The sequence below is a fragment of the Trachurus japonicus genome, chromosome 5, assembly GCF_045865225.1.
Source record: "Trachurus japonicus isolate A0001 chromosome 5, Traja_1.0".
NCBI classification, from domain to species: Eukaryota; Metazoa; Chordata; class Actinopteri; order Carangiformes; family Carangidae; genus Trachurus; species Trachurus japonicus.
In genome coordinates, this window is record NC_140911.1 from 18553379 (window position 1) to 18611336 (window position 57958).

General features: G+C 40.8%; 7 protein-coding genes across 7 annotated transcripts in view; 6 read left to right on the forward strand and 1 right to left on the reverse strand.

Annotated features, from left to right (window-relative positions):
- Positions 1 to 743, forward strand: part of LOC146987434 (acidic mammalian chitinase-like) — a 3179-nt gene extending 2436 nt beyond the window's left edge. Inside the window, exon 11 of the mRNA XM_085776615.1 lies at positions 424 to 743. Coding sequence (XP_085632741.1) covers positions 424 to 671 — 248 coding nt within the window. The 3' untranslated portion in view covers positions 672 to 743. The remainder of the gene's footprint in view (positions 1 to 423) is intronic.
- A 5694-nt stretch (positions 744 to 6437) lies between these two features.
- LOC146987435 (acidic mammalian chitinase-like) lies at positions 6438 to 9662 on the forward strand. The gene is made up of 11 exons (XM_085776622.1): positions 6438 to 6502; positions 6594 to 6620; positions 6714 to 6918; positions 7158 to 7214; positions 7429 to 7594; positions 7703 to 7827; positions 7925 to 8048; positions 8194 to 8376; positions 8461 to 8577; positions 8667 to 8799; positions 9343 to 9662. Exons 1-11 carry the CDS (start codon positions 6478 to 6480, stop codon positions 9588 to 9590), a joined length of 1410 nt encoding a protein of 469 aa, XP_085632748.1. The 5' UTR covers positions 6438 to 6477; the 3' UTR covers positions 9591 to 9662.
- A 7027-nt stretch (positions 9663 to 16689) lies between these two features.
- LOC146987436 (acidic mammalian chitinase-like) lies at positions 16690 to 19919 on the forward strand. The gene is made up of 11 exons (XM_085776614.1): positions 16690 to 16754; positions 16839 to 16865; positions 16959 to 17163; positions 17405 to 17461; positions 17676 to 17841; positions 17950 to 18074; positions 18172 to 18295; positions 18440 to 18622; positions 18707 to 18823; positions 18913 to 19045; positions 19597 to 19919. The coding sequence occupies exons 1-11, from the start codon at positions 16730 to 16732 to the stop codon at positions 19842 to 19844; spliced, it is 1410 nt and encodes a 469-aa protein (XP_085632740.1). The 5' UTR covers positions 16690 to 16729; the 3' UTR covers positions 19845 to 19919.
- Positions 19920 to 28518: 8599 nt separating this feature from the next.
- drc2 (dynein regulatory complex subunit 2) lies at positions 28519 to 34430 on the forward strand. Its single transcript, XM_085778032.1, has 9 exons — positions 28519 to 28610; positions 29456 to 29640; positions 29992 to 30159; positions 30265 to 30434; positions 31681 to 31831; positions 31930 to 32061; positions 32900 to 33118; positions 33204 to 33335; positions 34090 to 34430. Exons 2-9 carry the CDS (start codon positions 29503 to 29505, stop codon positions 34390 to 34392), a joined length of 1413 nt encoding a protein of 470 aa, XP_085634158.1. The 5' UTR covers positions 28519 to 28610; positions 29456 to 29502; the 3' UTR covers positions 34393 to 34430.
- A 4094-nt stretch (positions 34431 to 38524) lies between these two features.
- Positions 38525 to 44681, forward strand: LOC146987438 (acidic mammalian chitinase-like). Its single transcript, XM_085776617.1, has 7 exons — positions 38525 to 38690; positions 38895 to 39019; positions 39132 to 39234; positions 40682 to 40864; positions 42802 to 42918; positions 43169 to 43301; positions 44206 to 44681. The coding sequence occupies exons 1-7, from the start codon at positions 38535 to 38537 to the stop codon at positions 44586 to 44588; spliced, it is 1200 nt and encodes a 399-aa protein (XP_085632743.1). The 5' UTR covers positions 38525 to 38534; the 3' UTR covers positions 44589 to 44681.
- A 308-nt stretch (positions 44682 to 44989) lies between these two features.
- On the reverse strand, positions 44990 to 46607 carry LOC146987439 (leucine-rich repeat-containing protein 51-like). Its single transcript, XM_085776620.1, has 4 exons — positions 46421 to 46607; positions 45920 to 46125; positions 45640 to 45788; positions 44990 to 45163 (listed from the first exon to the last, which is right to left on the reverse strand). The coding sequence occupies exons 1-4, from the start codon at positions 46506 to 46508 to the stop codon at positions 45040 to 45042; spliced, it is 567 nt and encodes a 188-aa protein (XP_085632746.1). The 5' UTR covers positions 46509 to 46607; the 3' UTR covers positions 44990 to 45039.
- A 311-nt stretch (positions 46608 to 46918) lies between these two features.
- On the forward strand, positions 46919 to 54803 carry arfrp1 (ADP-ribosylation factor related protein 1). The gene is made up of 7 exons (XM_085776618.1): positions 46919 to 47279; positions 48675 to 48762; positions 50017 to 50099; positions 52037 to 52118; positions 53074 to 53144; positions 53281 to 53381; positions 53794 to 54803. Exons 1-7 carry the CDS (start codon positions 47187 to 47189, stop codon positions 53879 to 53881), a joined length of 606 nt encoding a protein of 201 aa, XP_085632744.1. The 5' UTR covers positions 46919 to 47186; the 3' UTR covers positions 53882 to 54803.
- The last annotated feature ends 3155 nt before the right edge of the window (positions 54804 to 57958 follow it).

Genomic DNA, 57958 nt, shown 5'->3' on the forward strand with positions numbered 1-57958 from the left:
CAAATTTTAATCAAATTCTTTAGTAGCACATTTCCCTTATATCATGGTACACTGCATGCCTCTGCCAAGGCCAAACACTCATATACTGTATCTGTCAGAACAAGAATATCATTAACTATTTCAGACATTTTACACCAAGAGCCAAACCACCACTAATTTCAGTGCAAATCAGTTCAATATATTCCACAACAAAATTGCACTCTGCTGATAACTGCATTAAAGAGGATTACAGCCATCCTGACTTTGCGCCTTGACAAGAACTCACTACACTCACAACACTACTGTCATTTTCTGGAGTAATTGTGCAGTACTGGCTCCAGTGCTGAGTATTTAATAAAGTCAGTGTCCAATTCTAGACAAAAAATAATGGATATGCTTCAAACCTACTGAGTAACAAATATTTCTTCTCCCTCCCTCATCCAGAGCTCCCCCCACTGCCCCCTACCACCACTCCTAAACCTGGTGCCTCCACCACTACCCCAAAAACCACCACCACTATTGCCACCCATCCCCCAGGACCTGGCTTCTGCGGCGGCAAACCTGACGGCCTGTACGCTAACCCAGATGACAAGACCACCTTCTACATGTGTGCTGCTGGCATCACTCACCTGAGGCATTGCGGAAGCGGATCTGTCTTTGACGATAGCTGCAAGTGCTGTGTGTGGCCCTGAGGCATGAGAGGAGACAGTGTGTATTACAATTGATGCAAATGTCAGCCATTAAACCTGACTGAACAAGTTCTCACATCCATTGTGTTTACAGTCATTTACCTAAATGAGTCATTATGGAATATTTTCATGTGAAATTAGTGAGATTTTGCAGATTGCAAACAAATGTATCGAAGTATTTTGGTACTAATAGCTGGGTGCTGGCTTATTTTTGCAGTCTATTCATTTTAATCTGCTAGTTCCTCCATGCTTTGTTCCACAAACCTCAATCTCACAGTATACCCATAGAGCTTGGTGTTGGTGTCACTCCTGGACCATTTTCAGTGTGATATGCTAGTTTTTGTACTAAAACATTGTTGTACCTGGCTTTGGGTATAAACACACATTTCTACATGTCTAAAACAAACCCTCTCAATTACAACATTTCATCTCAACATAAAATGCTGCAGGAACTTTGTACAAATATAAAATTAAAATTAACAATGAATAAATTTATACTTTAACATCAACAGCGTGATACTAATGAGTCCCAGCTTTGCATCACTACTGTATGAGTACAGAGGTTCAAATAGTGAAAACAAGACTTGTACAATCAGTGTATGATGACAGGTTTTTATCATTTGTCAGTTTGTCAGATCAGGGGTGAGATAGCAAAACATCAAAGGTGCATATGAGACTGAAGACAAGATAATTAGTCTGCTACTGAGTCTACACCACAAAGAACAACAGTGTTTATGGTTCATGATAGGAACTATTGCAACTCGGCCTCTGCTTGTCAAAGATATGATGCAGACTCACAAACCACTGCATTGCTTGACTTAATCAACAGAGAAGAGATTATTTGATTTACAACAATAATAATCATAACTTGGGTCACCTGGGAGATAATATATGTGTGAGGGGGGAGGACTCAACATCAACATCAATTACAATGTGAAAATGATCTAGCAAACCCTGTCCAATGACTAAGCCGCATTTCACTGATAACATTTGTCATATTTGTATATAACATTTGGATCTATCACTTTATTAGCCTAAATTAGCAAATGATTGAACCACTGTTCAATTAATAGTACTTACTCTTGTGCCTTTGAACCGTAACTTGTTGCTTACAAAGTGCATTTGGTTTTAACTGAATTATACCATATTCACACTTCAGATCATTAAATAATGGTCAGGATGTGACAGAAATACAGACATTTAATATTTCAATGGATCTAAAAGCCATACATCATTATGCTTCTTGCTGGTCTGTACCTTTGGAAGGTGCATTACTGATGGACTGATCTTTTTTGGCTTTTTTTTAAGCAGTTAATGATGCAGAACATCAAAAGCTGTGGTTTTTCATTTAAGCAAGAGGTCAAGTGTGTAGTTATGTTCTTTGTGAATGCTTTTTTGAATCAGCCTCTACGCAGCCTGTAGAAGTCTCTAGATTCTCTCTATCTTTAGTCTCAGTGATTTGCTTTAGATTCTTAAACGCAACTAAGGATTTATGCTTATTTTACAAAAGTGTAGAAATCACAAACAAAAAACAAAACAAGTTCAGAAATTGGTCTTATTTTCTGCCTCTTAACACCAGGAAACATTATGGTCAAAACACTAAGAAACCACTGTAAAATATTCCAGATTAGTGCAAACAAATGCAAACCTCAAGGTCAGTTGCAATGTGAGAGTCATGAGCTCACTATCACTCTGAGAAACAAAATATACAGTGAACTGATTACAGGTACAACAGATAAACAGTGAACTGGACCTTCATGCAACATGAAACACCATAACACCATAAATCAAGTGTTTTTCCTTTTGATATTTTATGATGACCTAATAATATTTATCTGTCCCCGCCCCCAGCCCTCGTTGGTCTGTCTAGGAAAAGGATAAAGGTGAATAATCAATGATTATTGATTCAGATATTTTTTCCTCTTTTGTTAAATTATTATTTTATTTCCATTATTTTCCATATGGAACTTAAACTGCACGACTGAATAAAACATGCTAGATAGTCACCATTGCATTTAAAAATACATACACAAAGACACAAGTGTGCAACAATTAGACATATGCATTCTCAAGTTACAATCCACATGGGCAATGAAATGATCACTGAGACACTGTGCTCTTACACCGCTATACAGTAAAGTGCATGTCAACAACAGTGCCTCTTACATGTTGGCCAGATCACAGAAAAACAGCAAAACTAAAAGTAAGAAAACACAGGAATGCACTGTCAGTAACCATGCCTTGTGTGTGTGTGTGCTTTGTGAGGAATAACTTACATAATGGCCATCAACACAAAGTACTAACACTCAGTGGACCACTTTGGCATTACAGTTTTTCTCCATTGGTTTGGCTAATTTCTTCTTCTTAAAGCAGAAATTACATTCTCAAAATAACATGGACACACCTCCAAACCACTGGCAATTGTTTACAACAAAATTGAATTTCTCATTAATTTCATCAAATTGCAAATGTCTTAGTACATCTTTGCAAATGATTACAGTTTTTCTGAATTGCTAAAACACTAATTTCTGTTGTGTGTATTCACCTAAAAACACTATTTGCAAATCTCAGTCATTCCTTTTTAGAAAAGATTTGTTGTGTAGGACTAGATGTTGATATCCCTCAATATTTGTACTAGAGGTACCGATGAGACTCTGTGGGACGGTCAATTGAGTGATAGCATCCTTTGAGTTGTCAAGTGGGCACCCTCCTTCTGGTGTTTCACTGATAGGCCCACGACACCTCCAGAGGGTTCAACAGTGAATCCCAGTGTCCCATGTTCACTCCATAGATGCCATCAACTCAACTTGAAGGCCCAGGTGGAGTACTTTCTCTTCATCTCTTCACAGTCACTGGGTCCACTTTTCAGCAGCCTTGGAGAGGTCCTTGACTGCCTGCCAGTGGGCCTTCCCTCATACTACCATCTCCCTGAGTAGTCTGGATGTTGAGGTGGCTACAAACCCTCTGCAGCCTATCTCCACTGGGCGTACCTTCGCTTTCCAGGCTTGTTGTTGAGTGTCGGATGCGAGTTCAGCATACCTCAGCTTCTTCTGCTCATAAGCCTCCTCCACTGCACCCTTGATGATGTACACAAGCTTGAGCAAGGCTGATCACAGAACAAGGTTGGTGGATGCGACCTCAGCTTGGAAGCAGAGTTTCTTGTCCAAGTCTGCCAGCAGCTTCCTGGACTTGGACATAGAGGGCATGTGGGGTCTTCGCCATACCACTGACTTAGGTTTGCAGGACATCGTAGACAGCCCTGATGGCAAGCTCGCCCTGAATGCCTCCATCTCCCACGCTGCCTTTGCCTGCTCAGTTGCGGCCATTGGGGTCCACTTCCTCCCGGTGGCCAAGAAGGGGGCAGCCTGGGCTACAAATGGATCACTCAAATCCAGTAGCATCATCTCAAATCTGACTTTGGCGCACTTGTACTCCTCTGTCAGACTGGAAATGGGCAGGTGTAACATCCCTTTGCCATAGAGCCCAATACTGCTGAACACCTGGGAAGAGCTGACCAGTCTCTCCAGTTTTTCCACCTTTGAGAGCGGGACTTCATAGAGGGTTAGTGGCCACAGGAGACGTGGAAGAAGTCCATACTACATGCACCAGAGCTTCAGCTTGCCAGGCAGCAGGGTTCTGTCAATGTTCCCCAGGCTGCTGGCTACCTCCGTCCTGAGCTGCACCACCTGCTCTTTGCCTTTGAGAGAGGCATCATACCAACGACCTAGGCTCTTCACAGGATTCTCGGAGACCGTTGGAATGTGCTCCTTGCCAATGTGGAAGCGGTGGTCTACCAGTTTCCCCTTGACAATGGAGATGCTTCTAGACATTCAAGGCTTTAATCTTCATGCGATCTTCAAGCTCAATGTTTTCCTGGAGCTTGTCTAAACACAATTATCATGCAAAATGCTTCCTATCTACGTGATGTCTGTCTGCGCTCCTGAATGTGATTGTATGCACTGATGTATGATCATATTGCTGCTTGTGTATGTTTTGATTATATGTGCTGTCTCTGCATGATTGTACTGATGTTTCACTGTTCTCTCTTATTTTTATTGATTTTTTTTGTCTCCTCGCTGTCCTAACGTTCTCTTTTTAATCAATGTGCTGTAATATATTGTTTGTTTTTTTAGGGTGCCCATTGTCATTTGGCCGGGGACTACAGCAGGATATTAGCCATGTTGGCTAAAGTTGCCCTTTTTACTGTTATTGATACAGTTGATAAATTGGGATTGTCCTCGACATAATAAACTAATAAACTAAACTAAAGTAAACTAAACAATAAAACACTGTTGTCACCATGACGCACTTGTGATGCATCATGGTAACAACAAGTGGAAAAACATAAACACAAATAAAACACACATGTCATCCATCAAACACAACTCAAAATTGATCACACTTGTTTCTCATGATGTGACAACTAATATAAACCACTTTAGAATGCAAGGAGACAAAGAGTGATCATTTCTGATGACATTCATACACACAACATGTCTGTGTGTATGGCATGGCAATGAGGGAGACTAAAGGGTCCAACCAAACATCAGTAGATTGTCCATAATCTGTCGATTTGCATCACGAACTCTATATACATACTGTATGAATGTATTTTGGCTAATCATTTATTCAATTGTGAGATTGTTAATTACTTTATCATATCACAGTGGTCTGGTAGTCTACAACAGTGATTTCTTTATCTCCAATGTAAAATATCCAATCATCATTACAAATGTCCTCACAGTTGTCACTGTAAGAGGTCTTTATTTGAGCTTGGGCATTAGCTAGACTTCGATCCACCATCGTCAGCTTGTACAAAATGTTGATGCAGTTACATCACATCACATCACTCATTCTGTCCTTTTTATTACTTTTATTGTTCCAATTACATCTCCAATTTATTGACATGGTATTGAGATACTGTATGCAGATGGAGACCGCGAGTCATCCACGGTCAAAGTTTTTGACCTAAGGTGACCAGCAGTTGGCTTTTAGAGTCACCTTCTGTCCTAGCTGATACCAACTCTAAATGTTTATTTTAAACACATTTTTGTCTTAGAGTGTGGTTGATATGTATTTTATTGAGAGTTTTTATCCCAGATAAAGTCAAATTGAAATAATAAGTAATTTAGTTTCAGTTAAGTTAAAAACAAAAACATTGTCTGGGTCAGATTTATGTTCATCTTTATGATAAATAGAGTTATTCACTTGTCCTGCTTTGAATAGGCCTATAATTACTGAGCTGTATTGGGCTTATTAAAATCGAAGGGTTATACTTTAATCTCTCGTCAAGTTACTTTAAGAACATAATAAAACAAAGAGTAGGAATCATAAGAAAAAAACACCAAGGTTAGCTATACTAAATTAAAATATCAGGACTTTGATCCACAGACGTCTAAGGTCATTTTAATGATAAATGAGCGATATTTATCTGACCTAAATTACAGCCATGCACATGGTGCATGTTGTGAACAGCACAAACTGCTGCACTGTGTATAATCCTATAGTCCAGACTTTGCATTATCTTATCAAAACATGCTCTAATAATCAATCATTGCATTTATTGAAACCTGATTGGAAAAAAGGCAGCACCACCTCCTTTCTCCGGGCACAACCAGCTGTATAAAAGCATGAAAGTTGCTGCTGCACTTTAGGTCGTCATCAGATCTCAGGTGTGTTTACAAGAGCAACACTGTTGTGATTGGGATAAGCTTGAGAACGGTTGCTTTCTTGTGTTGCTTCCCTCCTTGACTTTGGTTCACTTTTTGTCTTGCAGTAATCCAGTGAAGGTGTGAGAAGACAATTCAGGATGGCCAGGCTCACTATTCTTGCAGGTGGTTATGTTCACAATTGTATGACTTTATGTAGATAATAGATGCACACATTTTTCTTCATTAACATGTTCTACATTTGTTTGTTCTTAAGGCTTGTGTCTGGTGATTTGCCACCTGGGTAAGCTCGAATACTCATCATTTGTATTTGATGTTGCACTTTCAGCATCACTGAAATCAGTTCCTCTTTAACAATTCTTCACTCCCAACACAGGATCTGCCTCCCGCATGGAGTGCTACTTCACCAACTGGTCCCAGTACAGACCAGGTGAGGGCAAGTATATGCCACAGAATGTGGATCCCTTCCTCTGCACCACCCTGATCTATGCCTTCTCCATGATCAACCACAACAACGAACTGGTTACCTACGAGTGGAATGATGACGTCCTCTACAAGGCCTTCAATGCTCTTAAGACCAAGTAAGTGGCTGAAGTTGAGGTACCCTTGTACACAATAGAGCAATCCAATGTCTTGAGAAGAAGCCATAAGCAGGGTAGTGATGCAGAGCCAAGGTCAAAGATGTTTCCAATTGTAAAATGCAATGTAACAACTCGGGCCTAAAAGACCCATGGTTGAAGAATATTATTACTGGTACAAGGAACTGCAACCTTAAATAAAATCAGATGGAGATATAATTAATCTTCTTGGCTGTTTCCAGGAATCCTCATCTGAAGACACTGCTTGCTGTTGGTGGCTGGAACTTTGGTTCAAGACAGTGAGTAACATTTTATACCATATTGTCTAGCTAACCAGATAATATAAGTAAAAACTGAAAATGTGTTAATCACACAACTTATTTTCAAGCAACAATAATTATGCATGCCTTTCAAAATGTTTAAATCAGTTATGTCCCAAATGCTAAGAGCTGCTAACTGGGATATTTGCCTAGCTATCCTAAAAGTTTTAACAGAGCTTGTTTTTGTCTGAAGGTTCTCCATCATGGTGTCCTCTCCAGCCAACCGTCAGAAATTCATTCAGTCTACAATCAAATTCCTGAGGACTCATGGATTTGATGGTCTTGATCTGGATTGGGAGTATCCTGGTGCTCGTGGAAGTCCCCCAGAAGACAAACAAAGCTTCACTCTGCTCTGCAGGGTAAGTGCAGATCTCTTTACACCTTAAGCCTGCAGCTTAGAGTTTCTGTCACATGGTTTAGATCATGCTCGACATCTTTCTTACTACCCCTTTGGTATGTCTTTGCAGGAACTGGTTGCTGCCTATGCAGCTGAGGCCAAGTCCACTGGCAATACTCAGCTCATGCTGACTGCTGCTGTGTCTGCTGGGAAGGGAACCATTGATGGTGCATATGAGATCGCCGAGATTGCTAAGTGAGCGTATTTCCATGAATGCCTCTTGACAGAGATTATTGGGAGTTCTGAACAGGTTTTTGATATGAGTCTTGCTGTTGCACCTGTTTGTCTCCAGGGAACTGGACTTCATCAATGTGATGACCTATGACTTCCATGGGACCTGGGAGAAGTTCACTGGACACAACAGCCCTCTGTTCCGCGGTTCCCAGGACGAGGGTGACCTCATCTACTTCAACACTGTAAGTACACACTGGGAAGCCCAAACTTTCAGACGATTATACACCATAAATCAATATCAATGTTGGACCAAAGATTTAGTATCAGTTGACAGGCCCTAGTTTTTACTTTATTTTCACTTCACCTCTTCTGTCTACTTTTGTATAGGACTATGCCATGAAGTACTGGAGAGACAATGGCACCCCAGTGGAGAAGCTGAGGATGGGATTTGCTGCTTATGGTCGCACCTTCCGTCTGACATCATCAAACACTAATGTCGGAGCCCCAGCTAGCGGCCCTGCATCGGCTGGACCATACACACGTGAAGCTGGATTCTGGGCCTACTATGAGGTACGGTTTATATGAGACAGGAGCAAACTCTTTACAGCATGATGTGCATGGATTTAATCCCCTGTCATGTTGTCTATGATCTAGGTTTGTGGATTCCTGAAAGGCACAACTGTTCAGTGGATTGAGGACCAGAAAGTCCCTTATGCCCACAAAAACAACGAGTGGGTAGGATTCGACAACAGGGAGAGCTATGAGATCAAGGTATGTGGAACATCATCTCTATATCTTTACCACATTCACAGTGTGTCCAAGGTAGTCACACCAGTCTCTGTTTATTTCTACCCCAATAGGTGCGCTACCTGCAGGAGCAGAAGTTTGGAGGTGCCTTTGTGTGGGCCCTCGATTTGGATGACTTTGCTGGACGATTCTGTGGAGAGGGCAGCCACCCTCTTCTGGCTCATCTCCGCAAACTTCTTAATATTGGTAAGTTAGAGTTATTGGTTATCACTTTTTTAAATTATTATTTTTTTATTTTTACCAAATGTTTAGCAAATTTTTTTGGTAGTACATTTCCCTTATTTTTTATATCATGGTACACTGCATGCCTCTGCCAAGGCCAAACAATCATATATCTGTCAGAACAAGATTATCATGCAGAAGTTTTACACCAAGAGCCAAACATTATTTCCTGATGAAATTTCCAAGCTTCTTTTGAGAGGATCTACGTAGTAACCCATACCTCCACTAATTTCAATGCAAATCAGTTCAATATATTCTAAAACAAAATTGCACTCTGCTGATAACTGCATTAAAGAGGACTACAGCCATCCTGACTTTGCGCCTTGACAAGAACTCACTACACTCACAACACTACTGTCATTTTCATTTTTACGGAGTAATTGTGCAGTACTGGCTCCAGTGCTGAGTATTTAATAAAGTCAGTGTCCAATTCTAGACAAAAATTTCTTGATATTTATGCTTCAAACCTACTGAGTAACAAATATTTCTTCTCCCTCCCTCATCCAGAGCTCCCCCCACTGCCCCCTACCACCACTCCTAAACCTGGTGCCTCCACCACTACCCCAAAAACCACCACCACTACCACCACCCATCCCCCAGGACCTGGTTTCTGCAACGGCAAACCTGACGGCCTGTACGCTAACCCAGATGACAAGACCACCTTCTACATGTGTGCTGCTGGCATCACTCACCTGAGGCATTGCGGAAGCGGATCTGTCTTTGACGATAGCTGCAAGTGCTGTGTGTGGCCCTGAGGCATGAGAGGAGACAGTGTGTATTACAATTGATGCAAATGTCAGCCATTAAACCTGACTGAACAAGTTCTCACATCCACTGTGTTTACAGTCATTTACCTAAATGAGTCATTATTATTATAGATATGGAATATTTTCATGTGAAATTAGTGAGATTTTGCAGATTGCAAAAAAATGTATCGAAGTATTTTGGTACTAATAGCTGGGTGCTGGCTTATTTTTGCAGTCTATTCATTTTAATCTGCTAGTTCCGCCATGCTGTTTTCCACAAACCTAAATTTTGGAGTTTTCTCATAGAGTTTGGTGTTGGTGTCACTCCAGCACCATTTTCAGTGTGATATGCTAGTTTTTGTACTAAAACATTGTTGATACTGTACCGGGCTTTGAGTATAAACACAAATGTCTGTATATGTCTAAAACAAACCCTCTCAATTACAACATTTCATCTCAACATAAAATGCTGCAAGAACTTTGTACAAATATAAAGTCAAAATTAACAATGAATAAATGTTTACTAACACCAACAGCGTGATACTAATGAGTCCCAGCTTTGCATACACATCACTATGAGTACAGAGGCTCAAATAGTGAAAACAACACTTGTACAATCAGTGTATGATGACAGGTTTTTATCACTTATCAGTTTGTCAGATCAGGGGTGAGATAGCAAAACATCAAAGGTGCATATGAGACTGAAGACAAGATAATTAGTCTGCTACTGAGTCTACACCACAAAGAACAACAGTGTTTATGGTTCATGATAGGAACTATTGCAACTCGGCCTCTTGTAGATGATATGATGCAGACTCACAAACCACTGCATTGCTTGACTTAATCAACAGAGAAGAGATTATTTAATTTATAACAAAAGTAACAATAATCATAACTTGGGTCACCTGGGAGATAATATATGTGTGAAGGGGCAGCATCAACATCAATTACAATGTGAAGATGATCTAGCAAACCCTGTCCAATGACCAAGCCACATTTCACTGATAACATTTGTCATATTTGTATACGTATTTGGATCTATCACCTTTTATTAGCCTAAATTAGCAAATGATTGAACCAATGTTCAATTAATAGTACTTACTCTTGTGCCTTTGAACAGTAACTTGTTGCTTACAAAGTGCCTATACATTTGGTCTTAAAGCAGATATCAGTGGAATGTTTTTGTTAATATAAGTCCTAAATAGTCCTATTTTCCGTCAGCAATCACTTACATGAAGTATTTCAGCCTAAACACGAGTCTCTCCGTCACTCTGCTCTGCTGTAACCCGAGGAGAAAATGTTCCTTGTGGGATACAAGTGTTATCCAATGAGGGGAGAGAACGGCATGAAGGGCTGTGTGTGCAGCCAAGGGATGCGCGTGAATGTGGTGACGTAGCACGAGGACCAATTGATGCCTGACAAGGGCGGGGGCTGCTAACTCATGGTGCGTTCAAGGAAACTCGTACTTTGTGTTTTTCCTTCCTGTGAAGTCATACCAGTTCGATCTGGTACGAGTTCACGGGTCGGAAGTTACGAGTGGCCGTTATAGGGAACTTTCACAGACAACAGGACGGTAAAAACACGAGCTACGGGTTACCTGGAACGCTACCAAGTCGTAGTTGTGACTTGAAGCTGTAACTTACGGTTTCAAAAGCCTGCCTTGAACACAGCATTAGCCGAAACGGCCGTGCCACTGATATCTGCTTTAACTGAATTATACCATATTCACACTTCAGATCATTAAATAAAGGTCATGATGTGATAGAAATACAAACATTGAACATTTCATTGGATCTAAAAGCCATACATCATTATGCTTCTTGCTGGTCTGTGCTTTTGGAAGGTGCATTACTGATGGACTGATCTTTTTTGGCTTTTTTTAAGCAGTTAATGATGCACAGAACATCAAAAGCTGTGTATTTACTGTATGCTTATTTTACAAACGTTTAGAAATCACAAAAAAAAACAACACAAGTTCAGAAATTGGTCTTATTTTCTGCCTCTTAACACCAGGAGGAAACATTATGGTCATAGCACTAAGAAACCACTGTAAAATATTCCAGATTATTGCAAAAAATTCAAACCTCAAGGTTAGTTGAGATGTGAGAGTCATGAGCTCACTATCACTCTGAGAAGCGAAATATACAGTGAACTGATTACAGGTTCAACAGATGAACAGTGAACTGAACCTTCATGCAACATGAAACACCACAGGGGACAGTTTTATCTCCTTTTTTATTTTTGCTTTATACAACTGATTACAGACATAGTCAGCCATCCTGTCTAATACAGAAGTTTTCAGACAACACTGCACTTGTGGGTCTGCTTAAGCATGGCAATGAAGTGGCCTATAAAAAAGAGGCACACTCATTTGCCAAATGGTGCGATACAAATTTTTTTACAGCTGAATGTGGGTAAAACAAAAGAGCTAATTATTGATTTTAGAAAGAAAAAAGAGGAGGCTGTCCCAGTGACAATTAATAATCAAACAATAGAAATTGTGGAGTCCTACAAATATCTTGGTGTCCATTTGGACAATAAGCTCAACTGGAAGGAAAACACTGGGGTCTTATTAAGGAAGGCTCAGTCTAGGCTCTTCTTTCTTAGGAAACTTAGATCCTTTGACATTAGCCCAAGGCTGCTGGGCATCTTCTACCAGGGCATCCTGGCTAGTGTATTATTTTATGCTGTTCTGTGCTGGGGAGGCAGTATATCCATTGACGACAAGAACAGAATTAATAAGATGATAAAGAGGGCTGGCTCGGTGATTGGTTTTAATCCAGACAAGCTTGAGGTAATAGTGGAGAAGAGAACAAGGACCAAGTTGAAAACAGTCCTTCTCTATGATAACCACCCACTCCACAATATATTTAAGGATCTTAAAAGCTCCTTCAGTGAGCGGTTAGTGATGCCTCAGTGTTCTACTGAACGACTTAGACGCTCCTTTGTTCCTGCAGCAATCAGATTTTTTAACCACAAATAGCGGTTGTCTGTTGTTGTTGTTGTTGTTTGTTTTTAATCTTCTGGAGGTGTATATTTATTTATTTATCCTTGCCTATATCAATATCAATTTAAATCACTTGCTCTGAGCAGCCTACTCTGTCGTATGAAGTATCCAATCATGTTGATAAGTTTTGTGCAATGGTATGGAACTGTTTGTATTGTTTGTTAAGTGGATGTTTTTATTGGGTGGCAAAGCAGGTTCCCCTTGGGGATCAATAAAGTTTTCTAATCTAATCTAATCTAACACCATAAATCAAGTGTTTTTTCTTTTGATATTTTATGATGACCTAATAATATTTATCTGTCCCCGCCCCCAGCCCTCGTTGGTCTGTCTAGGAAAAGGATAAAGGTGAATAATCAATGATTATTGATTCAGATATTTTTTCCTCTTTTGTTAAATTATTATTTTATTTCCATCATTTTCCATATGGAACTTAAACTGCACGACTGAATAAAATAGTCACCATTGCATTAAAAAACACATACACAAAGACACACGTGTGCAACAATTCACATGGGCAATGAAATGATCACTGAGACTCTGTGCTCTGACACCGCTATACAGTAAAGTGCATGTCAACAACAGTGCCTCTTACATGTTGGCCAGATCACAGAAAAACAGCAAAACTAAAAGTAAGAAAACACAGGAATGCACTGTCAGTAACCATGCCTTGCGTGTGTGTGTGCTTTGTGAGGAATAACTTACATAATGGCCATCAACACAAAGTACTAACACTCAGTGGACCACTTTGGCATTACAGTTTTTCTCCATTGGTTTGGCTAATTTCTTCTTCTTAAAGCAGAAATTACATTCTCAAAATAACATGGACAAACCTCCAAACCACTTGGCAATTGTTTACAACAAAATTGAATTTCTCATTAATTTCATCAAATTGCAAATGTCTTAGTACATCTTTGCAAATGATTACAGTTTTTCTGAATTGCTAAAACACTAATTTCTGTTGTGTGTATTCACCTAGTAAAACACTATTTGCAAATGTCAGTCATTCCTTTTTAGAAAAGATCTGTTGTGTAGGACTAGATGTTGATATCCCTCAATATTTGTACTAGAGGTACCGATGAGACTCTGTAGGACGGTTAATTGAGTGATAGCATCCTTTGGGTTGTCAAGTGGGCACCCTCCTTCTGGTGTTTCACTGATAGGCCCACGACACCTCCAGAGGGTTCAGCAGTGAATCCCAGTGTCCCATGTTCACTCCATAGATGCCATCAACTCAACTTGATGGCCCAGGTGGAGTACTTTCTCTTCATCTCTTCACAGTCACTGGGTCCACTTTTCAGCAGCCTTGGAGAGGTCCTTGACTGCCTGCCAGTGGGCCTTCCCTCATACTACTGTACCATCTCCCTGAGTAGCCTGGATGTTGAGGTGGCTACAAACCCTCTGCAGCCTATCTCCACTGGGCGTACCTTCGCTTTCCAGGCTTGTTGTTGAGTGTCGGATGCGAGTTCAGCATACCTCAGCTTCTTCTGCTCATAAGCCTCCTCCACTGCACCCTTGATGATGTACACAAGCTTGAGCAAGGCTGATCACAGAACAAGGTTGGTGGATGCGACCTCAGCTTGGAAGCAGAGTTTCTTGTCCAAGTCTGCCAGCAGCTTCCTGGACTTGGACATAGAGGGCATGTGGGGTCTTCGCCATACCACTGACTTAGGTTTGCAGGACATCGTAGACAGCCCTGATGGCAAGCTCGCCCTGAATGCCTCCATCTCCCACAGCTCTTTGCAGGAGATCTACTTCTTCTCCAATCCTTCCCATGCCATCCACTGCCCTTGCTCTGCCTGCGCCACAGCTTGTGTGCACCTTTGCGCTTCCTCTTCCCGACGTACCTCCTGGACCACCAGCTTGCGTCTCTAAGATGGGGTGGCCTTGCTCCAGGTTTGTGTGCTGGCCCCAAGGCCAAGACCACTCCTCCCCTCCTGCACTCAGCCCATGATGTCCCTGTGTCTGAGTGCTGCCTTTGCCTGCTCAGTTGCGGCCATTGGGGTCCACTTCCTCCCGGTGGCCAAGAAGGGGGCAGCCTGGGCTACAAATGGATCACTCAAATCCAGTAGCATCATCTCAAATCTGACTTTGGCGCACTTGTACTCCTCTGTCAGACTGGAAATGGGCAGGTGTAACATCCCTTTGCCATAGAGCCCAACACTGCTGAACACCTGGGAAGAGCTGACCAGTCTCTCCAGTTTTTCCACCTTTGAGAGCGGGACTTCATAGAGGGTTAGTGGCCACAGGAGACGTGGAAGAAGTCCATACTACATGCACCAGAGCTTCAGCTTGCCAGGCAGCAGGGTTCTGTCAATGTTCCCCAGGCTGCTGGCTACCTCCGTCCTGAGCTGCACCACCTGCTCTTTGCCTTTGAGAGAGGCATCATACCAACGACCTAGGCTCTGCAGGATTCTCGGAGACCGTTGGAATGTGCTCCTTGCCAATGTGGAAGCGGTGGTCTACCAGTTTCCCCTTGACAATGGAGATGCTTCTAGACTTTCAAGGCTTTAATCTTCATGCGATCTTCAAGCTCAATGTTTTCCTTGAGCTTGTCTAAACACAATTATCATGCAAAATGCTGTGATGTCTGTCTGCACTCCTGAATGTGATTGTATGCACTGATGTATGATCATATTGCTGCTTGTGTATGTTTTGATTATATGTGCTGTCTCTGCATGATTGTACTGATGTTTCACTGTTCTCTCTTATTTTTATTGATTTTTTTTTGTCTCCTCGCTGTCCTAACGTTCTCTTTTTAATCAATGTGCTGTAATATATTGTTTGTTTTTTTAGGGTGCCCATTGTCATTTGGCCGGGGACTACAGCAGGATATTAGCCATGTTGGCTAAAGTTGCCCTTTTTACTGTTATTGATACAGTTGATAAATTGGGATTGTCCATAATCTGTCGATTTGCATCACAAACTTTATATACATACTGTATGAATGTATTTTGGCTAATCATTTATTCAATTGTGAAATTGTTAATTACTTTATCATATCACAGTGGTCTGGTAGTCTACAACAGTGATTTCTTTGTCTCCAATGTAAAATATCCAATCATCATTACAAATGTCCTCACAGTTGTCACTGTAAGAGGTCTTTATTTGAGCTTGGGCATTAGCTAGACTTCGATCCACCATCGTCAGCTTGTACAAAATGTCAGTTACATCACATCACATCACATCACTCATTCTGTCCTTTTTATTACTTTTATTGTTCCAATTACATCTCCAATTTATTGACATGGTATTGAGATACTGTATGCAGATGGAGACCGCGAGTCATCCACGGACAAAGTTTTTGACCTAAGGTGACCAGCAGTTGGCTTTTAGAGTCACCTTCTGTCCTAGCTGATACCAACTCTAAATGTTTATTTTAAACACATTTTTGTCTTAGAATGTGGTTGATATGTATTTTATTGAGAGTTTTTATCCCAGATAAAGTCAAATTGAAATAATAAGTAATTTTGTTTCAGTTAAGTTAAAAACAAAAACATTGTCTGGGTCAGATTTATGTTCATCTTTATGATTAATAGAGTTATTCACTTGTCCTGCTTTGAATAGGCCTATAATTACTGAGCTGTATTGGGCTTATTAAAATCGAAGGGTTATACTTTAATCTCTCGTCAAGTTACTTTAAGAACATAACAAAACAAATAGTAGGAATCATAAGAAAAAAACACCAAGGTTATACTAAATTAAAATATCAGGACTTTGATCCACAGACGTCTAAGGTCATTTTAATGATAAATGAGCGATATTTATCTGACCTAAATTACAGCCATGCACATGGTGCATGTTGTGAACAGCACAAACTGCTGCACTGTGTATAATCCTATAGTCCAGACTTTGTTATCTTATCAAAACATGCTCTAATAATCAATCATTGCATTTATTGAAACCTGATTGGAAAAAAGGCAGCACCACCTCCTTTCTCCGGGCACAACCAGCTGTATAAAAGCATGAAAGTTGCTGCTGCACTTTAGGTCGTCATCAGATCTCAGGTGTGTTTACAAGAGCAACACTGTTGTGATTGGGATAAGCTTGAGAACGGTTGCTTTCTTGTGTTGCTTCCCTCCTTGACTTTGGTTCACTTTTTGTCTTGCAGTAATCCAGTGAAGGTGTGAGAAGACAATTCAGGATGGCCAGGCTCACTATTCTTGCAGGTGGTTATGTTCACAAATATGAATGTTGATATATACGCACAAATTTTTCTTCATTAACATTTCCTACATTTGTTTGTTCTTAAGGCTTGTGTCTGGTGATTTGCCACCTGGGTAAGCTCGAATACTCATCATTTGTATTTGATGTTGCACTTTCAGCATCACTGAAATCAGTTCCTTTTTAACAATTCCTCACTCCCAACACAGGATCTGCCTCCCGCATGGAGTGCTACTTCACCAACTGGTCCCAGTACAGACCAGGTGAGGGCAAGTATATGCCACAGAATGTGGATCCCTTCCTCTGCACCACCCTGATCTATGCCTTCTCCATGATCAACCACAACAACGAACTGGTTACCTACGAGTGGAATGATGACGTCCTCTACAAGGCCTTCAATGCTCTTAAGACCAAGTAAGTGGCTGAAGTTGAGGTACCCTTGTACACAATAGAGCAATCCAATGTCTTGAGAAGAAGCCATAAGCAGGGTAGTGATGCAGAGCCAAGGTCAAAGATGTTACCAATTGTAAAATGCAATGTAACACAACTCGGGCCTAAAAGACCCATGGTTGAAGAATATTATTACTGGTACAAGGAACTGCAACCTTAAATAAAATCAGATGGAGATATAATTAATCTTCTTGGCTGTTTCCAGGAATCCTCATCTGAAGACACTGCTTGCTGTTGGTGGCTGGAACTTTGGTTCAAGACAGTGAGTAACATTTTATACCATATTGTCTAGCTAACCAGATAATATAAGTAAAAACTGAAAATGTGTTAATCACACAACTTATTTTCAAGCAACAATAATTATGCATGCCTTTCAAAATGTTTAAATCAGTTATGTCCCAAATGCTAAGAGCTGCTAAATGGGATATTTGCCTAGCTATCCTAAAAGTTTTAACAGAGCTTGTTTTTGTCTGAAGGTTCTCCATCATGGTGTCCTCTCCAGCCAACCGTCAGAAATTCATTCAGTCTACAATCAAATTCCTGAGGACTCATGGATTTGATGGTCTTGATCTGGATTGGGAGTATCCTGGTGCTCGTGGAAGTCCCCCAGAAGACAAACAAAGGTTCACTCTGCTCTGCAGGGTAAGTGCAGATCTCTTTACACCTTAAGCCTGCATCTTAGAGTTTCTGTCACATGGTTTAGATCATGCTCGACATCTTTCTTACTACCCCTTTGGTATGTCTTTGCAGGAACTGGTTGCTGCCTATGCAGCTGAGGCCAAGTCCACTGGCAATACTCAGCTCATGCTGACTGCTGCTGTGTCTGCTGGGAAGGGAACCATTGATGGTGCATATGAGATCGCCGAGATTGCTAAGTGAGCGTATTTCCATGAATGCCTCTTGACAGAGATTATTGGGAGTTCTGAACAGGTTTTTGATATGAGTCTTGCTGTTGCACCTGTTTGTCTGCAGGGAACTGGACTTCATCAATGTGATGACCTATGACTTCCATGGGACCTGGGAGCGGTTCACTGGACACAACAGCCCTCTGTTCCGCGGTTCCCAGGACGAGGGTGACCTCATCTACTTCAACACTGTAAGTACACACTGGGAAGCCCAAACTTTCAGACGATATACACCATAAATCAATATCAATGTTGGACCAAAGATTTAGTATCAGTTGGCAGGCCCTAGTTTTTACTTTATTTTCAATTCACCTCTTCTGTCTACTTTTGTATAGGACTATGCCATGAAGTACTGGAGAGACAATGGCACCCCAGTGGAGAAGCTGAGGATGGGATTTGCTGCTTATGGTCGCACCTTCCGTCTGACATCATCAAACACTAATGTCGGAGCCCCAGCTAGCGGCCCTGCATCGGCTGGACCATACACACGTGAAGCTGGATTCTGGGCCTACTATGAGGTACAGTTTATATGAGACAGGAGCAAACTCTTTACAGCATGATGTGCATGGATTTAATCCCCTGTCATGTTGTCAATGATCTAGGTTTGTGGATTCCTGAAAGGCACCACTGTTCAGTGGATTGAGGACCAGAAAGTCCCTTATGCCCACAAAAACAACGAGTGGGTAGGATTCGACAACAGGGAGAGCTATGAGATCAAGGTGTGTGGAACATCATCTCTATATCTTTACCACATTCACTGTGTGTCCAAGGTAGTCACACCAGTCTCTGTTTATTTCTACCCCAATAGGTGCGCTACCTGCAGGAGCAGAAGTTTGGAGGTGCCTTTGTGTGGGCCCTCGATTTGGATGACTTTGCTGGACGATTCTGTGGAGAGGGCAGCCACCCTCTTCTGGCTCATCTCCGCAAACTTCTTAATATTGGTAAGTTAGAGTTATTGGTTATCACTTTTTTGAATTATTATTTTTTTATTTTTACCAAATGTTTAGCAATTTTTTTTGGTAGTACATTTCCCTTATTTTTTATATCATGGTACACTGCATGCCTCTGCCAAGGCCAAACAATCATATATCTGTCAGAACAAGATTATCATTATTACCACACTAAATATTGCAGAAGTTTTACACCAAGAGCCAAACATTATTTCCTGATGAAATTTCCAAGCTTCTTTTGAGAGGATCTACGTAGTAACCCATACCTCCACTAATTTCAATGCAAATCAGTTCAATATATTCTAAAACAAAATTGCACTCTGCTGATAACTGCATTAAAGAGGACTACAGCCATCCCGACTTTGCGCCTTGACAAGAACTCACTACACAACACTACTGTCATTTTCTGGAGTAATTGTGCAGTACTGGCTCCAGTGCTGAGTATTTAATAAAGTCAGTGTCCAATTCTAGACAAAAAATAATGGATATTTATGCTTCAAACCTACTGAGTAACAAATATTTCTTCTCCCTCCCTCATCCAGAGCTCCCCCCACTGCCCCCTACCACCACTCCTAAACCTGGTGCCTCCACCACTACCCCAAAAACCACCACCACTACCACCACCCATCCCCCAGGACCTGGCTTCTGCAACGGCAAACCTGACGGCCTGTACGCTAACCCAGATGACAAGACCACCTTCTACATGTGTGCTGCTGGCATCACTCACCTGAGGCATTGCGGAAGCGGATCTGTCTTTAACGAAAGCTGCAAGTGCTGTGTGTGGCCCTGAGGCATGAGAGGAGACAGTGTGTATTACAATTGATGCAAATGTCAGCCATTAAACCTGACTGAACAAGTTCTCACATCCACTGTGTTTACAGTCATTTACCTAAATGAGTCATTATGGAATATTTTCATGTGAAATTAGTGAGATTTTGCAGATTGCAAACAAATGTATTGAAGTATTTTGGTACTAATAGCTGGGTGCTGGCTTATTTTTGCAGTCTATTCATTTTAATCTGCTAGTTCCGCCATGCTGTTTTCCACAAACCTAAATTTTGGAGTTTTCTCATAGAGTTTGGAGTTGGTGTCACTCCAGCACCATTTTCAGTGTGATATGCTAGTTTTTGTACTAAAACATTGTTGATACTGTACCTGGCTTTGAGTATAAACACAGATTTCTGTATATGTTTAAAACAAACCCTCTCAATTACAGCGTTTCATCTCAACATAAAATGCTGCAAGAACTTTGTACAAATATAAAGTCAAAATTAACAATGAATAAATGTTTACTAACACCAACAGCGTGATACTAATGAGTCCCAGCTTTGCATACACATCACTATGAGTACAGAGGCTCAAATAGTGAAAACAACACTTGTACAATCAGTGTATGATGACAGGTTTTTATCACTTATCAGTTTGTCAGATCAGGGGTGAGATAGCAAAACATCAAAGGTGCATATGAGACTGAAGACAAGATAATTAGTCTGCTACTGAGTCTACACCACAAAGAACAACAGTGTTTATGGTTCATGATAGGAACTACAGTATTACAACTCGGCCTCTGCTTGTCGAAGATATGATGCAGACTCACAAACCACTGCATTGCTTGACTTAATCAACAGAGAAGAGATTATTTAATTTATAACAAAAGTAACAATAATCATAACTTGGGTCACCAGGGAGATAATATATGTGTGAAGGGGCAGCATCAACATCAATGTGAAGATGATCTAGCAAACCCTGTCCAATGACCAAGCCACATTTCACTGATAACATTTGTCATATTTGTATACGTATTTGGATCTATCACCTTTTATTAGTCTGAATTAGCAAATGATTGAACCAGTGTTCAATTAATAGTACTTACTCTTGTGCCTTTGAACAGTAACTTGTTGCTTACAAAGTGCATTGAACATGCTACACATTTGGTCTAAACTATTCACACTTCGGATCATTAAATAAAGGTCATGCTGTGATAGAAATACAAACATTTAACATTTGAATGAATTACAAAGCATCTAAATACCATGATATACTTTTTGCTGGTCTGTGCTTTTGTAAGTTGTATTACTGATCAAAGAAAACATAGTGTCTTTAAACTGGACTGATCTTTTTTTGGCTTTAAAAAAAAATGAGTTAGCAGTTTTAATGATACACAGAACATCAAAACCTGTGGGTTTTCATTTATACTGAAGCAAGAGCAACCCTTAGATGCATAAGTGGGGTCAAAAATGACACCATGCGTTGTTATTCTTCAAAATCTTTGAAATTAAAAGTAATTATAATTTCATATTCCAGGTATTCCTCATAAAACATGTTTGTGACATGAGGCCATTTGTATTTAAAAAAAATATTTAATACATTTTAAGAAATTGCAGTTTTTGTAACACTACCCCACTCTTCCATAAGCGGGGTCAAAAATGACCCCAAGCATTTCCTATGGAATTTCCTAGGAACCTTTGATTCTTATCAACACTGACTGTCAGTATTGATAGATATCATAGATATATAAACGTAGATGCCGCCTCTGACGCTGCTGCCCATTGGAACGGATTGTCGCCGCCGCCGCCATCTTGAGGAGGAGGTGTCTAACTTTTACTTACTGTATCTGCAGACTGAATTTTCAACCGATTTTCAAGCCGTTTGTTTTAATATAATCACTACAATTCAGCTATATAGCTCACGTTAGCAGTTAGGGTTAATGTAAGTGCCATGAAACTGATTTAATATGGCCTAGCACAAATCATATAGGTAGCCTACAGTGGTTTACACTCACTCGCTGGCCTCATCACCATGGCAACCACAAACTCACAGCCGGGGGAAACAGCTGATAAGCCTAATTCATGGGTTGCAGTGACGTCACGTCGAAGGGACCGCCGCCATATTTGTGTCCGATTTGACAGGTCTCCTCATATGACAGCATCAAACCGCAGGATGGAAATGACAGTTTCTTGACAAAATGACAGGGTTTCATACATCCTGTCTGGGTTTATATCTCTATAACAACAGACAAACTATATATTATCCCACTTATTACACAGTTTATGAATTAATTAATTAATTTGAGACGTAATGTTGATCAAAGTCCTTAGTCCGGTCACTTCTCCGCTGTTTGCTCCTCACCCTCCTCCTGTCGACTCGTGTGTAGTTGTTTTCAACGAGCTTTTGATAATCAATCAGTAGATTGATGAATTATCATGTAAATGTTACGATGTGCGCATTTATGTCGTCCTGTCTGTCATAAGAGATTACGATACGGGACACGTTTGTGTCACGGACTCGCGGTGGCACAGACACAGCTGGTCACAGCTGTGTCACTGCGCTGGCCCGTCCGCTCTGTCCGCTCTGATCGCTCTGATCGCAGGTTTGGTTTCCAGCAGCGGTGAGGGAGGCAGAGAGCCTCCACTCTCCCTCTAACAAGCTACAAGTCATTTTTCTAATGTCACAATTAGTCTGAAGCTGGTAAAAATGAAACACAAGGTAAAAATCCTTGATAGTTCTTCTGCCCTGCTCCGCTGATCAGAGCGGCGTCCCTAGCAACGGCCCGTTTTACTTAGCAACGGTCTGTTATACAGAAATAAAAGACCCTAAATGCAGAATCAGTGAGTAATTAATAAGAAAGTAATCAAAATACAGAATTCAATATATCCATGTTAGGTTAGAAGTTAGGTTTAAAAAAAGTGAATCCCCTCTTTTTGTGAGACTTGTCACAGCCCATGCTGCCACTGATAGACTGCCTGCAGTCAACTATTTATTCCGCCTATAAATTTACGTCTTTTGGGATGGAATAAAACTGCAGTCCGGGGTTTTTTTTGGCGACTGCTATCACAGTCAACAGCACAATATAATCCTGGCATCTTTCAAATAACGTCAATTTTCGGTCTCTTGCTGATTTCCTCCTACTACTCCACTTGTTCTGGTAACGTGACGCTGTGATCTGTGCCCAGATCGCCCTGATTCGGACACAAATATGGCGGCGCAGAAACACAGTGACGTCATGTGAATCTAATGAATAGCCTACACATACAGGCAACAAAATAACAAACTATTAATATATTAACTACCGGTATATGCACTAAATGTAACACATATCCCACCCTATGATACGTTACGTTAGTTTCATTTATGTCAGATAACTTACCTACATCAAATTCAACAAGTTCATAATAGTTATATAATATAAAACAACCTATTACTTGAGAAAAGTTATTCCATGTCTCTTCGTTTTGGCGTTTCTTTCATGGGATGATCTGTACGCGGCACTAAAGTTTGGCATTTTGCCAGATTCACAGCTGTCAAACCCTCTGACTGTTGATTGCTTGTCAGGAGGAACTACTCCTCAAGATGGCGGCCGTGAGACATTCCAAACAAGCCCGAATGCGGCATCTACGTATATATATCTATGGATAGATATCACGTGACGTCACACAGCGTTCGCAGCCGGTCACAGCGCCATCTTGGGTACCGACTTCCAAAGGCAGTCTATGGGCTGTGACATCAAATCTCACAAAAATAGTGGATAAACCTTTTTTTATTACATGGCTCTATTGAATGTCGTATTCCGATAATTTATTGATATTTCTGATATTTATTTACATCTTGATTTTGCATTTAACAGTCTGTTATTCCTGTTTAACAGATCGTTGCTAAGTAAAATACACCGTTGCTAGGGACGCCGCTCTGATCAGCGCAGCACAGAAAAGAGAAACTATGCAGGATATTTACTTTGTTTCATTTTTACCGTCATTAAACAGCTTGGGAGACATGTAGCCTACGCCAAGGGAGGCTGCCTCACTCTACTGAGTGTGAGCAGCACGTACGTTCACGTTGCTTTCGTGAATTGTAAACACACAGACGCCCCCTCGGTTTTAGCGTCCAGCAGTTTAGCAGCTATTCAACAGCAGTGATGGATAACTGTACCGGAGAGGCTCAACATGAGCTTCATCTGAGGAATAAACAGCAGCTTTTACCTGACGGGAGACCGACGCCTGAGCTACGGTAGCTAACAGCTAGCAGCTTTTACCTACTTTCTCTCCCTCCCTCCCTCCCTCCCTTTCTTATACACGCACACGCGCGCACACACACACACACACACGGCCCAGGTTGTCTGTCATATCTGTTGTAAACCTTGTAATAACAGCTTGTTGAGTACAGTTAACACTATTGCTGCCTCGGTTTGAGTGTGGATTAATAGTTAACGGTTTGTTTAATGTGAGTGGTGGTCATCGCGTCCTGATGAGTTGGGTTTTAATAACAGCTGATAACGTAGCTGTGTAGATGGTGTGGATTGTGATGAGAAGGTGTTGCGCATATTAAGACTTATTTGTGCAAACCATTGTGCAAAACCTGTTTGTTGTGCCTTTTTGCGTGATAAGATGATTTGCCGAATTCTTCTTCCATTCCTGCAGCCTTTTGTCTCAATGTTAACGATGGCAAAATGTCCAGATATTTTATTACTTTATGAAAATGTCTGTGAGTTAAAAAAGAAAAAAGAAGTGGGCTACGCATTTTTGATTTGATTTGGCTTTTCGTGTATTTGGTTAAACACATATAAGTAACAGGAGAGAGACAGTGAGCGAGAGAGAGAGAGAGACGAGGAGAGAGAGAGAGAGGTCCGCTGGGTGAGCTAGATTAAGTTTTAACGGGAGAGAGAGCGGCGCACCGCGCTGTCAAAGATCGTCTCAGCAGAAAGGTGCTGGAGGTGTGTGCTTTCAAGGCAAGGCCATCAAAATGAGAAATATCCATATCCAAACTACATCAGGCAGCAGTCTTCTAGTCAGAGAGGATGTGGCTGCACTGAGCTGAATAGAGGTTAACTCAGTGTTCGGTACCCAGCATGGCGGCGGCCAGGTGGAACACACCGTGACGTCACCTACTGATAAGTATCTGTTACTGTCCCACTTACACATCTGATGTTAGCAGTCTCACCACCCAGGAGGTCATTTTTACACAGCAACATACATGTAAGTATTATCTTCATTTATGAACTTATTTTCCACATCCATGACTTTTCTGTGATAGAGTATAACATTAGTATTATTGTCATCAAATTAGCCTACTTTGTTGTTACAAAGTAGGCACTATTTAGCTAACTGCAAAGTAATGTTAGTACTTTGATGTTAGCTAGTATAGTAAAGTAGTTACATTACTGCATTTGTTGTGTAGAGAGTGAGACTCTCAATATACCTATAACTTCCCTGTAATAAAAGCTAACCCGTAGTAGCTACGATTATTGATTATTGATGTGATGTATATGGTGTGTGTGTGCGTGTGTGTGTGTGTGTGTGTGTGCAATGTATGTCTGTTTACTTACATATAAATGCACAGACATTTACTTACATAGCTACATATTAATTTATACAGTAGTTTTGTGTGCTATTCAAACATTGTCCTTTTTATGTTTTCTCATCTAAAGTATCATGGCTGCTATAGCAGGCCAGCTAGGATTCCTGAGGACCTTGCCCGACAAATGATCCTGCTGCACACAGGGAGAAGAGAGAAGTTTGTGTGTTTACATATGCGTGGACAGTGTTATGGTCCCCGGACCTACTGAATGTTCTCTGTTTGTCCTCCATAGTCAAACAGACAGACGGACACTCAATCAATGGATTTTGAGATTTTTGATACCTGATTGATTGTTTTGTGATCAAATGTGAATAAAAAGTGACAAATGAACATGTCAAAAATGAAATCACTCTTTTGTTGACCAAAATAGAATGAAAATCATCATCTTTAACCAAAATTAAAGACATTTATTGCAAAAACGCATTGATTCTAATTGGGGTCATTTTTGACCCCACTCATGGAAGAGTGTAGGTATTGGTAGCTCATGCATCCAAGGGTTAAGTGTGTAGTTATGTTCTTTGTGAATGTTTTTTTGAATCAGCCTCTACGCAGATTGTAGAAGTCTCTCTCTCTATCTTTAGTCTCAGTGATTTGCTTTAGGTTCTTAAACACAACTAAGGTGTTATGCTTAGTTTACAAAAGTGTAAAAATCACAAACAAAAAAACAAAACAAGTTCAGAAATTGGTCTTATTTTCTGCCTCTTAACACCAGGAGGAAACATTATGGTCACAGCACTAAGAAACCACTGTAAAATAATCCAGATTATTGCAAACAAATGCAAACCTCAAGGTCAGTTGAGATGTGAGAGTCATGAGCTCACTATCACTCTGAGAAACAAAATATACAGTGAACTGATTACAGGTACAACAGATAAACAGTGAACTGGACCTTCATGCAACACGAAACATCATAACACCATAAATCAAGTGTTTTTCCTTTTGATATTTTATGATGACCTAATAATTTTTATCTGTCTCCGCCCCCAGCCCTCGTTGGTCCGTCTAGGAAAAGGATAAAGGTGAATAATCAATGATTATTGGCACTTTAACTGCATGACTGAATAAAAACATGATCACAAAAAGAGGTTGTGCTTCAACACAAAGTAAATCAGAGTGAATGAATCAAAAAGTTTGCAAAAAAACCTTGCAATGGTAGCACATCTTACAGTAATTAGTAAATGTGAAGACAAAATAATCACTTTTCATGTAATTTATTCTGGCTCACATCATGCAAAAACACACTGACGCATTTCGGCTATGCATCAGAGCGTATTCTCTGATAAAGGATGTAGCTCATCAGAGCGTACAAACATAATACCATGAATACCCTATATTTATTTACAGCACTGTAGGCTACATATAATTTTCCTCACCTAAGTATTTATCGGAGGATCTATTTCAATCGGACAATTACTGATGAGTGGAACAGGCTTTTTACGGAAGTTGATAACTAACTCTTTGGTTTTAGTAACATTTAGGATTAAATGGTTATCATCAAACCATTTTACAAATTTGTCCACTTACCCCTCTTCTCTCTTTGTAATAGGGCCGACCATGGCTGAATCATCAGTATATTTTTGTAGAAAGAATAATGTAACAAAACCAATGTGGACCTAATATTTATTGAGATGAAAATTATTTAAAGTCTCAGCTCTTCCAGTCTTGGTCACTTATAATCACATTTACTCATGTGGGAGCCAATTCTATCAAAAGCAACACACAAGTTAAGCGTCAATGCAACAAGAAGCCTTGGTGTAAGTATTAAATACATCTATTATTATATGACTGCAAGGAGAAAGTGAACCCAGAGTTCAAAGTAAAAGCTACTTAGACATGTTAGAGCTATATATGGTGAGGTCTGAGCTCAACGATCCATGTCATCATGACACTGATGGATGTATGCAGGTATGTTTCTAACATCATCATCATCATCATCATCTCTGCAGGGGAAAAAGCTGTACTTCAACTCAAAGTATTGATCTTGATGAAACTGCTCCACCTGCTGGCACAGAGGAGGAACAGGTGCAGAGGCTGTTTACATAGCGCGTCTCCAGCTCCGTAAAGTATCCGCCGACTGCTTCTTTTTGAAGTCATCATAAGCTAAAATGTTAATCAAACCTATTAAGACAAGTAGCCTACTTCTATATTTTAACAAGCACAGATTAGCCTACTCTGAAGTAGGCTGTGTATTTCAGACCCTTACCGTTCGTTGACCATTTTAACCCTCACCGGTCTGTTGTCACAGGGCAGGCCTACATTATTATGCTAAGACCATTGCTTTCATGAGGTGCATATAGCCTAACTGTTAAACCAATGGCTCCTTTGATCACAGTCTGTAGCCTCCAGCTCTCTATTTTGCTGTAGCCTTATACAAAATGTTGTTTATTCCTCTTCTTGATTCTTGAGGGTGTCTGACAACCACAAGGTGCTTATTATTATTTATTTGGGTATTATTTACCGACTTAGTTTATTTATTGCTCGGTTCATGTTACTTTGTCTTTGTATGTATGAATGTGTTTGTATATGTTTTTATATGTAGGCTACATGACTATAAAGATTAGTAATCATATGTTAGAATAAATCTATATGTATATAAATATAAATATAAGAATATAGAATAAATCCAGTTAAATAACTCATAAATTAACTTACTGTATAGATTATAATGACTAGACAAGATAAATTCAAGTAATAATGACTAGATAACTTGATAGATAATTTATGAACAAGGGGTGGGAGTAAATAAGTTTTACTTCTTCCCACTCCTTTTCGGATATGAAACAAACAAACAAAACAAAAAAATCAAATTACTTTTATTTTCAATTATTTATTTATTTATTTTTTATTATATATATATATTTTTTGTTCATATGTTGTTTTTGCAAAGTTTTTATATGTTATGTCTGTCCATTTCTGTATTATGTTTTATTTCTTTTAACATGTCCGAAATAAACTTAAACTAACTAACTAACTAAATTATATTACACAATGTAGCCTACCGGTATATGGTTTCCAACCGCTGAACTTTGTGAATAAATGAATGAATAATAACAACAGGGGGGGTCACGTCGTGGCTCGACGGATGTGACGAGGCTGTGACGAGGGGGGGTCGTTGCTGTGGAGACCGGAGACCAACACACCGGCTGCTGCTCCAGCCTGCAGAAGTCTGACAGGTCTCCAGATGTTTTTCTCTCCGTTTCCACTGGTGAGTTTAAAGATTGGTTTAATAATACAATATGTTAACGTGTCTAACACCGTCTAGCGTGCAAACATGACCGTTTATTGCGTTAAAAGCTTTTTAACATTTCAACATGAGTTCCATAATGTGGAAGAAAACCATAGTTCTCCTGTTCTGTCCTGTTGGTGCTACAGGGTCTTAGACCATCTTGTCTTCAACATTTTTCAGGTCAAGGGCCCCAAAACTGACGGAGAGATGGAGCAGGGACTCCTACTATATATATATTAAAAAAAAGTGTATTAAATTAAACGGGGTCCAGTAGGCTACCCCGTGTACACATAGCATAATGTCTGTCAGCTGCATGATAATCATCCAGACAAGCTATTCAAACATAACATAAATGTGGAAACTAAAATATATAAAACATTGTCTTATCAACCAAAAATTCCATGACCCCCCTGCAGCACCTACACGGACCCCCTGTTGAAGAACTCTGACTTTTAATGTTCAGATCAATCTAACATAACATAATAGAACTAAACAAAAATAAAAAATTAAGACAGACTAGTCTTAATCTGAAAATATTTAACACCGTCTGCAGGCTAGCCAAGGTCATCTGGCCCTTATTCCATCAAAGCAGATAAAGGAGACTAAGGAAAACCCAGGCTTATTCTTTCTAACTAATATAGGCTACTGTAAGTCAGAGACCTACTTGCTGTCCCTGCTCAGGAACCATCGTAACTTATATTTGAACTAGCCTGTTAAGCTTATAACCTTACTATATGTCAGTGGTCAGACTTCAACTTTTCCAACTAAGTTTCCACCTAAAAAAGCTTTAATTGAAATGGTGAAATTCTGTTTTTCATCATCAGACATTACCACCAGCAGAGTGACCTTACGAGGAGGAAAGGGGGGGGCCATGCCGAAGAAAGCCAAGAAAGGTGGAGGAGGTAAGGGTGGTGGGAGGATGGAGAGGCTGGAGTTCCTGCAGCAGAGAGCTCAGGCTGAGGAGGAGATGGCCAAGAAGAGAGAGGAGACACTCGCCCAGTTTCTGAAGGTAACTCATTAATCTCAGTCAAGATAGACAGCAGACATAATGATAGATGTGATGGATAGAGGTGTAAGGAGAAGAGAAACGATACAAATAGATACATTACGCTGCAAAAAACAAAACAAAAAAACAAGTCCCGTCTTCTTTCCGACGTTTCCAAAACAAATCTACACGCGCCGGCCAGACAAACGTCTTCATGACAGTGGGAAATGCAGTCTTCATTCCGCCGCTTTCGTCCACAGGGGGGCCGCCAAAATCAACACTAAATGAAAAGTCTGTACAGGGGCTTTACTGTAACAAGCAGCCGAACAAAATGTGAAATGAATTGAACACTTGACTGTTCTCTATGTGAATCAGGACAAGTTGGAGAAGGAGGAGAAGAACACTGCAGAGAACCTGCGGAAGCTCAATGAAGGCTGGAGAGCAATTCTCCGTCAGACTCGAGACCCTGAGCTTCGCCAGGAAATCGCCACCTCTGGTCAGACATTTGAGAGGCAGCTGGAGAACATGGACAGCATCATCAAGGTGAGCAACTTGCTGCAAGATCCAACCTGTTCTTCATGCTGGAAATAACCTCTCGGCTCTCAGCAAACAACAACTCACTGTTTGTTTGGTTTTGTTGCTGTGCAGGACCTGCTGCGTGACCTGCAGGAGAAGGAGCGGCAGTCGGCTTGTGAGCGGCGGGTTCACCTGCAGCATTTGGAGCGTCTGTGGGCTCTGCACGAAAGTCATATGACGTTTGTGCAGCAGCACTGTGAGCACGGCATGCAGCAGCTCAGCTCCAGGTTCAACTCCGAGGGGTGAGTCAGAGGACCTGCAGCATCCCCTGAACACAGATGATTTACTCATGATTTAGCTTTTGCTACATGCGTTTTATAGTGAAGGCTCCTGCCACACCTGAAAAAAGGAAATTTCCATCACAGGATATGTACCATCGCTTGAAATATGCATTCAGTCTCATTAAGCTTCAAGAAAGACTGTGGATCTGCATCACACCATGAGCCCAACTTAAAGCAGAAGTAAGCGATATTTTTGTGTTAATATAAGTCTTAAATAGTTCTATCTTCCGACAGCAATCACTTACATAGAGTGTTTGGACTGAAACACGGGTCTGTCAGTCACTCTGCTCTGCTCTGAGCCCAGGAGAAAACTTTTCTTGTATCCTACAAGTTTTATCCAATGAGGAGAGAGAACGGCATAAAGGGGCAGTCCTCTCTGTGTGTGCAGCCAAGGGATGTGCCCGAATGTGGTGACGTAGGGACGAGGACCAATAGATCCATGACGAGGGCGGGGGCTGCTAACTCCGTCGGCTGACAAGAAGTTATGGTGCGTTCAAGGCAGCCCGTAACTCGTGTTTTTCCGACCTGTGAAGTCGTACCAGTTCGATCTGGTACGAGTTCACGGGTCAGAAGTTACGAGTGGCCGTTATAGTGACTTTCACAGGTAAAACAGGTCGGAGAAACGCGAGTTGCGGGTTGCCTGGAACGCTACAAAGTCGTAAGTCGTGACTTGAAGCCATAACTTACGGTTTCAAAAGCCTGCCTGGAACGCAGCATTAGCCAAAACCACCGGATCGCTTACTTCTGCTTTAAAACCAGCGCAAAGTAGCATCAAAAAACACAAATCATAATACGTAAGTGTTTTTGCTTTCATTTCAGACCGCTGCAGCTGTCATTTTCTAAATTTGCTGGGATTGTCTCTAAATGAGTTGTGGTCAAGCATACTGTCGGCACGGTGCTGTCTGAGGCAGCTGAGAACTTTGTTGGTCTGACACTAGCAAAGGCACTTGTGCTCTGTGTAAAATAGGGCTCAGTGACAACAAAGCGGCACAGAATGACTATAAAGACACAAAACAATGACAAAAAGCCACAAATTTCTTACTAAAAATCTAAAAAAAGAGAGAGACCCAAACCACAACTACATACAGTAACAAAGGGGAAGTAGGGTTTATGTTGTTGGTTTTGTACAGGTGACGGTGACACCAAATCCATATTATCCACTGCTGCTTTCTGATCAGAATCTGTGAGCAAACTGTGTGTGTTTCAGGAAGCAGATGTCAGCACGCTCTCAGCAGCGGCGAACTGACCTGGAAGGTGCAACGTTCACCTTGGAGCGGCAACACAAAGAAGTGATGGCTGAAATCAACAGTCTCTATAGTGCCAGCATTGCAGCATACAAGGGCGCTCTAGAAGACAGGGTATCTCACAGAACCAGTTCTCAGCCTCTCTATGTAAGGTAAATGACTGAGTCTCTGATTCGTGTGTCCTGTCTCTTCCTCTCACTGTCTGGATTCAGGATGGCAACGGATTGCTGGAGGAGAAGGAGGAGACTCACAAAAAACAAGAAGAGGTGGAAAACCTGGTTGCCACAGAACAGCATTACTTTCAGACAACAACTGAAAAAATGAAGGAGGTTAAAGAGCTGCAGGTCAGTGCAGAAGCAGAATGTATATCTGTATTGTTATGTTATTATGTCCATATACTGTAGTTCTGCAGGAATGAGGTGGTCTGATGTTAAAACCAGCTGTTTTCATGGTTTATTTTGTGACATAAAATACATCAATAGATAGTCCAGTCCTGATTATTTAAACTGTTATGTAGGTTAAAAAAGGCTTGTGGCTAATGAGACTACAGAGGTTGTCATTAACTCTGTCAGAGCAAATATTTCTGTAGAAGAGCTCAGAGCTGAATCAAACTAGAAGCTAAAGTTTAGTTGAAATGACACTGAAGTCATGTGACTGTGATCTTTACTTTGGCTAATTGCATTTGGGCTGTTTCACTGAGATGATCCTGCTTAACAAATCCTGTTCTCAGGATCATGAACTGACAATGGAAGACAATGGAAAAATCCCACTGGCTTTCAGTGGAGGGAACCAGGCTGATGCTAATTTAAGGGTTGGACTACAACAACACATCATCCTTTCAGCACTCTCCTACATTTTTGACTTCAAAACTTGTAAAACACTGAAATTAAGATTAAGCCCATCAGCCTCCTCATAAACAGAGTAAAGTGTTTGTTCATATACACATAGAAACAGCTTCTGGTTGCTGTGTGTGCACTGATGTGGCTAGTTGATAATGTCACACCATCTGTTCTCTTCTGGTTGATCTTCACTGTGAAGCTGTGAAGAGTTTAGTCCCTCTGGACTGTCTTGATCATCTGGACAATGAAATGTTCTGTTGGCTGTACCAGTCAACACAGTTTTAACTCAAGTTGTGACACAGGATCTGTATTTTTTTGTCTCTTTGTGACTTTGCTCCGTCAGGACTCAGTCATGCAGATGAGGGAGAAGTTGAACTCCAGTCAGACGGACCACGATGCAGAAGAACGACACCTGACAGCCACCAGCAGCGAGGTGAATAAAAAGACCGACCAGCTTCGCCAGCGGTTGAGTGAGGGTCGCTCTACGGCCAGGAAGCAGCTCACCCAGATCACCGTACAGAGCAGCAGCGCCATCAGGAAACTGCAGGCAGTGATCGCTAAGGTGAAATCTGTCACTGAGTGTCTGCTGTCAAAGCTACAACCATGTGGTGCATCTGTTCTCACTCTGTGCTCTGCTGCTGCTTCAGGGGGAGAGGATTTTACGTGTCGCTGAAATGTGTCAGAAGCTAGAGAGGAAGCACGAAAAGGTCCTGATATCATCATCACTATCATCATCACAGATTCACAGATCTGTGAATGAGAAAGAGGAACCTGCAAAGGTAGGCTGCCACAGACAGATGGACAGACAGACCAGGGTCGGCCCCTGGCATAAACACTCTATGTGGTTGTTTAGGGCCACAGCCGTTAGGTGGGGGGCCACATGATCAGAAAGGTACTGGGGTTCATTCAAGTCATGCACGCTATGAGCTTTATATGTAATGTGAAGTCAATATTCAGCTTCTTTTATCTCACATTTGAGACATTTCGTGAAAATAGAACGGCAGAACATTTGTGCTCAAAAAGCAATCTTACAAAATTTCATTTTAGACTTGTTTTCTACACTTAGGCTATATATTAGCTACTGTATTCATATCCTATTTCAAGCACCAAAAACAGTTCATTCTCATGACTGAAGGTGTGTTTTCACAAGAGATTTGAAATTTTTCAAAAAGCAGACCTCAAATTTCCAGCATTTGGCCTAAATTATTTCTTTATACAGTGTTAGGGCAAACTGGCCTCAGTGTGCTTACTAATAATACTAATAATATTTAGACATAAAACACTTGAGTATTGTTACATCTGCAAGTATCTTGAAAAGATGAATTTAAGAAAATATGTAAAAGTTGAGAAAATGGCCTCAAACCTCAGAGGGCATAAACACGTCTGTATTCAGTTTTAACCAGATTTGGTGTTTGCGCTTCGAGTGCAGGGCCACAAACAAAAATCTTGTTTAGGGGGCCACCAAAATGCTAGGGCCGGCCCTGAGACAGACTGACAGACAGACTCCACTGAGCTCTCTGTCTCTCTTTGCAGGAGTCGTCTGAGTTTCCAGAGCTGCAGCAGTTGATGCGACGCATGAACACGGCTGTGCTGCTTCGAGACGCCCTGAAGAGGCAGAGAGGAGACCTGAGCCGACAGAACCAGCAGCTGAGGCTTCAACTCCGTCATCAGGTGGACGACATGAGCGTCAGCGACCAAGCCCTCGACGCCCATCATGCACTGCTCACTGTGTCCAGGGCCCCGACCACGACGGCCCCACCGGACGCCAACAGGCGCCACGATGTCATCAGGGTTGTGCAAACTGTCAAACATACAGTTTCTCAGAAAAAACCCTGAGTCGCCTATTAAACACAACACTCAGACATCAACCAGAGAACTCTGCCTTCCTGATGATTGGCTTTTTTTGATAAATAGTTTTAAAAGCTCTGGATGAAAAATTTATACTTTTTCATTTGACTACTAATGTGTGGCAATAATTTACCGTAAATTACTTATGATTACATTCATTGTAAAACTCTTATTCTACCTGATGAAGTTAGAATTAGGTTAGATTGACTCATAACTAGTCCAAAGTTTGCACCAAAACCTCTAAAATGAATCAACTTTCATCATTTTACTGGATAATTGGCTGAAATATAATGTCTGATTTTCAAACGTGGTTAATATCGATGATGATTTACTCCAGAAAAGTAGCCAGCCTCCAGTCCAAACAGTGACTCTATACAGATGCTGTATAACAAAGATGACAGCACCACCAATTATGTGAAATGTTAAACACTTCCTACAGTAAGTGGACATGGTTGTGAGTCAACTTTTTAATTAATTAATGAATTACTGGTTTCCCCTTTAAGTCCCTCTAAACATCTGCAGCTGGACAGTGGCGTCTGCAGTAGTGAAACTAGACCAGGATCTGAAACAGAAAGTTATTGTTGTGAGATATCATGAGACCTTGCTGCTGAAGTCAAATAAAGTTGATTTTCCTCTCATCTGTGTGTCTGAAAAATGTAATTTTACTATCAAAATATTTTGAGGATCAGTTGTTTTTTAACATGAATATTTCAGCTTCCTTAAAGCAGAAGTAAGCGATCCGGTCGTTTTGGCTAATGCTGCGTTCCAGGCAGGCTTTTGAAACCGTAAATTACAGCTTCAAGTCACAACTTACGATTGCAGGCAACCCACTCCTGTTTTTCCGACCTATTTTACCTGTGAAAGTCACTATAACGGCCACTCGTAACTTCCGACCCGTGAAGTCGTACCAGATCGAACTGGTACGACTTCACAGGTCGGAAAAACACGAGTTACGAGTTGCCTTGAATGCACCATAACGTCTTGTCAGCCGATGGAGTTAGCAGCCCCCGCCCTCGTCATGGATCTATTGGTCCTCGTCCCTACGTCACCACATTCACGGCGTCCCTTGGCTGCACACACAGAGAGGACTGCCCCTTTATACCGTTCTCTCTCCTCATTGGATAAAAACTGTAGGATACGATAAATGATTTCTCCTCGGCTCAGAGCAGAGCAGAGTGACTGACAGACCCGTGTTTCGGTCCAAACACTCTATGTAAGTGATTGCTGTCGGAAGATATAACTATTTAAGACTTATATTAACACAAACATATCACTTACTTCTGCTTTAACACCTTCTTCCTGTTTTGATCTTGTTCTGTCTTCATTTCCCACCACACAGTAAGATATGATCAGTGTCACAGTCCCAGAGGAACATGAGGGCACTGAGCTCAGAGTCTGTGACAGTGATTCACCCTGAGTGACGGATGAATCTCAGGCCGTACCTGTCGCGGCTGTCAGATCATCATGGTGATGTCATGGAAACAGCAGCTCTTCTGTCTCTGCAGTTCATCCTGCAGGTTCAGCCCCGAGGTCCGAGCACAACACTTCAGTCTGACGTGTCCTTTGTCCTGCCAGTCTTTGTCCATCCAACACTGTCAGCAACAACATATCATCATGACACTGATGGATATAACAGATGCTGGGATGCTTCAGAGTTGAGTTTCCAACACAGATTTCATGTCAAAAAGACCTGGGGTGAAAACCTGGAAGTGGGTCAGTCAGAATACTGATCCAGTCCTTCCTGTCAGGATCAGTTATCATTATTATTATATTATTATTATTATCATCACACCCTGATGTTGTTCCATCTCTCTCTCCTACAGTAGATATCATTTTCAGACGTTTTCATTTATGATCTCACTCATAGGACAGACTGGAATCAAATACGTTCCTGTTCTTGGAATATTCACAAAAAGTTCAGCTTATATAAAACAAGCCAGCATGCAATTGAACTAAACACGCTAACACATTATTCACTAGTTCAAAACAAGTTGGAAAGAAACATTCATCTAAGCTTAATAAAAGTGACTCATACATTCAAAGGAAAATGTTCCTAATAGTGTTCAGGTATAAATCATCCAACCTGCGGCATGTGATGTGATTTCAGGCTGCGTTCACAGCATTATTCACTCATCATAATTCATTTCATTTTCATTTTTTTGATTTATTTCATTCATGGTTCTCACATAGTTGCACATATACATTGTGTACACATTTTCACCATGAACGAAAAGGAGCAGGATGAAGAAAAAACTTATAATACCAGTATTATTCTCTTTTTCAAAATATTAAAGATGATGAAACACAGTAACGACAAGAAAACAAACAAACAAAATAACGGTAAACACCACTCGTCTATCTATCTTTTTCTTTTTTTCCCTTCTTTTTCTCTTTCTCCTTCTTCTTTTTTGTAGATACTTATCTTTTCTTTTTTAAACATTTTCTTAAACTGAGACATACTTGTACAACTTTTCAATTCCTTGCTTTGTGAATGCCATAGTTTTACACCTGCAACAGAAATACACATTTGTTTTAAGCTTAGCCTTGCAAATGTATGTTTACAATCAAGCTTCAGTCTGTTGTCCCCTTCCTCCAGTTTAAACAAGCTTTGTAAATGTTCTGGTAATGATCTGTTCTTTGCTTTAAACATTATTTTTAGGGTCTGTAATTCTATTATATCAGCCATTTTCAACAAACCTGCAGAAATAAAAAATCTATTTGAGGGATCTCTATTACCTGCCTTGTGGATTACTCTTACTGCTCTTTTTTTGTAGCAGAATCAGAGGAGTGATCTTACTTACATAAGTATCATCACAATCATCATAGATGTTTTAAGTCGAGAATATCAGGTGAAGATATTCATTTCAAACCATGTGACTCATAGTAACGTGAGCTGCGTAAATGGAGTGACGTTACACTGAGTGCAAATGCCCCTCTCTGTTCTCAGTGTGAGGAGCCACACCATGACACCTGCAGGAGGAGGGCACAGCAAGCTAAGATGAACACAGTCATTGGAAATATAACAGGTGAGTCTCCACATGTTATATGCTGCTGACCATCCTTTCATTATACTGCGCTCATACCATACTCATGTAGCTGTGATCACATGTGAACTACTGTGTGCCTCTTGCAGTGGCTCTGCAGCTCGTCATTCACATTGGTGAGCAGCATTTTCTAAAATCAGGGATGGGAGCTCATGTTCAGACCTGAAGCACTGTGGACTAATGTAGTTTGTTGTCTCCCCTCGATCCAGCAACTGCAACCAAACTAGTTTGTTATTTTACCAACTGGTCCCAGTACAGAACTGGTGTTGGGAGATTCCTGCCTGAAAACGTGGATCCCTTGTTGTGTACTCACCTGGTTTACGCCTTCGCTGTCATCAACCACGACAATGAGATCACGGAGTATGAGTGGGATGAGAAAAGCCTCTACAGATCCTTCACTGAGCTCAAGAGCAGGTAACAAGTTGCACAAGTTTCATGACACAGTTGACACATTATGCATATTTAATTTGGTACAGTTTTTCTATTTATTCGATTCCTCGTACTTTATTTCATAACATATTGATGTACATCATTTTTTATATGATGTATAGTGTATTTTTTTTCCTTCCTTTTCTCATCTCTGTTGTATTTTACTTACAGTAACCATTATATTAAATTACATTATATGTATTTGCGCTATTGGATACTTGAATTTCCTATGGGATCAACACAGTATCTCTAAGTCTAATTGCCTCCAAGACTAACCTTAAACTGTTAAATCTATTTAGTCATGAATAATAAAGTAATAATATCTTATTACTATTGTTATTATATTTGTAATTTGTCTGACTAAATCTAAAAAAATTTAATTTGTAATAATTGAATCCACAAAAAGTCAGAAGTCAGAAAACACAAAACTCTTCTCAATAATATTCTGTGTGTGCACCTGTACAGAAACTCCAGGCTGAAGACTTTACTGTCGCTCAGAGAGAGGGAGGATGGAGCCCAGTGAGTTGATTGTGAATAATTCATCATTTTTGCTAAACAAAATAGTTATTTGGATATCTGATTATAAACTCATTATAAATGAATTTGTAAAATTCAAGATTTTATACCTGACACAACATCGGTGGCAGGTTCTCCATCATGGTGACCACTGCAGCCAGCCGCCAGACATTCATCCAGTCCACCATCAAATTCCTCAGGACTCATGGATTTGATGGTCTGGATCTGGACTGGGAGTACCTTGCTGCCGGTGGAAGTCCTGCAGAGGACACCAAAAGGTTCACACTGCTCTGCAAGGTGGGACTGAAGATTGTGTGTCTACTTTTGTCCAACTCCAGGTCAGGTCTGAGGTTTTTCATGCTGCTTCATGAGCACTGTGACGCTTTGATACCTCTGAATGACTGTGTGTTGATTTGATTGTTTTTTCTTTCTTTCATTTTCTTGTTATTTTGTTATGTAGTCTCGAAATCAGGGCTTTAAGGTGATTCTGTTGATTTCCAGGAGCTTTCAGAGGCCTATGAAGCTGAGAAAAAAGGAGGCAGTAAAACTCAACTAATTCTGTCTGCAGCTGTTGCAGCTCATCCAGATGTTGTTGAAACAGGATATGAAATCAAAGACTTGTCAAAGTAAGATTGAGATTCATGTCAACCCCACTTTGACAATGCCATTATTTTTTTTTAATAAGACCTTTGTGTTATTTTTCTCCCTCTCTCTCTCTTTCTGTGTGTGTGTATTTAGGTACCTGGACTTCATCAGTGTTAAAGCCTTTGACCTGCATGATGTTCAAGACAGAGTGACAGCTCACCACAGTCCACTCTACTCTGACAACAATGATAATTTGGTAATTACATGATCTATCTACTCCCAGCAAGGTTACAAGCTGAATTTGATGTGAGTGTTTTCGGTGAAACACTTTGAGAATTTACCTGATTACCAAGCGTACATGAACCATTATAGCATTAATTAACCATAGAGACTTTTAAACTGGGTGTGTTCTGGGGTTATAATTCATTACCAGGGACTACTGTGTTTTGTTTGAAAACAAACCTCCATTATATAACCTCATTCAATGACTCATGTTTTGGTAGAGTGATGACGGTAGACAGAGGAGACACTACAAAACTAGAAACTGAGAACCTACAGTTGGCTCATACAGTAAACCTGCAGGTCAGGCTGAAACATCACCTGTAATACTGTAAACTTGCAAGACCAGTTTTCTACAAATGTAAAAGATCTTTAAACAGAATCATCTCTGTTTCCGTCACCAACCAAGTACCAAGAAATGTATTCAGCATGTTACATAATGACCAGAAGTGTTTTACAGACCATGATGATGGCACAGAGAAGTTGTCCTTTGACCTTTTGGATGTAAAAAAAAAAAAAAGACAGATTTGAGTTCAATTGCGACATAGTTAGTTTATGAACATGTTTTGTTAGGTCAGACTGCATGATGATGGTGAAACTAGTGAGAGTGGAGGAGCCAGACAACCATGAGGGGGTTCTAGTTTTATGGTCACATTACACTACATTTAACGTTGGGGTGTGGTATATTGATGTGTTGATGAAAAGAAGGGATCACCGCCGACACGTCTTTTCTTGCATTCAAAAAGAGTTTATTACAAGAAGAAGAACAGTGTACAAAAATGCCGAATCGTGGAGTATCTCTGGTGCCAATATGAGATCTCTCTCTCTTGGCCTAAAGCTCTAACCTTATATACGTTTTCTAAAACTCCACCTTCTCCCAATATAAGGATATAACTGACCAGGATGGTCGGACAAAGACAGGATCTAAAAACAGAATCTAGCCTATGCCTTCTGACATTTAACCTCTTGACCAAGCTAACTTAAACATAGATACAGTGTCAAGTATCCCCCAAAACTATGACCCACAGAGATGGGTAGATGACAAGAAACACATTTCTCAGGGTACATTCCACACTACTACTAGACACCTAATCTAAACATCTTGCTGTAAATGTATGCATGTGCCTTTTCTCTCTTATAACATCTGAATTTATTTATATTTATTCCATTTAACTATAAACTGTTACTTATTACAAATGAAGTTCCTATCCAAATGGTGAATCCCTTAACTTTTAGGCTAAGAAAACACCATGAAAAACATAAGATAATTCAAGATATTAAAGCAAAAATGTTCAGGTGGATAATACACTACAGGGGTCAATGGTCTAACATGACCTGCAGTTGGACAGCAAACGTTCACAGCTGAGGTCCGAGTTGTGACTGATAAGAAGCTCACTGAGGTCCATCTCCTTCCTGTCCTGCAGGATCATGTCATGCAGTCCTGGATACAGAGAGGAGTCCTTGAAGAGAAGCTGTTGCTGGGTTTTCCTGCCCACTCTCGATCTTTTACATTGTTGACCTCAACGACAGGCCTGAGTGCCCCAGTCAGCGGCCCCGCCACCCCCGGGCCCTACACCCAGCAAATTGGCCTCTGGTCGTACTATGAGGTAACAGGAGAACATTTACATGTCGCTCAGAAACCTGTGTAACCACGTCATCAAATGATATGAGTTTATATCAATACTGTATGTTAGGGTAATAAACATTTGACAAATCAAGAAAATACTTTTATACTAAATGTATGAGTAAAACATTTGTTTTCATATTGTTGTGTCTGACCCACCATCTCATGGCCCCGAGACACGCGCGTCCGTTTGATGACGTATGACAGGAGAATAACTGAATCTTAACTCAATTTATTTGTAATACCAGTTAGCTGTTACAACATGTTTAGATTATCAAAAAAGTATTCAACCCAATAACATATTCAAATCAATAGTAAACAGATATCAGAGTGAACAGAGAATAGTACCAAAAGGAGAATTAAATTGCTTACAGTATACTGGATCAAACTTCGCTACCCTGACCGTCGATCAGCAGCGCACGAAGTCTGACACCGATTGTTGTTTGCTTTCTGCTTTTTCTACCACCCTGGGTGTTGGGGTGTGTGGGTGAAAAGTACACAAACTCTTTCTCCATTGGTTGTGTCCTCAAAGGACCTCTCTGCTGAACTTATCTTCCTGTTATCTGTCTCAACAGCTGTCTAGTTGCACTACCTGTTGACACTTCTCTCAAATACAGGAGGAACTACAAGTTCACAGTAGTTAAGACTTCTGACTCTCTATCACTTACCTAGTTTCTTACTGATTAGGTGTCAATAATATTTGTGTTCAGTTATATCATTTTATTATTTGTATTAGTTACATTAATTTCCTTTGATTTCTATGTATCAATACTTGTGTGTTGAGCGGCTATGTGTGTGTTCTTATCAGCAGTAAGCAGTTCCCCTTTTCCAGGTCTGTAGCAATGTTTACACAATCAGGCACATGATTATTACATATCAGCAGTGTTGGGAACGTTACTTTTAAAAAGTAATTAGTTATAGTTACTAATTACTTCTCCCAAAAAGTAACTGAGTTAGTAACTCCACTACTTCACTATAATAGTAACTAGTTACCAGGGAAAGTAACTATTGCGTTACTTTTTCTTTCTTTTTTCTTAGCTTTTTTTTCGCTCGAGTTTTCACGCGCGACCAAACGCGAGATACGCGATTTGACGCTCGTTTTGACTCGTGACCATTTTGTGTAAATTCGCGTCTTCACAAGCTCGCCCATTTTCACAACAACAACAAGCTCTCCAAGTGTATCCCATACTCATCAATATACAATCTTTACCTGTAGTGACATCAGTCATATCATTAAACTGTTTCCTAGTTTGGGGTTGACTTGCACTGCACCTGGTCTAGGTTTGGGAAAGACCTGAGGCCTGAACTACAAAGCAGGAGATTTTTTATGATTTATTATTCTCAAACATGAAATACATCAGTGAACAGTCCATTCCTGATTTTTAAGCTCTTTTCTAAGGCCTGTTGCTACAAGTGTCCAACTGAGACTACAGTGGTTGCTGTGGACGTTAAATGTCATCACAGTGGACATGAAAACAGATCTACTTACCAGCATGGTTGTGTTTATACAGGCTCTACTGTACTGACTCAGTCAGAAGAAAGGCTCTTGTAGAAGAGCTCAGAGCTCAAACCAATCAAACTACATAGTTTAGTGGTGGTGACACTGGTGTCTCTGGTGTAGGTGGTTTATAGCCCAGCATGAGCTTTTTACCTCTAATTGTACTTAGGCTTCAAATGTCATACAGTGATTGAAAGATGATCCTACTCTGCAAAACCTGTCAGGATCATAAACTAACCCAAAGACAATTGGGGAAATCTCATTGGCTTTAAGCAGAGGCAACCAAGTTAATGAAAACCTGTGTATAACAATAGGTAATCCCTGCATAAATCTTGATTCACATAAAAGGCATAGTAAATCAGATCTTATGTAATACTGAGTCATGCCACACACAAATAAATGTTTTTGTCTTTCTCATCCAGACCTGTTCTTTCCTGAGGGGCAGCTCTGTGCATTGGATTGAGAGTCAGAGTGTTCCCTATGCTGTGAAAGGCAGTCAGTGGGTGGGCTTCGACAACCAGCGCAGCTATGATGCCAAGGTAGAGTAGAGGTAGAGTCGGTTGGGGAAGAAAACTGCTTTTTGCTTGATTTAATCCCCCATTGAACAGTTTGTGATATATGTTTTTTATTGTTTCTAATTAGTTTTAAACATGTCTACCCTGACATTTTGAAAGTGGTGTGTATGCTTTCAATAAAACACCTTAATCTGGTTTTAAATAAATCTCCTCTTTAAGGTTGGACAAAGTCTGTTTGACTGGAGCAGTGCCCATGTCTGTGTTTATCCTACAGGTAGACTATCTGAGGAGTAGGCGTCTGGGGGGAGCCGCTGTGTGGACTCTGGACATGGATGACTTCTCTGGACAGTTTTGTGAACAGGGCAAATATCCACTGATATCACATTTACAACGTGCACTCAGTGAAGGTGAGTCAGCCGAACCGTAGTGCTTTTCATGCAAAAAAAAAAAGAAGAAGAAAAAAGCAGCACAAAGTACTTTACATGGTTAAAATAAATGATCATCCTGTTTAATTGGGTTCATGAGCATAAGGACATTACCAGAGGCAGCTGCTCCATTCAAAGTTTCATATTTTGTGTTTAAGACTTCATCCGACAGGCAAGCAGATCCACCGGGACAGACGTCCCTTTAATACTGGTCTTCCACCAATAAGGACCTTCCAGAGGGGGTGGGGTGGGGGGGATCTCCTCCTTGTGAGATCTGATCGTCCTCTGTTCTTTACATGTTATTAAAGCAGAAGTAAGCGATCCGATCGTTTTGGCTAATGCTGCGTTCCAGGCAGGCTTTTGAAACCGTAAATTACAGCTTCAAGTCACGACTTACGACTTTGTAGCGTTCCAGGCAACCCACTCCTGTTTTTCCGACCTGTTTTACCTGTGAAAGTCACTATAACGGCCACTCGTAACTTCTGACCTGTGAAGTCGTACCAGATCGAACTGGTACGACTTCACAGGTCGGAAAAACACGAGTTACGGGCTGCCCTGAACGCACCATAACAGTCCTCGTCCCTACATCACCACATTCAGGCGCGTCCCTTGGCTGCACTCACAGCCCTTCATGCCGTTCTCTCTCCTCATTGGATAAAAACTGTAGGATACGAGAAAAGTTTTCTCCTCGGCTCAGAGCAGAGCAGAGGGACTGACAGACCCGTGTTTCAGACCAAACACTCTATGTAAGTGATTGCTGTCAGAAGATACAACTATTTAAGACTTATATTAACACAAAAATATTGCTTACTTCTGCTTTAACTTAATTTTAGAGAATTGTAAAAAGAAAAAATTAAAAAAATTATTAAAAAAGCTTTTTTTCCAGACTGGACAACGCAGGAAACACCTCCCCCTGAACCCTGGGTCACAGCCTCTCCCTCTCCCTCTGAACCCACGCACCACACACAGGACCACTCCACCACCACCGCCCCGGACAGCGGCTGCTCCCACAACATCACTGTTGTGTATCCTGGTAGCAGATTCTGCGCACACAGAGCTGATGGACTGTATGTGAGATCAGACCGGCCAAAAACTTTGTACAGGTGTGTAAAGAGGACGACGTACGTCACCAGGTGCCACAGCCTGGGAACAGACCAGAGCAGCACCACCCAGGTTCTCCCATCAAACGTCTTAGTTATAGTCAGCTTAGCAGCCTCTCTGTTCCACCTGTCGGGTCTGTGGAGTCGTAGTCCCACATCTTTGTCTTAGAAAGGCTTTTCAAAAGTATCAATGTTCAACTTTACTGCATAAATAAACATGTTTACAGACTGGTAAAAATAAGAAAGAAAAGAAAAGTGGTTTTGTTTTCTGCAGCTAATGTATTCCTTCATGACAGCTGTATGGAGATACATTTGCATATAGCCCACTGTGAAGAGAATTAGCAGCTGAGGTGAGGAGGTGATGGCTTCGTCAGACCATGACAAAAATCAGCACCTCCAAATTGTTTGCACTCCTTTATCTTGTCTATGGTTGGGTAAAGTTGTGTGTTGGTGAAAAGGTGCAACTAAATCTGTGGCCCATACCTGGACTTTGGGGAGATCCCTGAAGAGGGACCTCCTCCTTTTTGCAGAAAGAAAACATTTCATGACAAAGTAGTTTTCCCTTTGTAAAAAACTAAGGATTGTTTATTGATATGAAAGAGTTAATGTATTTGAAATAGTCACTGGCAGCTCTTCTTGGAGTCTTTGGCTAGGATCTTGCGGTGACACATGACTCGCTCATCTGGTGTCACAGCACTGAAGTCCATCATCTTTAAATGAGTCAAGGTAGAAATCACATGTGTCCTAAAAAAAGAAACACATTAATTAGCTTCTCCATGGACATTTTGAAGATTTCCATGTAATGAATCTCCCTTGAATGTTTATTAAAGGAGCTCTATTCAAAGTCTGTACTTTCATTCTATTTAACTTTTTTTTTTTTTTTAAAAGAGAGATGAAACATTAATCATGAATCTGAATGCATGAGAAATCAAACTAATGATGTGCGACCTTCTTTCTCTGTGTCAGTAGTATTACTATGCCTTTAACATGTGTAATGCTGATCTCCATTTCAACCTAATTGTTTTCACAAACTTCAGAGATACACAATATGTAACTGCAGACTTCTACCAGCAGTATCCTCTGGAGATTTAGTCTGCTGCTCCATCAAATTTCTCTTTTGTTATCAACCAGCAGTCATCAGTTGTGTCTTTACAGCCGGACATCTTACACCCAAACAGAATGTGTGTGCAAGTAAGTTGCCTGAACTGAAATAACTCCACCTGTAGCCCTTATGGCTTTCCATTTCATTCCCATGTAGCGTGATGGAGCGTAGATGTTGCAGCTCTCTCAGCTTGTCTACCTCTGCAATCTTCGAGATGCTGTTACCATGCAAGTACAGTGAACGAAGCTCATGAAACTCACATAAAACCTGAAACACACACACATCCAATTGTTTTATCTTATTTTGTCTTTATCTTAAAATCTTAATTAGCACATTGAAATCAATCATGAAACATGAAATAATGTTAGTAGCCCAGGTGTGAAGGGATGCAGCCTCACCGGGTCTATGGTGGTGAGTATGTTGAAGGATAGGTCCAACCACATGAGTTTCATTGGCTGTACCAAGAAGTTGTTGAGAATATCCAGGAAGCCAAAAAGGTCTGGGAGCTGGTTGTTATTGAGAAGCATAGAGCAACTCACATACTTCCCAACAGAGAGTATCTTTTCAGGTTGCTGGCGATTTTTGGGTATCACTAGAAGTGCATCTGAACCACAAATAAATTCATAACAATCAGCAAATACTGGCACGATTTTATTGAGCTAAAATGACATTAATCAGCTCATTTAGGAGAGTTAATAGCTACACTTTCCTAAGACTGTACATTTGCTTACAACATCTTTAATAAGGTCTCTTTCAGGACAATGCAGTATTTGTGTTGTGTCAACAGTTATTACAACTACACTTACTTCCACTGCACAGAAAAAAGGTGGAAATATTATAAAGGGATATCAGAAAAAAATCAGAAACAGATCAGACAGTGAAAAATTGGTGGATCTTACCTGACATTTTCTTCAGAGCTTTAAAAGATAGATCCACTGGAGGACCATATATCTCCATGTCTTTATGCATTTTCTTGTTTTCTTGCATTAGCACAATGTTTGAGTGAAAACGTCACAACTTCCACAAAAATTTACTTTTAATATTGGATTTTAAGTGTTACCTAGCAACAGAAATGACCATTGGTGTCCATTGGAGGAATGACAATAGTAAAAAGAAAAGCATTAACATTTTTTTTTTTTTTTTTTTTAAATAAATGCAAAATAAAATACATATTTACTTATCTGGAAGAAACCGATTCCAAAACACCTAACCTTGATTTGGTTTAACTTTTTGCTGTTATGAGTGGATTGTTTCTTTAACAGGATTACGCTCCGTGACGTGACGCTGCAGTTGTTCATGGGAAATGTAGTTTTTTAAAGGGGACACCCTTCTCGCAGCAACGGTTTAGTGAGACAAGTCGACTTCATTTCCCATAATTCCGTCTGTTCCATTTCCTTGTTACAGTCCACGAAGCGTCAGTCCAGCTGTGTTCAGTGTTTGGTTTTATGAAAATAGACCCAGACGACGAGTTTAGCCGAAACATGTCGTATTTCTGTGTTTGTCAGTCAACCAGTGAGTCATAACAATAACGTGTTTGTTTTCTTGGCTCACGAAGAAGCCTCAACGGCGACAGTCGCCGTGATTGTTCTTATATGTAAGCTAGGCTAGTTAGCAAGCTAGCATTAGCAACACTGAGCACTTGAGTTGTTTACAGTTTACTCCACCATGTACACCTTATTATCGGGGTTGTACAAGTACATGTTCCAGAAGGACGAATACTGCGTGTTGATCCTGGGACTGGACAACGCCGGAAAAACGGTAAATTAAACTACACTTTGAATTTGCTGCAGCTGGGCGAAATCATCGGCCCTGTGGAGATATTCTGACTTGTATCTTGTGTAACAGCCCCCGACACGTTTGTTGTTCATCACTGAGTCACTTGTGATTTCTCAGGTGATGTGTTTACCTTTTGTTAGAGCCACTGGCACATCAAAACTATGAAATACCACAAATGTTAAGGAACTACAGTACAGGCCAAAAGTTTGGACACACCTTCTCATTCAATGTGTTTCCTTTATTCTCACTGAAGGCACCAAAACTATGAATGAACACATGTGGAATTAACAAAAAAGTGTGAAATAACTGAAAACATGTCTTTTCTTCTTAGTCTTCTCTTTCTTCTTTTCTTCTTCCTCTCCTTCTTCCTCCTCCTCCTCCTCTATCTCTGCCCCCACCAATTCTAGTTTCTTCACAGTAGCCCCCCTTTGCTCTGATTACTGCTTTGCACACTCTTGGCATTCTCTTGATGAGCTTCAAGAGGTGAAGCTGACCTGAAAATGGTTTTCACTTCACAGGTTGACAGCCTTGTCAGGGTTCATTAGTGGAATTTCAGTGAGAATCTACAATGTAAATAGTCATGAAAATAAAGGAAATGCATTGAGTGTGTCCAAACTTTTGGCCTGTACTGTATATATCTTACCAAATTTCTTCCATCAGTAGTGAAAACTTTTAAGCAGCCATTGACTCTCAGTCACTCAGTCAGAGGCTGTTTGTTTATTATTATTATTTTTTTTACTTTTGTATATTGTAGGTCTAGTGTAGCTGCCGGTGTTGATGTCTACTTCCACTCAGCTGTAGAGATGTTGCTGCACAGTGAACATGTCACCTGTGCAGTTTCATTAAAACTTCACTGTCTAATGGAGGAATGATGATGATCTGACTCAGGAGGTACTGAGGTGTAGTCTGGCTGCGTGGGCACCCAGTGTTAATCCACACTGACAACTTAGTGTGATGTTTCTATACGGTGCTTCATATCATGTCTTGTGGCTGTGTCATCAACCAATTCATTTGTCTCTCAGTTAGAGTCCAATGTAAACCCAACTTACTTCACTGTACACATTTACTACCAATATGGTACATTCATTCCATCAATAAGAGTAATTATAATAATAAGAATGACTTTATGAATCCCCAAAGGGAATTAATTTGTCTGTCAGCTCATCTACCATTTGCAGAAGAATTAAAAAGCCTGATAGCTGTAGGTATGAAGGATCTTCTGTGTCTCTCCATCTTGCAGCAAAGAGAGAGGAGTCGTCCACGACTGCTTTTTGTTAATGATGTTCTGTTCAAAACCAAGATCTAGTGCCATATGTCAGTCGGGGTCGGTAATGGAGCAGCCTGTACTATCTAACTATTCTCTCTCTCTGTGTGCAGACCTTTCTGGAACAGACCAAAACAAAGTTCAGTAAGAACTACAAGGGCATGAGTCTGTCAAAGATCACAACTACAGTTGGCCTGAACAGTAAGTGTGTGCTGTGCTGTGTATATTCACCTGTGCCATGAAGAGTAATGGGCTGCTTACTTCTAACAATGACTTCCCAACATTATGCATCACTGCTCTGGTACAGAAACAGCTGAATACCTACCCCCTGACTGTCAGTCATTGTTTTCACCTGCTGATAGCTAGTGATGGGCAATCGAGGCTTTGTTGAGGCTTCAACACCTTTTTCGAGTAATGATTCATTACTCGCGAGGCTTCACTGACACAGTGCTCCAGTACGACATCTAGTGTTCAATAAAATGAAGTGCAATTGAGACGTGTCATTCATTGGTTCATTGATTGTTTGAGATTTGATTTGCCATGCACACTCCTGTTCAACAAACGTTACATGGTTGTATGGTTTCAAGCTGACACAATAAAAATAAAAATATAAAATAAACATGAAGTTTCTCATTTGGCATATGATTGTGATAGGCTTTCAGTATTGACTTAGCCTGATATAGCTATTAGGCTCTGCTATGAATTACATTCTCCTCTGAAACAAGTCTAAACAGTCTATGGCTTTATACGATGTGAAATGGTGTAGATGGCAAATGTGATCTCATTTCAAAATAGAAAAGAAATATGGCAAGTTCGGCAAAGGATTCGATCTCACGCCTGTGGGGTGAAAGCTCGTTGTAATCACGGTGCACCACCGTCAGTTTCACGATACGTCGTACGGGACATACTAAATATTTCTGAAGCCCATACGGTCGTTGACGCTTCAATCGTTACAAATATGCGTGTTACAACGCTTAAATAAATTATTTTTCCTCTGCTCCACATATCATGTTATAGAATTCCTGGTACTGAATGCTACACTTTCCAACCAAATCTCTGCCGCCTCAGTTTCTATGTGCTTCGAAGGCTCAGCTCAGCTCTCACAGAGAGCCGAGACAACCAAAACATTGACGGTGCTTCATGAATGACTGAACTACTCAACTGCTTCAAACGTCATCCAAGTGGTTCATACGTCACAAGTCACGTGACCAAACCACGCTTCGGCACAGTGGTTCGATACAAATGCTTCATGAGCTACCGCGCATGTGTCGGAGCCTCGGGTGTCAGAGACCCATCACTACTGATAGCAGGGATGAATGAATACATTTGCTAGATTAATGTGTCAAATAGTGTCATTGTGAAGCAGCTGTTCTCACTCTGACACTGTGATAACTTGATGCTTTACAGTTGGTTACTCTGTAACATCTCCTGTATGTATCTCACTTTTCTTTACAGTTGGTACAATCGATGTGGGGAAGGCTCGTCTGATGTTCTGGGATCTAGGGGGACAGGAGGAGCTCCAGTCTCTGTGGGATAAAGTGAGTTAGAAAGAAAACATCAACACCATTTAGCAACAACATCAAAGATCACACTTCTGGAAAAATTCCTGAAAATGTTTCCAAGATAGTTATTTAAAGGATAATTTCAGTTTTTTACAACCTGGACCTTATTTCTAGCATAAAATACGATCATTTTACTCACCCAGACAACTTTGGTGTCATTTGGAGTTGTTTTGACGAAATTAGCCCCAGTGGAGCGGCGCGTATATCCGTATAATGCGAGAACACGGGGCACGCAATGCAGCCTCTAAATAACACATTATCCGCCGCAAAACTCGTTCATTTCACCAATATTTTTGTTATGATACACTAGTGTTATTCCCCTCTGAGCCTGTGGTGGCATGTTATCAACATCCGGGGTCTGTAGGTTGACCTACTGACCTCTGACCTGGATGATGTCATCTCTGACCGCTGCCCGGCTCATTCTGATAATAATCATTCTGCTTCGGCATTCGGGTCCATTTTTATCTCAACTAGCCGGAGCTTTAGTGAGTCCAGGTTGAGGAGAGGAAGCCTGTGGAAGCTGAACTTCATCCAGCTGCTCATTTTGTTCTGACAAGTCTGAAACACGCAGAAACGAACCGTAGCATTAGCGGTAGCAAGTTAGCCGCGCCGGGCAGCGGTCAGAGATGACATCATCCAGATAAGAGGTCAGTAGTCAACCTACAGGTGCAGCATGTTGATAACATGCCACCACGGGCTCGGAGGGGAATAGCACTAGTGTATCATAACAAAAATATTGGCGAAATGAACGAGTTTTGCGGCGGATAATGTGTTATTTAGAGGCTGCATTGCGCTGCCCCGTGTTCTCGCATTATACGGATATACACGCCGCTCCACTGGGGCTAATTTCGTCAAAACAACTCCAAATGACACCAAAGTTGTCTGGGTGAGTAAAATTGCTAGAAATAAGGTCCAGGTTGTAAAAAACTGAAATTATCCTTTAATACATAGTGGCTTTATCAGTCATCTTCATTTCAACATGTGTCTAGATTAAACATGGCCAACACATCTGTGACATGAGGGACCAGTGGCAGTAGCTGCTGGGTTTGTCTGCTGCATGTCTACACAGGCACAGGCACACACCAGTTACCTGCCCGGCTTAGTTGTGTTAACCCAGAAACACTGGCTGCACTGAACATATGGTTGAAATTAATCAATTAAAATGTGAAGCACCAAACAATTAAATAAATATATCTGAAGTGATAGTTGAAGTTGACATTAAACAGCAGTGTAAACTCACTTGCATTTTTCTGTGTTTCATGTGGACTACACAGCTGATGTTAGCAACAGCTGCTATTAGGGATGTCACGATTACTTGTTTTCACAATTAATCACGGTATTAAATGCCACAATTAATTAATCGTAAAGATTCCTAAATACCGACACTTTCCAAAATAGATTGTGTTGGAAACACAGAGGCAGATGTGCACCAAGGTAAATGTAAGAAATACTGGTCCATAATGTAACATACAAGTGGTAGGAATTTAAATGTTAGCATGTCATTTGTGATAAAAAAAACAAACGAACAATTAAAATAAACTTAAACATTTGGTATAGTAGCTACTTAAAATATTTATTAATGTAATTATATTTTGACTGTATGTGATTTTACACTTTCATATGTTGTGAAATTAATTAATGCATAATAATCGTGATAATTGTAATACCGTGATTATTTCTCTGAAAATAATCGTACAAAGAAAATCTATAATCGTGACATCCCTAGCTGCTATTTCACACACTAAAATACTTTCCTGTGGTGAAGCATTGAGACATACTTAGTCGGATAATTGAAGGCAGGGGGTGGGGGGTTCTGGTGACTGATGCATCATATTACACATGATGTCATCACTGTGAGACGGATGGTGTTGGGTCTGCTCTGATGTCTTGTTTGTCTTTCTGTGTATTGATAGTACTACGCTGAGTCTCATGGAGTCATCTACGTGATAGATTCAACCGATGAAGCCCGCCTGTCAGAATCAAAGGAGGCCTTTGGTGAGAGCCAGCCTGCCGTGTCACTGTGTTGTACAGCAACTCACACTGTGGTTTTTGAATATAACTGAGGCTTATTTCCAGGACAGTGATGATGATGTTGTTTTTGTTGTTCAATCTTTTGTGTTTAAAGGACAATTCCAGGCGAATTCAACTCGGGGGTGTATGTTCCTATCATTTTAGGTCTAAAAGAAGGAATCTGAAGATTTTCAGTTTAATTGCTCCTGTTTTGCGGTAGTTGCGTCTGTCCGCGCATCGCCACGGCAGCAATGAATGGGAGTGGATGTAAGTTCCGCTGCTTAGGCTGTTTCCAGCCCTCAAAGCCGCATTTTTTTTTCCACAGACAGCGTCAGGTGGCTACTCAAACAAGTTTTTTTTACTTGAAGCAAGTAAAGAGTTGATATACCTGTGTTTATGACACAAACGTTAGCTTTCCCACTGCACCTGAACACACCGAGCACGGCAACTTTGGGCTCGCGCGAGACTCCGAGAGACTTTGAATTAGATCTAGTTTTACAAACATGTCGGCTTGCTTGAAGTAAATAAACTTCTGGGTGCATGTTTGAGTCGCCATCTGACGCTGTCTGTGGAAAAAAAATGCGGCTTTGAGGGATGTAAACAGCCTAAACAGCAGAACTTACATCCACTCCCATTCATTGCTACCGTGGCGATGCGGGGACAGACGCAGCTACCGCAAAACAGGAGACATTAAACTGAAAATCTTCAGATTCCTTCTTTTAGACCTAAAATGATATGAAAATACACCCCCGAGTTGAATTTGCCTGGAATTGTCCTTTAACTGTTTAAAATCCTTGTTTAGAGCAGTTTCTCTCTTCAGTTTATCTTACAACATGAAAAGCTTTGTTGCATGCCAGTATAAAATGTAAGCGTCATTGACATGATACCAATGTTTAATGATACAAAGGTTGACTCAGCGATTTCACTGTGTCTCATCCAGAGAAGATGATCAGCAGCGAGGTGTTGGAGGGAGTCCCTCTCTTGGTGCTGGCCAACAAGCAGGACGTTCCGGTATTGTGTGATCCTCGTGATTTACTAAGACCATGAGCTGTAGACGTAAACACACTCCAGAGGTTTAGACTGATGTATTGTTGTGGTTTCAACAGATGTGTGTGTTTGTGTGTGTGTGTGTCTGCTCTGCCCTCAGGACTGCTTATCCGTGCCCGACATAAAAACCGCTTTCAGTGACTCTGCCCCGAAGATCGGAAAGAGGGACTGCTTAGTCCAGCCCTGCACCGCCCTCACAGGGTAAGACCACCAAACTGTGTGTGCAGCTGGGGAGAGGAGATGATGGGAATGATCTCTTTCTCTCTCTGGCTCCACTTGGCTGCTTTTTATTTTTACAATGAAATAAAGTTCTATCCATTTGAAACTAAAATATTTTGGGTTTGTAATGAAGATGTGTTGGGACTACTAAGACTGCGACAGAGGTCGTCAGTAGAGTGGTTGGTCCTTTCATGCAGTCAAGACATAGAGAGATGCGCCATGAATGCGTCTTGCATCCATATCGGATAAAGTCGTTTTGGTGCTTCGCTGTTTAAGCCCTCTCCGGTTCTCTCCGCCTTAGACAAGAACACACACACCTCTTCATCTCTTTCTGGATGGGTGTGGGAACTTGTTCTGTTCCACCAAAGCTAACTGGGCTCTTGTCCTCCTGCAGAGACGGAGTGAATGAAGGGATCGAGTGGATGGTCAAGTGTGTGGTGAGGAACATTCACAGGCCTCCCAGACAGAAGGACATCACATAAGAGGACGTGAAGCGTCTCAACTCTCATCCTGGACTGAAACTTTCTCCTTGAGGACATTCCATGTAAACCTGGAGCCGGTTACCTCTCTTCTCTCCTGTGTTGTGACTGTGAACAGTTTGGATTTCTGCCTCATCACAGACAGCGATGGTGTTTTAAGTCCGTTTAAGTGCTCGTTACAGTCGTCTGCTTCACGTGGAGCACCATCATCTCGGCCTCCGCTGCAGCTGCTGTGGCTGTAGTTGTGTCTGCAGGGAGCTCCACTGACTGACAGACTGACTGACAGCCTGCGCTGTGGCCACAGAGCACACACACCACTCTGACTCATCAGATCCCATTTAAAATATACAAAACTGTCATAGCATCACACCGACCTAACTCACATGTCAAAGTGAGTTGAGTTTTCCTGCCAACTAAAACTATCACTGTAGCTGTTGCAAGCTTTTCTAAACATATTTATTGAAACAGGAACAATCTGTATTTTTGTTGTTGCAGTGAAATCCAATGAAAAGACCAAAACCAGAAGTGTGTGCAGTTGTTTTCCTTCTTCTTTCTTGGCCTAGTGGTTCTAAAAACTGTTTCCAGGCACAAGATTTATTTCTTTTATAAATAAATAAGGTTAAATAAATCATTTCCTAAAGAATTTGGTCACTGTAGTTTTTAACGAGACTCTGTGAAGAGGATGTTGTTGCTGCAGTGTTTACAGCACCAGCAGGATGGAGTGAGTCAGAATAAACAACAGTGTGTGTTTGTGTGTGTGAGTGTGTAGGACAGAATCAGAAGGTGTTTATAGAGATGAGGGAACACGTGACACAATGGCCCCATGTCCAATCAGGTCCCTGCTCCCTCCCACCTGGAAGTGGATGGAAACTGATTACAATCTGAATGTTAATCTCATTATAAATAAATCTTAACCTGATTTAAATATTAGCATTAACCTCATTCCAGTTTGGATCTTCATCTGATTAGATCCTTGTTTTTGTCCACATTTATTGAAATCAAATAAAAAACCATGTGTAATGTTTTCTCAATTACACAGTTGCATGTTCAGTACAAAATGTCATCACATGTGCGCCTGAGATAGGCGGTTTGAAGTGAGGCAACTTATTGATCCACAGGAAACAAACACAGCACTCACATTTTTGACAGCTTAGGCTGGAGATGGATGTGTTTTAATAGTGTTTGGAAACGGTCGAGTACACATCAGACTGATAAAAGCAGTAGGTGTGGTCTGGTGTTTCTTTTGGATGTGTTGACAGGGAGGAAGACAAGAAGGACACTTTGTCAGTCACATAATCGTTCAGACGTCACAGACACTGGACAAAACAAATAATCATAGTATTTTGTTGATATAACTGTTCATGCAGCTGAGACACATTAAATGACAAACAGGACTCGCTGCAGGTCTGATGACCTCCACAGTCACTCTGATCTCAGCTCAGTTGAACTCTCGCATATGTTTGAGCCCCTTGTGTGACCACCACCATCATCACACACCACACAAGGTGAAGCATGGCACAGTTGAGATTTGAAACAATGAATAAGGCGTCCAGAAGACACGGTGGAACAAACGTTTGTCCTTTAAACTGTAATCTGTCTGTGTAATATGATGACTACATTCAGTTGGATTTCCGTCTGCTGATTGACTCACTACTTTACTGACTCATATATTGCTGTTGTAGCTCTTAAATAGAAGATAAAATGTTGATTATTCGTTGTGTTCTGCCTTTCCTTATTACCTCATGATCAGTGTTTTGGTAGTTGTAAAACTGTTTACATGCAAAGTGTGAAAGGAAGCAGTCATGTAATAATTTATCACATGATTCTAAGGTCATTCCTTATTGGTGAAAATGATAATGTTACAACCAACCATAATTGCTGTTTAACAATGGTTTGATACTCACAGTCATACTTTTTGTTTTCAAGTGGGCTGTGTTGACTCGTCAGGTTCTGTAAATGAGGAGTAATACAACAGTGTGTTACAGAACGTCTAAAGGGTGACTTCATTTGCTCATATTGCTAATACTTTTATATTCACAATGAGTCAGATGACTCAGATATGTCATGTGCTATCACTTTGGAGAATAGATACCATTCATAAGCTACCAGCTCATTTGATCAGCACCTAAGGAGAGCTGTGATAAATAACAAAATGAATGATCTTTAATGTGCTTTACAAAAAAAAACACATTAACCAGGACAAATGCACAGTAATAGGGAGACTGGGGACAGTTGCAACAAGCCTTATTTCTCCAATCAGAAACATGCTAGAGTGATGACACTCACACTGCACATTCACAGTTAGATCCTCTACCCACCAATAATAGAAAAGACATATTCAGCTTCTGCTCCTGCTTGTATTGAGACAAAGTTGTTTTAAGGGTATGAAAGTAGCTTTTTTCATGAGCTGTATTTTTGTCAAACTGTCCTGACCTTTTGTATGAATGAATCCAAACATACCTAGTTTGAATCACTGTTTTGTTGACTATCAAATGACGTGGTTAGTATGTGTCAGTGTCATTGTGTCTAGCTAGTACATGATGTTTTGTCATGGCTGACAGGGTGGGGACGGTTGCAACAACTTCCATTTGAATATGGAAGCACTATGCAAATGCAAATGTATACAATTAAACATTTTTAGCTTAAAATAGGCACAATATATCTATTTTTTTTCCTCATGATGAACAGAACAGCCAATTATATTAAACCATGAGAGACTAAGATTTCAAAATAATTCTCCAGATAACTTCCTATAATGAAATATGCAATTTGTAGTTTTATCTTATTCTATGGGATAGACGTAGCCACATATATTTTCCTTTGAAAATTAGAGAAAAGTAAATTTATTTGATGTCATACAGTGAATAAATCATCCAAAGGTAGAGTACATGTTTATAAAAGTTTCTTGTAGGCTATTGCAAATAGTTCCATTCTTCTTGTCTCACACTGAGCTATTGAGTTTCATTACCACTGTTAACCTCTGCACATTGACTCAAGGCCTATGTTCTACGCAAAACAAAACTCCAACTGTTCTCTGATAAATATTACTAAATAACTAAATAATACTATAGTATTATTGTAAGACAATGCATATTTTAGGAATACTTTGCTTATTGAGACAAAAATCAAAAGTTAATTAGTGAAATTTAATGTATATTTAATATGTTGCAACCGTCCCTGATCTGTGTTGCAACTGTCCCCACGTTTGGGGTCAGTTGCAACGTCTGGATTCTTCCAATCAAATGAATATTGTGATTGATGTGTCATATGTAACCATCTTTAAATGGTATGACTAATTATCTGACAAATGTATGTTTAATCTATAAAAGTTTGGTGAGCCTAGTCCAAATAGCCTCCGAGTAACTGAGAAAAATGTAAAATGTGTTGCAACTGTCCCCAGTCTCCCCTAATATTGATATCATAATCAATATGAGTAACAGAGAGCTACAGCATTACAGTAATGCACGTTGAGTCATCATTCCCTACTGTCCTACCAGAGCACTCCGCTCCCAGAACGCAGGTCTGCTAGTGACTCCCAGTATCTCTAAAAACAGACTGGGAGGTAGAGCCTTCAGTTACCAGGCTCCTTTACTGTGGAACCAGCTCTCTCCATGGGTCAAAGAGGCAGACACTCTAACTACATTTAAGTCTAGACTTAAGACCTTCCTTTATGACAGGGCTTTTAGTTAGGGCTGGTTCAGGTAGCTCTGAACCATTTTATAGCTACGCTGCTATAGGCTTAGACTGCTGGGGACACATCTGGTTACACAGAGCCCTCTCCTTTCCTCTCCTCTCCTCTCCTCTCCTCTTCTCTCCTCTCCTCTCCTCTCCTCTCCTCTCTTCTCCTCAGTATATTTTTGAACTGTCATTTTCTGTTGTACTTTGTAGTTTGGCCTTGGTGTCTCGCACTCTCTCTGTGTTTCCGCAGATCCACCGGAGCTCCATCTCTCTGCCCCAGCCGCCGCCTGCATCGCCCCCCTCCCACCATTTCCCCTGCTGTTAGACCGGCCTCCCCTTCCTTCCCATGGACCAGTCTGCCACCCAGTCCTCCCATCGAGCTGACCGGCTCTCCCTGCCCCC

Excerpts from the sequence above, each read along its gene's own strand:
- LOC146987435 (XM_085776622.1), top strand. The coding sequence starts at position 6,478 with ATGGCCAGGCTCACTATTCTTGCAG. Across the intron at positions 6,621-6,713 it reads TCTGGTGATTTGCCACCTGG|GATCTGCCTCCCGCATGGAG; the intron begins GTAAGCTCGAAT and ends CTCCCAACACAG. Across the intron at positions 8,800-9,342 it reads CCGCAAACTTCTTAATATTG|AGCTCCCCCCACTGCCCCCT; the intron begins GTAAGTTAGAGT and ends TCCCTCATCCAG.
- LOC146987436 (XM_085776614.1), top strand. The coding sequence starts at position 16,730 with ATGGCCAGGCTCACTATTCTTGCAG. Across the intron at positions 18,296-18,439 it reads ACCTCATCTACTTCAACACT|GACTATGCCATGAAGTACTG; the intron begins GTAAGTACACAC and ends ACTTTTGTATAG. Across the intron at positions 18,623-18,706 it reads GATTCTGGGCCTACTATGAG|GTTTGTGGATTCCTGAAAGG; the intron begins GTACAGTTTATA and ends TCAATGATCTAG.
- drc2 (XM_085778032.1), top strand. The coding sequence starts at position 29,503 with ATGCCGAAGAAAGCCAAGAAAGGTGGAGGAGGTAAGGGTGGTGGGAGG. Across the intron at positions 30,435-31,680 it reads TCCAGGTTCAACTCCGAGGG|GAAGCAGATGTCAGCACGCT; the intron begins GTGAGTCAGAGG and ends TGTGTGTTTCAG. Across the intron at positions 33,336-34,089 it reads AGAAAGAGGAACCTGCAAAG|GAGTCGTCTGAGTTTCCAGA; the intron begins GTAGGCTGCCAC and ends CTCTCTTTGCAG.
- LOC146987438 (XM_085776617.1), top strand. The coding sequence starts at position 38,535 with ATGGTGACCACTGCAGCCAGCCGCCAGACATTCATCCAGTCCACCATC. Across the intron at positions 42,919-43,168 it reads AGCGCAGCTATGATGCCAAG|GTAGACTATCTGAGGAGTAG; the intron begins GTAGAGTAGAGG and ends TTTATCCTACAG. Across the intron at positions 43,302-44,205 it reads ACAACGTGCACTCAGTGAAG|ACTGGACAACGCAGGAAACA; the intron begins GTGAGTCAGCCG and ends CTTTTTTTCCAG.
- LOC146987439 (XM_085776620.1), bottom strand. The coding sequence starts at position 46,508 with ATGCAAGAAAACAAGAAAATGCATAAAGACATGGAGATATATGGTCCT. Across the intron at positions 46,126-46,420 it reads AGCTCTGAAGAAAATGTCAG|ATGCACTTCTAGTGATACCC; the intron begins GTAAGATCCACC and ends TTTGTGGTTCAG. Across the intron at positions 45,789-45,919 it reads TACTCACCACCATAGACCCG|GTTTTATGTGAGTTTCATGA; the intron begins GTGAGGCTGCAT and ends TGTGTGTTTCAG.
- arfrp1 (XM_085776618.1), top strand. The coding sequence starts at position 47,187 with ATGTACACCTTATTATCGGGGTTGTACAAGTACATGTTCCAGAAGGAC. Across the intron at positions 50,100-52,036 it reads TCCAGTCTCTGTGGGATAAA|TACTACGCTGAGTCTCATGG; the intron begins GTGAGTTAGAAA and ends GTGTATTGATAG. Across the intron at positions 53,145-53,280 it reads CCAACAAGCAGGACGTTCCG|GACTGCTTATCCGTGCCCGA; the intron begins GTATTGTGTGAT and ends CTCTGCCCTCAG.